General features: G+C 45.4%; 1 protein-coding gene across 1 annotated transcript; it reads right to left on the reverse strand.

Moving 5' to 3' along the window:
• Positions 1-4,869: 4,869 nt before the first annotated feature.
• Positions 4,870-30,505, reverse strand: TEKT3 (tektin 3). Its single transcript, XM_073680978.1, has 8 exons — positions 30,386-30,505; positions 18,533-19,140; positions 13,519-13,602; positions 12,241-12,311; positions 9,988-10,131; positions 8,323-8,545; positions 6,457-6,611; positions 4,870-5,214 (listed from the first exon to the last, which is right to left on the reverse strand). The coding sequence occupies exons 1-8, from the start codon at positions 30,426-30,428 to the stop codon at positions 4,998-5,000; spliced, it is 1,545 nt and encodes a 514-aa protein (XP_073537079.1). The 5' UTR covers positions 30,429-30,505; the 3' UTR covers positions 4,870-4,997.
• Positions 30,506-72,089: the final 41,584 nt, after the last annotated feature.

Here is a 72,089-nt window from a genome sequence, read left to right on the forward strand (position 1 = left end):
CATGGCACCCCTCACCCCCCCAATCCTGGTATGCATGGTCCCCTCACCCCCCAATCCTGGTATGCATGGGCCTCTCATCCCCCAATAATGGTATGTGTGGTACCCCTCATCCTTGTATGCATGGTCCCCTCACCCCCCAATCCTGGTATGCATGGTCCCCTCCAGGGCCGGCTCCAGGTTTTTCTGGGCCCCGGGCGAAAGAGTCTCAGTGGGCCCCTTTTAACACATACACGATTCATGATGCACAGATACCGCAGAGAAATATATATATAGTACACAGGGTCCAGCCTGCCACCTCATCCTTCACATATGCAGACATGCGCACACACACACGGTACGCAGACATATGCACGCACACACAGTACGCAGACATATGCACGCACACACACGGTACGCAGACATATGCACGCACACACACGGTACGCAGACATATGCACGCACACACACGGTACGCAGACATATGCACGCACACACACGGTACGCAGACATATGCACGCACACACACGGTACGCAGACATATGCACGCACACACACGGTACGCAGACATATGCACGCACACACGAAATGCAGACACACGCACGCACACACGGTACGCAGACACACGCACACACGGTACACAGATATGTACACATACAGACATACACACATTTTTACACAAATTCTTAAAAACATATATAAAACAGACAAATATATATACACAGTCATACACACTGACATTCACATACAGTACAGACCAAAAGTTTGGACACACCTTCTCATTTAAATACTTTTCTGCATTTTTTTGACTAAAGAAATTGTACATTCACACTGAAGGCATCAAAACTATGAATTAACACATGTGGCATTATATACTTAACAAAAAAGTGTGAAACAACTGAAAATATGTCTTATATTCTAGGTTCTTCAAAGTAGCCACCTTTTACTTTGATGACTGCTTTGCACACTCTTGGCATTCTCTTGATGAGCTTCAAGAGGTAGTCACCGGAAATGGTTTTCACTTCACAGGTGTGCCCTGTCAGGTTTAATAAGTGGGATTTATTGCCTTATAAATGGGGTTGGGACCATCATTTGTGTTGCGCAGAAGTCTGGTGGATACACAGCTGATAGTCCTACTGAATAGACTGTTAGAATTTGTATTATGGCAAGAAAAAAAGCAGCTAAGTAAAGAAAAACGAGTGGCCATCATTACTTTATGAAATGAAGGTCAGTCAGTGCGAAAAATTGGGAAAACTTTGAAAGTGTCCCCAAGTGCAGTTGCAAAAACCATCAAGCGCTACAAAGAAACTGGCTCACATGAGGACCGCCCCAGGAAAGGAAGACCAAGAGTCACCTCTGCTTCTGAGGATAAGTTTATCCGAGTCACCAGCCTCAGAAATCGCAGGTTAACAGCAGCTCAGATTAAAGACCAGGTCAATGCCACACAGAGTTCTAGCAGCAGACACATCTCTACAACAACTGTTAAGAGGAGACTTTGAGCAGCAGGCCTTCATGGTAAAATAGCTGCTAGGAAACCACTGCTAAGGACAGGCAACAAGCAGAAGAGACTTGTTTGGGCTAAAGAACACAAGGAATTGACATTAGACCAGTGGAAATCTGTGCTTTCGTCTGATGAGTCCAAATTTGAGATCTTTGGTTCCAAACACCGTGTCTTTGTGCGACGCAGAAAAGGTGAACGGATGGACTCTACATGCCTGGTTCCCACCGTGAAGCATGGAGGAGGAGGTGTGATGGTGTGGGGGTGCTTTGCTGGTGACACTGTTGGGGATTTATTCAAAATTGAAGGCATACTAAACCAGTATGGCTACCACAGCATCTTGCAGCGGCATGCTATTCCATCCGGTTTGCGTTTAGTTGGACCATCATTTATTTTTAAACAGGACAATGACCCCAAACACACCTCCAGGCTGTGTAAGGGCTATTTGACCAAGAAGGAGAGTGATGGGGTGCTACGCCAGATGACCTAGCCTCCACAGTCACCAGACCTGAACCCAATCGAGATGGTTTGGGGTGAGCTGGACCGCAGAGTGAAGGCAACAGGGCCAACAAGTGCTAAGCATCTCTGGGAACTCCTTCAAGATTGTTGGAAGACCATTTCCGGTGACTACCTCTTGAAGCTCATCAAGAGAATGGCAAGAGTGTGCAAAGCAGTCATCAAAGCAAAAGGTGGCTACTTTGAAGAACCTAGAATATAAGACATATTTTCAGCTGTTTCACACTTTTTTGTTAAGTATATAATTCCATATGTGTTAATTCATAGTTTTGATGCCTTCAGTGTGAATGTAGAATTTCCATAGTCAAGAAAATACAGAAAAATCTTTAAATGAGGTGTATCCAAACTTTTGGTCTGTACTGTACATGCACTCACACAGACCCATTACAAATATTTTTAATATGGGGATTGGGGAAGCCTCACTCACCTGTCCCCGGTCCAGTGTCCTGTCCAGCAGCTCCTCAGGTATGGGGCAGTGCAGGGCCCCCGGCGTGTCACAGACATCATGGCCCTGGACCATCAGAGGGGCCCACTTGCGGTCGGGTCCGGGCCACTCCCCCCCATCTGTGCAGGACCTCCGACGGTGCTTGATTGCCGGAACTCCCCCAGGCATGGCCGCGCGCTGTGCTATGTGTGGTACCCCTCACTCCCCAATCCTGGTATGCATGGTCCCCTCATCCCCAATCCTGGTATGTGTGGTACCCCTCACCCCCCAATCCTGGTATGCATGGGCCTCTCATCCCCCAATAATGGTATGTGTGGTACCCCTCATCCTTGTATGCATGGTCCCCTCACCCCCCAATCCTGGTATGCATGGTCCCCTCACCCTCCAATCCTTGTATGCATGGTCCCCTCACCCACCAATCCTGGTATGCGTGGTACCCCTCATCCCCCAATCCTGGTATGCATGGTCCCCTCAACCCCCAATCCTGGTATGTGTGGTACCCCTCACCCCCCAATCCTGGTATGTGTGGTACCCCTCACCCCCCAATCCTGGTATGTGTGGTACCCCTCACCCCCCAATCCTGGTATGCGTGGTCCCCTCTCCCCCCATTCCTGGTATGTATGGTACCCCTCACCCCCCAATCCTGGTATGTGTGGTACCCCTCACCCCCCCAATCCCGGTATGCATGGCACCCCTCATCCCCAATCCCGGTATGCATTGCACCCCTCATCCCCAATCCCGGTATGCATGGCACCCCTCATCCCCAATCCCGGTATGCATGGCACAACTCATCCCCAATCCCGGTATGCATGGCACCCCTCACCCCCACTCCCGGTATGCATGACACCCTTCATCCCCAATCCTGATATGCATGGCACCCCTCATCCCCAATCCTGATATGCATGGCTCCCTCACCCCCATCCAGGTATGTAAGGCACTCCTCATCCCTATCCTTGTATGCATGGGCTCCTCATCCCCAATCCTGGTATACATGATACCCCTCATCCCTATCCTGGTATGTATGGCACCCCTCATCCCAATTCTGGTATGTATGGCCTCCTCATCCCAGAAACCTGGTATGCATGGCACCTAATCCCTCATCCTAGTATGCATGGCACCCAATCCCTCATCCTAGTATGCATGGCACCCCTCATCCTTATTCTGGTATGCATGGTACCCCTCATCTCTATTCTGGTATGCATGATACCCCTCATCCTGGTATGCATGGCACCCCATCCCTCATCCTGGTATGCATGGTACCCCGCATTCCTATCCTGGTATGTATAGTACCCCTCATCCCTATTCTGGTATGGGTGGTACCCCTCATCCCCCAATCCTGGTAGGCATGATCCCCTCAACCCCCAATCCTGGTATGTGTGGTACCCCTCACCCCCCAATCCTGGTATGTGTGGTACCCCTCACCCCCCAATCCTGGTATGTGTGGTACCCCTCACCCCCCAATCCTGGTATGCGTGGTCCCCTCTCCCCCCATTCCTGGTATGTATGGTACCCCTCACCCCCCAATCCTGGTATGTGTGGTACCCCTCACCCCCCAATCCTGGTATGTGTGGTACCCCTTACCCCCCAATCCTGGTATGTGTGGTACCCCTCACCCCCCAATCCTGGTATGTGTAGTACCCCTCACCCCCCAATCCTGGTATGCATGGTCCCCTCACCCCCCAATCCTGGTATGAATGGTCCCCTCACCCCCCTCCTGGTATGTGTGGTACCCCTCACCCCCCAATCCTGGTATGCATGGTCCCCTCACCCCCCTCCTGGTATGTGTGGTACCCCTCACCCCCCAATCCTGGTATGCATGGTCCCCTCACCCCCCCAATCCTGGTATGTGTGGTACCCCTCACTCCCCAATCCTGGTATGCATGGTCCCCTCATCCCCTAATCCTGGTATATGTGGTACCCCTCACCCCCTATCCTGGTATGCGTGGTACCCCTCACACCCCAATCCTGGTATGTGTGGTACCCCTCACCCCCCAATCCTGGTATGCATGGTACCCCTCACTCCCCAATCCTGGTATGTGTGGTACCCCTCACCCCCCAATCCTGGCATGCATGGTACCCCTCACCCCACAATCCTGTTATATGCATGGTCCCCTCACTCCCCAATCCTGGTATGTGTGGTACCCCTCACCCCCCCAATCCTGGTATCTGTGGTACCCCTCACCCCCCAATCCTGGTATGTGTAGTGAGCTGCACTCACTATTCTGCTGGTGGAGTCAGTGTCTTAATTTGTTTGGGGTGTTTATGTGGGCTTCCCCAGACCCTGCGTCCTCCATACAGAGTCCTAATATGACATTACCCCTAGTTTGTGCTTTTGAGAGATGATCTTGCCCCTTTGGGGCCCAGAATATGTTAATATAATAAATGGAAATGAATAAATAAATGTATCAGACGCCGGATTTATGTAAAACAGGGTGTTTTATTCCTTTCCACACCTACCTACCACATGACACCATCTGGTGTGTAACAAACCACACAATAAGCCAGCACCCACCACAAGGGACCGCCGACCTCGCACCTTACAGTGGGTGACCTGGAGCCCACCTATGTGTAGCCCACCAGCCGGGGGGTGCTGGGAAAGCTCTTCCTCATGCCCATACATTTCTCCTGGTCAATGAACAGAGAGTTGGCCTTGATGGACAGGTCATGCTCTAGGTTGGCCTTGGTGTGGACCAGAATCTGTAAGGTGTCCTCGGCTTCTCGGAGACGTTGTTGTAAGACTTGAATGGTGTCATCGATTTCATGGACTTCTTGAACAAGACTGAGGATTAAGAAAAATGAAAAATTAGATGAGTGCAAGCAGTGGCCTTGGTATAGGTGGTGTCGGGACTACTAGGACCCATGTGGGCCAGGAATCTCCTGGTCTGTAGTTGGGTAGATTCCCAGAAAACAAAGTAAATAGCTGCTTTAGATTGCTGTCAATGACTGGAAACATTTTTGTTTAAACTTAGAGCTGCATTTACAATTCTGCCGCCTTCTAAGCTGAAATCTCAAAGCTTGTTCACGTTCTGCCCTGATATTACTTTGGCGATTTGCTTGACCAACTGATGTCTGATATAGGAGGAAGTAAGTGTGACCCAACCCGCTGTCTAGGAACTTCGGAAAGTTGTTTACAGGACTGTTTTCAACTACAACACACAGAATAGTGAGTGCAGCTCTGGAGTATAATACAGGATGTAACTCAGGATCAGTACAGGATCAGTAATGTAATGTATGTACACAGTGACTGCACCAGCAGAATAGAGAGTGCAGCTCTGGAGTATAATACAGGATGGAACGCAGGATCAGTACAGGATAAGTAATGTAATGTATGTACACAGTGACTGCACCAGCAGAATAGTGAGTGCAGCTCTGGAATATAATACAGGATGTAACTCAGGATCAGTACAGGATCAGTAATGTAATGTATGTACACAGTGACTGCACCAGCAGAATAGTGAGTGCAGCTCTGGAGTATAATACAGGATGTAACTCAGGATCAGTACAGAATAAGTAATGTAATGTATGTACACAGTGACTCCACCAGCAGAATAGTGAGTGCAGCTCTGGAGTATAATACAGGATGTAACTCAGGATCAGTACACGATAAGTAATGTAATGTATGTACACAGTGACTGCACCAGCAGAATAGTGAGTGCAGCTCTGGAGTATAATACAGGATATAACTCAGGATCAGTAATGTAATGTATGTACACAGTGACTGCACCAGCAGAATAGTGAGTGCAGCTCTGGAGTATAATACAGGATGTAACTCAGGATCAGTACAGGATAAGTAATGTAATGTATGTACACAGTGACTGCACCAACAGAATAGTGAGTGCAGCTCTGGAGTATAATACAAGATGTAACTCAGGATCCGTACAGAATAAGTAATGTAATGTATGTACCCAGTGACTCCACCAGCAGAATAGTGAGTGCAGCTCTGGAATATAATACAGGATGTAACTCAGTATCAGTAATGTAATGTATGTACGCAGTGAGTCCATCTTTAGGAGAAACATACCGTAGTTGAGCGATATCACGGCACAATTCCACATTGGGGCGACGGGTGCGTTCATCAAGACGTGTCTGGGCTACTTTCAATGGGGCCATTTTGTCCTTGATTGCCTTTTTGATGGCATCGATGGTCATTTCAGTTTGGAAAATTTCCTGAAGAGTCTGCAATAAGTTATAGGGAAAGTTTAGTCAGGCTATCAGATGCCAGATTAAAACAACTTTGCATAAGAGCGCAGGATGGGGGAATGTGTCACTACGAAGATTTGCTCTCGTGGTGACCTTATTGCAACTCTGGGCTCTTTAAGTGAACGCTTTTTCCTTTGTACCAGGTTATAAGTTTGCTCTGGGTGGATGTGAGCTCCAGGACTGCCGAGGATCCGGAGCTCGGAGAGGCGTTTAACTCGATTTACACGGCCATGGTGTAATCCAGGGAGCCCGTAGTGTTGAGAAACTCTTGGAATGACTCTTGGCACGCACGCTAATTCCGTCCAGAGGTTCTGAGAATGTAATCCTGCCCGGCTCCCTGGTCATGGGCTGCGCCTCGCTAATATTTTAGCCTTTACGAATTTCAAGAAAAAAAAAAATCTGAGGCATGCATACTGCTGGATGTAGCAGAGCTAAATTAGTTATGACCTGTGTACACCATGATAGATGAGTTAGTTGTGCCAAGCAGCAAATCAACTCCGTGACACTGACTACGAGCCCATGCAGAGTGGTGTGGACCCTGTGCGGCAGAGCACATGTCCTACCGCACGAGGGCTGTTCACACGTACTGGAATCACTGCAGATTTTTTGCTTTTATTCCGATAATCTACAGCATTTTATAATAGTCATTATGATTTTAAAGGGATTGTCCAGAACTCTGATATTGATGACCTACTCTTCGGATTGGTCATCAGTAGTGTTGATCGAGTATATATCATCAACCCTTTCCGACAGGCAATCTCTGCATGTGTCACAGCTGTCTAAAAGCCGTGACACTAGCAAGCGCGGAGACAGTGAATGAAACGCCGAGCATGCCAAAATACTCAGCGAGCACCCGAGCGTGCTCGCCAGAAAGGGTTGATGATACATACTCGATCAACACTAGTCATCAACAACAGATCAGTGGGGAGTCCGACACCCGGCAGACTCACTGATCAGCTGTTATTAGATCATAAAGCCGCAGGAGGTGCAGTGTTCGAAGCCAGAGCAGCACAGCGCCACACACTGTATAGTGGCCATTCTTGGGTACTGCTGCTCAACATCCATTTACATCAATGGGAGTTGTGGCGCTCCAGCTCAGTACACGGTTTATATCCGACCCCCACTGAATAGCTGATCCAAGGCAGTACCCACACAAATCTGATACTGGTGACCGATCCAGTTTTTTTATTTCATACAAGGTGAAAGCAGAGGCAAGCTGAGATACAGTAAAAGCCTTATGCGTACACGAGCTGTACCTAAGCTCTGCTACACCAGCATATAGAAATAAAAGCAGCAAGAGACATGTTGCATGAACATGCTGAAAAATATCAATTGCTCCACTGTCCTACAGCAGCTGTGGGGCCCGTGTAGGGTCTCTCAGCTTGGGTGGGCCCACCGATTCTGCCTTTATTATATAGAGAACTTGGGAATAGTTATTAGGTCGCTCTCCTTTTTTTTCCTCCAGAACCCGCATCAGGAGAGAGTCCTTATGTTGATTCTGAATCCCCTTTCTCTTGGAGTCTTGAATCTCTAAGACCCAAATGCAAAACTTGTAGCAGGCCCCCAACTTACAGGGCCATATAATGCCAGCTGGGGACCCTTTAGGGCCTTTCAGTGCTCAGGTATGACTACGATCTTAGCATACCCCTATATCTACTCCCCCAGATTTTCTTCCTTCTGACGCTACCTTTGCTAGGTGGCTCTGCAGCTTGTTCTTGGCGTCGGCGGTGTCGGAGATCCTGTTGGTGAATGAGACGTTGACGAAGTTGAACTGGTTCCACATCTCATTGGAGGTAGCGTTCAGTAGACTCTCCACGTCTTCCCTGAGCTTGGCGGATGCCACTCGTTCGCTCTGAGACCTCAAGATGTTGTCATCGCTGAACTTGGCCCAAGTGTCAGGAACTGAGATGCTGGAGGGAACAAAGCGATGAGTTACCTGTCTGGGGCCACCAATAATTTAGTAGGTTTCAATACTCAGCTATCTCCGTCAGTCTCATGGACACTGGATGGAGAAGAAGCGCACTAGCATGGCCACCACTCCGTGCAAACAGGCGACACAGGGAATCAGTTTTGCCTATAGTCAGAGCTAGCTTTACTGAATGTGGGGCCACAGACAGCAAGTGAAAAAGAGCCTGCATACATTAATGAATACAACCATTTGCTGCAAAAATAGTACCGCTATACAATACCTATATGCTACCTCTATGCAGTATCCTAATTATACTACCATAGTACTCTCATAACACGGTGTTATATTGTCCAAACGACACTGCCATTAAATGCAAAAAAATAAAACTGTCCAAATAATATTGCCTTATAATATCTATATACTACGGCCATTAGTTTTCTAAAAATACTAATATATAGTGCTCTCAAAGCATTGCCTTGTATTGTCCACACAACACTGCCTTTCACTGCCCAAATGAAATCTGCATAAGCACTGTCCAAATAATACCGCCGTACTATACATATTACTACTGCCATACAGTATCCTAAAAATACTACTATATAGTACTCTGAAAAAATTGGTTTATATATTATCCACACAACACTGCCATTCACTTCCCAAATGAAATCTGCATAAGCACTGTAAAAAAAATACTGCCTTACAATACCTATATATTACCCTAAAGTACCCTAAAATATTACTATATAGCAGTCTTAAAGCACTGCCTTACATTGCCCACACAACACTGCTATTCACTTCCCAAATGAAATCTGCATATGCACTGTCCGTATCATACCACCTTACAATACCATATACTACTGCCATACAGTATCCTAAAAATACTACTATATAGTACTCTGAAAACATTGCCTTATATTGTCCGCACAACACTGCCCTTCACTTCCCAAATGAAATCTGCATAAGCACTGTCCAAATAATACCGCCGTACTATACATACATACTACCGCCATACAGTACCCTAAAATATTACTATATAGCACTCTTAAAGCATTGCCTTATAATGTAACACTGCTATTCACTTCCCAATTGAAATCTGCATATGCACTGCCAATATCATACCATCTTACGATAACGATATACTACTATCATACAGTATCCTTAAAATACGACCATAGAGTATTTTCAGAACACTGCCCAATGCATATGATCACTCAATTCCCAAATAAAACAGAAAACACAATTTCCAAATAATACCACCATACAAAACCTAAATAATACTTCCATACTGTGTCCACATAATACTACCATTTAGATCAGTGCAGAGTAAGTGACATAGAGGACTGTGCGGCTGTAGTTCACCAGTATGTTACCGGATTTGACCGTCATCGGGGTGTATGGCCTAAACCAATGGCCAAATCTGGAACTCCGAATAAAATAACGTACGTAGCGTCCATGCGCTCCACTCCTCTATAGTAGCCGATGCCGTCTGAGGTATTTCTGAGGTTCTGGCATTTGTCATCGATGCGGTAGGCTGCCTGCTTGTCGCTGATGTCTCTCTCCAGCTCGTGCTGTGCCGCCCGGTTAGAACTGGGGACAAATTGAAACAATTCTTAAAAAGATGGCCACAACTATGGTGTGATGTAGGACTGGTAGATAAGGTGGATATTTGCATAAAGCATTTTATTAGTATGGTTGGAAATGTAATGCATATTTCTGAGTCTAAGAATATAATGGACTGGGTTGGTTAATAACCTTTGGTTTATGGTTTATTACATCTCAGATCTGTATTATAAACCTTTATTGCGGTTGTGTATTATACTTTTATATTTTTGCTGTCACCATTTGCTCCAGGGTTACATGGGGTGCAGTAATTTCAGGGCTGGCATATTGTTATTTGCATCCACGAAAATATTTTACTGTAAATGTAGCATTTGCATGTTGAGCAATAAAATAAGGAGAGGGCCGTGTGCTGCAAAGACGTGCTACATCTGCTGAGAGGCTCCCGGAGGGGCATCCTGACTGCGGGTCCCTTAAAGGGTATATGGACATGGGATTCTCTTTTAATGTAGCAGTGAGTGTTAAGGCCCCGTCACACTAAGCGACGCTGCAACGATCCCGACAACGATACGACCTGTCAGGGATCGTTGCTGCGTCGCTATGTGGTCGCTGGTGAGCTGTCAAACAGGCAGGCTCATCAACGATCAGGGGAGCAGCGACATCGTGGAAAGAATCTTTCCACGATGTCCTGCTCCTGGTTACAAGCCTGCTGAAGCAGGAGCAGGCTGGTAACCATGGTAAACATCGGGTTACTAGGGGCACACGCGCACCTAGTAACCCGTTGTTTATCATGGTTACCACTCTGCTACGATGAGCGGGAGGTTACCGCTCACTTTAGCAGGCTCGTAACCATGATAAACAACGGGTTACTAGGTGCGCGTGTGCTCCTAGTAACCCGATGTTTATCATGGTTACCAGCCTGATCGCTGCTCCCGCTGGTCACACACAGCGATTTGAGCTGAACAGCGGGAGGGCAACGACCAAAAAATGGTCCAGGACACTTTGCAGCGATCAGCGACCTCACAGCAGGGGCCTGATCGCTGCAAAGTGTCACACATAGCGACATCGCTGGTGAGGTCGTTGTTGCGTCACCAAAACCGTGACACAGCAGCGATCTCGAAAGCGATCTCGCTATGTGAGACGGGGGCTTTACTCACCTGTCCTGTATCAGGTGCCGGCTCTTGCTTCCTTCCCCTAAGGCCAGTTCCTTTGTGTAAGTCCGTGCCGGTTTACCTTTGACATCATCACTCAAGGCTTTTCAATATTGATTTAGGAGCTTTGCATTCAGTATCACGTGAATCCATTTAATTTAGCTGACTATCTCTTCAGAAAACTCCTGCTTGTTTATTATCTATCTGCATCTACTTCCTGGCTCAGACCTGCCGTAAACCATTTGTCTGCTACAAGCATTAACAAACTCTTCTATGCTAAACAGGTGCTGTTCACACTATGAACACTGCTGTAACAGTATGTCATCTTGTTTTTCAAGCAAGTATTCAGTTTGCCTGTTCTTCACTTCTGCCTGTGGTTAACCATGTGTTTAATGATTGCCATTGGCCGTCTGCTGATAGCATACAACTCTGCCATTAACCATTTTTTGCTGCAAGTCCTGGCCTGACTACACATTTACAGTTCCTGTGTATATGCACACTCCCTGACTTTGTGTCTTGTGGTGTTTCTTGCTCTTGATTGTCTGCCTGCCATCCTGCATGCCCTGCTATCTTGATTTTTGCTGATCCATGTTCTCTCCAGCAGGTCTTGCCCGCTGTGCAATATTCTTCAGTCTATGTTGCTCACCCTGACCTACAGTTTAGAAAATCCACCTCACCTGGTGATCCCGTAACAGTGAGGATCAGTAGTTTCAATCCTGCCACAGTAATCTGACTAATCTGGAACTGAGCAGTGAAGAGCCCTTGGCAGCTGCCTAGGTTGATTATTCACTCTCCAATTGCACAGTTTTGTAACAATTTAGAAAAGAGATGTGATAGGATGAACAGCACCCTCGAAATAAAGTGTGGGGTGCATCATGGGGTGTCCAGAAGAGAATAGACATTTCCTTTAACATTAAACAACCCCAGCATGTAGCATCAAGGTGTGAGAAACCAATAATAAAGACAGAAAGATCAGAAGACGTCTTACGCCAGTTGCGCTGCCGTCTTGTCCAGATGTCTTCTCATCCTCTCCTGGCAGGACTTGATGCTGTCAACTTCCTATACGCAGCACATAAAATGCGTTATCAGAAGGGTGCAGCGGCGGGTGTAAGTAAACATGGTTGCAAGGTCATACGACTCTCAGCAGCACCCCAAGAACTACGGAAGTGCCTCTATTGTACGATTGGACTGCTCAGGAGAAGGTGCACTGTGAGGGGTAGATGAAGGCTCTACCTTTGAAGGTCTCTGTACACATTAAAATAAAAGCAAAGCCACAATAAGAGGAATTAGAATTCCCCCAAAACTGTAAACTGGGGTGTCTGTCCTCATGGGGTGCACTTAGATAGTGCTGAGCAGCCCGCCTAGTCTAATAGTACAGGCGTCACTAATAAGCTGTAAGCCAGACACTGTGCACTACCTGTGTGTGAATAGCGCACTATACAGGATTATTTTGTGCAATAATAATACTAATTAATCACTCCCTCCATGAACTGGTAGGTTGTGAGTGATTGTCTCATCGGTATTTTGCACCTGTGTTGCCACCATCTTTATTACATGGGTTTGCTGCACCCTGGTAGTGCATTAGTTCTGAGACCTTGGCAGGTAAACACTGCTGCCCTTTTTTGCTGTGTTAATCTCCGTACACATCAGAACAAGGCTGGCCAAATTTGTAAATTTTAGAAGAACCAGACAACTATTTATGTAATGTTTACAGATGCCTCCCAACTCTCCTTAGACATGATGTTGCGGGAAGTCATGTTGAATTTCAACATGTCTGATCCTTTTGTTCTAAATAGAGATAAGCCATCGCCAACCCCCCTCCCTGTAGAAAACACATGCACGTTTGGTAAAATTTGTATGGAGGGATCTTGAGGAATATGTTATGGATTTTGAAGGTGCCTTGGGCACTTGCAGTCTATAGGGCAGGCAGCTTGTGTCTCAGGTACGTCACTATCAAAGCTAAACATGATGACATTGGTCTTGGTGCTAAACTGAAGACATCTCAGATGTTCCACAATTTTTTACCGAGGATGCAAAGCAACATTAGCAGCCCGTTGGGACACAAAGTTGGCATATCCTCACCCATAGCTTTATAGCATGACTTTAACTATGACTTTACGATGGACGATGGGGCTGATGAAGATGCTAAAGTTGACTGCAACGAGCCAGGTCAATCTGCATCAGCTATGGTTGTTTTACTGGCAGTAGGGAGGACCACCTGTTGCTCCACTCTGACACTTGGTAGCATTAGATGAGATGGTCTTACCTGCAGCAGCTGTTTCTCCACATCATCGTGTACGAGGTCTATGGACATCCTCTTCTCCCGGTGATACAGACATTCCTGGGCAACCTGTCACCGAGCACAACATATTATACAAAAAATATTGTGGACTGTGCTAAAATTTTGGTAAAAACATATTAAAACCTAAATGCTTTAGTATTCCCTACTACAAACATAATCCCTTTAATTTGACCATGTTAAATCCCTCCAGAAGGGGCTAATTTCAGGTTTTTGGATTGGCTATTAATGAAGTGTGTTTGGCACGGAGGAATGTAGGCAGTATCACATGCTCCGTGTAGCAATCTGTGTCTGCCATTCACAGCTCCCCGTCTGTCACATAGAGGCACAATCTCATCTCTGCTGGCTCGTTACATGTTACACTATACACAGTGATAATTCCTCTGGCTCATACTGTTACAGTGTTTGTAGCAACCACTGTCTGCGCTGACACATCTTTTGTTACCCCGGCCGGCCTGAGGTGTGTTACCGAGCAGCCAGGATACACCGCATACACACTGCTCCAGCCTGAGGATGTTTAATGAGAAAGACCTGGGTAATACCATAACGTAGGCATGACTGACACTACCGAGCTGGAGAAAGGTCTCTAAAGGGTTGACGATGTCATTATACAGTCTATGTATCAGCCAATCCATGATCACATAATGAAGTCACAGTGAGTGCAGTGAGGTCACTCAGCCTATGCAACAGATCAGTCTGTGATTGTATGATGATGTCACAGTGAGTGCAGTGAGGTCACGTAGTCTATGTAGCAGATCAGTCTGTGATTGGATGATGATGTCACAGTGAGTGCAGTGAGGTCACTCAGTCTATGTAACAGATCAGTCTGTGATTGTATGATGCTGTCACAGTGAGTGCAGTGAGGTCACGTAGTCTATGTAGCAGATCAGTCTGTGATTGGATGATGATGTCACAGTGAGTGCAGTGAGGTCACGTAGTCTATGCAGCAGGTCAGTCTGTGATTGTATGATGATGTCACAGTGAGAGCAGTGAGGTGACTCAGTCTATGTAGCAGATTAGTCTGTGATTGTATGATGATGTCACAGTGAGTGCAGTGAGGTCACGCAGTCTATGCAGCAGATCAGTCTGTGATTGTATGATGATGTCACAGTGAGTGCAGTGAGGTCATGCAGTCTATGCAGCAGATCAGTGTGTGATTGTATGATGATGTCACAGTGAGTGCAGTGAGGTCACGCAGTCTATGCAGCAGATCAGTCTGTGATTGTATGATGATGTCACAGTGAGTGCAGTGAGGTCACGCAGTCTATGCAGCAGGTCAGTCTGTAATTGTATGATGATGTCACAGTGAGTGCAGTGAGGTCACGCAGTCTATGCAGCAGGTCAGTCTGTGATTGTATGATGATGTCACAGTGAGTGCAGTGAGGTCACGCAGTCTATGCAGCAGATCAGTCTGTGATTGGATGATGATGTCACAGTGAGTGCAGTGAGGTCACGCAGTCTATGCAGCAGGTCAGTCTGTGATTGTATGATGATGTCACAGTGAGTGCAGTGAGGTCACGCAGTCTATGTAGCAGATCAGTCTGTGACTGTATGATGTCACAGTGAGTGCAGTGAGGTCATGCAGTCTATGCAGCAGATCAGTCTGTGATTGGATGATGATGTCACAGTGAGAGCAGTGATGTCACGCAGTCTATGCAGCTGATCAGTCGGTCATTGGATGATAATGTCACAGTGAGTGCTGTGAGGTCAGTAGTCTATGTAGCCGATCAGTCTGTGATTGGATGATGATGTCACAGTGAGTGCAGTGAGGTCATGTAGTCTATGCAGCAGATCAGTCTATGATTGGACGATGTCATAGAGTGAGGCCATAAAGCTTATGTACCAGATCAGTCGGTGATTGGGATGGTGAGGTTACAGAGAGAGTACAATGAGGTCGCATAAATCCTAGTAAAATGGTTAATTAAGGCGTTAAGGATTAATTGATGATGTCACAGAGTAAGTTCTTGGAGATAGCACAGTTTATTTAGTCTGTGATTGAATGGTGATGTCACAGTCAACACAGTGACGTCACAGGCTATGTAGCAGTTCATTCTGTGATTATATTATGATGTCATAAAGTTAGCTCAATGAGGTCACATAAATTTGAGTAAAATGTTAAGATCCCCATACACTTTATACTAACGTTGGCCAAACATGCTGATATTGGCAAGTTTGGCCAAATGTGTAATGTGTATGGGGGGACTTCCTGACTGTTCTCAAACAGATGATGTCTGGGGAGATAAAGATCCAGTATATCTGATTTCAGACTGAGATAAGCCCCCCCCCCCCCCACCAAAGAAGTCGGGCAGCAGCTCCCTCATTGAGAATACAAAAGTGCTCCTGTGCATGGAGACATTGGCTGAACGATAGCTATTTATTGTGTATGTGAGGTCACTTAGTGATTGGGTGATGATGTCACAGTGAGTGTAGTGAAGTCATAAAGTCTATAGAGCATATCAGTCTGTGATTGGATGATGATTATAATGTCATAAATGAGCACAATGAGGTTACATAATGGTCCTTTAAGACCAGCCAATTAACGACCGCTGATTAGCTACTCGTTGGCTGATAAGTGAAGGTTTACTAGCCTGTTTACACAGATGCACACTGAAGAATCAGTAACAGATCATTCTTTGTGCATAGGCTGCCAATGTTCCCGGCAAGCACGAGTCCTCTTTATACAGGACAATGTGCAGCCGAGAATGACGATCTTTTGTGCCGCCTAAAAGATAATTTCACCCAATGAATGAGTGTTTTACTCGTAAGTCAGGTGATCGGCAGCCTGTTTAAGGACTGAATGTTGAGAACACACAGTCTATGAGGCAAGTCAGTCAGCAACTGGATTGTGATGTCACAGGGTTAGTGGAATGAGGTCGGACTGTCTGTAATGCCTGTGATTGAATGAAGATGTCACATAGTGAGGACAATGTGATGATGATGATGATGATGTCACAGAATGAATGCGGTAAGATTTAGCCGACTATGTAACAAATTTGTTCTGTGACTTGATGATGATGTCACCAAGTGAGTGCCGTGATGTCACAGTATTTATACTAAGGTTTGCATTGACAGTCAATACAGCAGGCTGGGCCGTGATTGGACACAGGGTAGTCTATGTATAAAGTTTTAGGAGCCCTCTGCCTCATGCATGGGGTAACAAAGTCACAAGATGTGTGCCAGGAAATTTCCATCTCTCAGACAAGCTCCATAATTTGGTTCTGTGCCGCCAGGTAGCTCTGCATTAACCACCTTTCCGAGAACGGCTTTGTTGCACTGTAAAAATATCAGAAAAGTTTTCTAGCTTATTCCGTTATTTACTTTTTATTCTTAAGAGCCTCTCAGGTCATTAATCACTGCTGAACAATGGTTACAGACTGGCTAGACAAGTCTTCTAAGGACTACTCCTGATAGTCTGGTCAATCAGTAGATCATGGAGTCTACTTAGTATTGCAGGTTCCTCTGGCAACAAAAGTTAGGGATTAGAGTTGTGTTAACAATTGTATCCAAATTGTTTATTTGTTCGGGTTTTCAAGTAGGCTTAATTAGATCTAGGTAATCTCAAGTGAAGGATTATGTTTGTGACTGGATTAGACCACTGCCTTCTAACAGGTTCGCAGGCATAATCTGCCGCACTTTTTACATGGTCAACCTCGTTTAAGATAAGCATACACATTAGATGGTCATTAGAAGGCTGTCAGAGAAAGATCGTTTGGCCGACAGCCATCTCAGCTATCTTCCTTTACACAGAAGCGTTCGTTCGGCCCAGCGCTCCTGTGTTCTCTATGAGAAAACCGTCAACTGACAAGTCGGCTGGCATAATGTCCGATTTCAGCAGTCTGAAATCGGACATCACAGCAGACCATCATTTGGTCAATATCGACAGGTTCAGTCTACATAAGTTTAATGTGTATGGCCAACTTTAGACACAACTTGGTAGCCCTTTTCGATCAGTTGTGAATGGTTGGTTCTTTAATCCAAGATAAAAAGTTGAGAACTTTAGTCTTCTGTCCGATTCCGTTGGGATTGGATCATTTTAGTCGGACGAGTATAGGGTCTTTAGATATCTATGGCATATCTTATTGGTTTATGTTGGGAAACCTATAATTTCTACGGCACATCTGATGCCTCTCCGAGGGCAATCCCGAATAAAGAATTTTTTGCGTTTGCAACTTCAGAAAAGTTCCGGTTCTCTTTAAGGAGACTATCTGAGTGTAGAGCTTAGTTGGCAATCTTGTCATGTCTTTGGGGAAGACTGTCTCTCTCTGAGAAGGGAAGTAGTGTTTCTCCAATAGTTTTTTTCATTCTGCGCATTCTTGAAGTTGCATCATTCCGCTAACCAAATTCTGCTCTACCCTGATGAGGGGCAAGAACCCCAAAGCAGCTGCCTTTAGATAACTTTCTATTTCTGTTTAGTTATTATTTCTGGTCATGTTACAAGTCTCGTTAATTGGTTATACTTCGATTTATAGGCTAGCCACCACTTCTAGGTGGTAGTCATAAGATCGTTTACCTCCTTTCTGCAAAAGATGTAATTTAGATTTGTTTCTGAAAGAAAGTAGATGAAGGAGCCCTTCAAGGAAATGTCTGTAGGCAGCCTTAAAACCATGGAAGCCTGCCATGATTACTATATTTCTTAGGATCTTTTCAGTCGTAGTTACGCACCTGCAGTAATCGATATGGATCTCAATATGGTCTGTCCAAACCATCATTACACCCAAGATATATTGTACTCCTATGTCCAGTGTTTTATTGGGATGGTCAACTAGAAGCCACATTTGTGCAAAACCCCTTTAAAAACGGAAATTTTCAAAAAGACTCGTACAAGAAAAATTCCTTCTTTTTAACTAATTTTCAATGGTGTTAAAAGGTCCACTTGCAAAAACTGTCACTCTTCAAAATCACTCTAAAAAATTAGCACATCAATAAGAAATTCAAAAACTGCTTGACCTCCATTAGATTTGTACAAAAGACTGGTGGTTACCTGTAGAGGACCTTCGGTTTCCGCTAGGGCCCTTTCGAGTCGCCTCTTGACCTCGGAGAGCGCATTTGTTTCTCCGACCATCTGGTCGATTTCGTGATTGATCTCGGACTTCCAGAAAGCAATGTCATTGACTCGTTCCCCCAGGTCTTTGCTAGTGTCAGTCTGGACTTTTCTCGTCTTCTGGTCCCTCTCTTGGATAAGTCGGCTGGTGTCGACACGTAACCTCTCGGCACTACGCCTGGATGACTCTGATTCCCGGTAATTGTTTAGATTGGACTTGTGCCAGTCATCGGGGGTGTACCTAGTAAAAAGTGCTGTTCTGTTGGCAGGGAAAGAAAGAATCTGTGCTGGGTTAAGACCCGGGGCACTCTTGGACAAGGGAGCAAGCATTGGTGTGTTAGATGCCACCTTGTAGTACGTGCTTGGTCTCCATGGCAGAGTTAGGCTATGGCTTAAAGTGTAGTGAGGAAACCGGTTCTTGTAGCTTGATGCCATCGTAGATATGGCTGGGAGAAAATTGGTTGGGGTGGGTTTGGGACGGGCATATGTAGACGTCAGCGTAGTGCCTAAAAGTTCCATGGTGGCAGGAGGACAATCGATACTTTCGTCTGCAAAAGAAACAAAAAAAAAATGACAAGAGGACAACCATCATTTTACTGGAAATGTTGATGACACGTGGAATACGGGGTTTGCTTTGACAAAGGTGACAAAAGTTGGCACTAATCAGATTGGTTACTACGGTGCAATCCTTCACCTGAGGCCGAAGAAGACTGGAGATCCTGTATAGTAAGTGATAGCTGCAATTACCGGCTCATTAATTGTCTACAATCCTATGATAATACCGATCAGATTTCAGCTCTACTTCCCCGCAGATTCATCCACCACCCGTGATCAATGTTATACCAGCCATGAGCTCGGATACATCATGACTTTTCTCGAGTAAATATTTCAGTCTCGGCTTTTACAACTTGGGTGAATTGTACAATAACAGATGATATCACGTTACATAATGATTTACATGGTGCAGGCTCTCATTATCCAGAGTGATCGGGGGGGACATTTGGCCGGAACTTATGATAGGACTTATAACTTGATAAGCCCAGGATGGCAAAGGTAACAACAGGACAGTAACACGCACCACACTATAGTACCTGTCAGAATATATCACATACAGGACTGTACTATATATATGTGTGTGTGTATATATATTGTAATGCAGCGACTTGCTGGCATTACGGTAATGGTCCAGGATGTGTTTTACCTGACCATGTACCTTCCCCCTCAGGTGACTGGTCACATGACTGTGACATAGCACAGGTCCTGCGCGCACAGAATGTCTGTCTGATCACATGACTGTGACATCAGAAAGGTCCTGTCTGTGTCTGTGTGTGTGTGCACGGGATGGATATATAAACCCTGCTTGATGGGAGACCGGTGTGTTCTGTGAGAGAGGCGTAAGGCCTGTTCCCGTGTGTGTGGGACACCGACCGTGTGAGGCCTAGTGAGGCCGAGTGAAGCCTGGCAGCCCGAAAGGCCGAGACTGGATCCTGTGAGTGGATGCTAGTGGCCTTGGAAGGCAGAGGCTTGATGAAGAGTCCTGAAAGGCAAAGCCTGGATCCTGTGTGGATGTCAGTGGCCTTTGAGGGAACGACAGCTAGAGACCCCCACCTGGGAAGCCGCAAAGCCACAGTGGTGGCGGAGTAATGGACTGAGACAGCTAAACCCGGCAAAGGTATACACTACGTTATATGGACATTGCTATGGACATTGCTATATGATTACCTTGCTGAAGGCTATACCTGGAGCAAGTGGGCCTGTGTGTCACTTGGCTCATGAATATTATATATATGTGTGTCGGCGTGCCACTGAGTTGGACCTGATTATATGCGGTTTATGAAGTAATAAACTGCTGAGCATTGTTTAAAAACGGAAAGACATTGCCCGTGTGCATTGATTGTCGCAGCGAAGCGAGTATCCCCCATTATGATGACTAGTGCTGCCTTACAATATATATATATATATATATATATATATATATATATGTGCAGAACTATATATAAAACATACAGGACTTTATATAATGTACAGGACTACATTATGTATAACATGTACAGGACTATATATAACACGCACATAACTATATATAACATGTACCTTACTATATATAATGTACAGGACTATATAAAACATGTACAGGGTTATATATAATGTACAGGACTATATGCAGCATGCACAGGACTATATCTGCCAAAAACAGGACTATATTTAACATACAGGACTATATATAACACGTTCAAGACTATATATAACACGTTCAGGACTATAAAAAACATACAGGATTATATATAATGTACAAAACTATAAATAGCATGTACATTACTATATATTCTATGTACATGACTATATACAGTATATCACATACAGGACTATATATAATGTACAGGACTACAAAACACGCACAGGATTATATATAATGTATAGTACTATATATTATATACTGGACTATATAAAACACGTACAGGACTGTATATATTGTACAGGACTATATATAACACATACAGTATTATATAATGTACAGGACTTTATATAACACATACAGGATTATATACAGTATAATGCACAGGCCTATATACAACACGTGCAGGGTTATAAATAATATACAGAACAATATATAACATGTACAGGACTATATAACACATACAGGATTATACATAATGTACCGGACTATATATAATGCACAGGACACTATATATAAAACAGACCAAACTATATATAATGTACAGGACTATATACACTATACAGAACAATATGTAATGTACAGGATTATATATTACACGTACAGAACTATATAAAATAGGTACAGAACTATATATACTGTCAGGACACTATAAAACAAGTACAGAACTATATATCACATACAGGACTATATTTACCACGTATGGGGCTATATACAGTATATAACGCATACAGGTCTATATATAATGTACAAGGCTATATATAATGCACAGGACTATACAGTGGGGAAAATATTTGATACACTGACGATTTTACAAGTTTCCACCCCTACAAAGAACGGAGAGGTCTATAATTTTTATCGTAGGTACACTTCAACTGTGAGAGGCAGAATCTAAAATAAAATCCTAAAAATCACATTGTATGATTTTTAGATACCGTATATACTCGAGTATAAGCCGAGTTTTTCAGCACATTTCTTGTGCTGAAAAAGCCCCCCTCGGCTTATACTCAGTTATATACTCGAGTATATACATATTCCGGTGGTGGATAGAGGTGGGGGGTCGGGGTTGTGGCGGCGGAGGAGCGGGGCACACGCAATAGCCGGCTGCTGCAGCTACCACGTGTGCCCGCTGCTAAAGGAAAATGAATATTCCTTCTTCTCCACTCCCATGGGCATGGATAAGAATGAATATTCATTCTCTTTAGTAGCGGACACAGAGGAGCACTGAGCCGCAGCTCCACCTGACAGTGCCCGCTACTAAAGAGAATGCATATTCACTCTTCTCCACTCCCATAGTACCGGCGTGGAGAGGAGTGAATATGCCGGAAGGTCACAGCAGCGTCTGAGAGCGCATGGCAGTGATGCGATGCGCTGCTCAGATGCTGACATGAGCTGCTGCAGCAGAACAGGATGCAGCGCTGGAGCAGAGGTGAAGAAGGAAGGTGAGTATAAGTGTTTAAAGTGTTTATTTTTTATATGTGCAGTGATGGGGCCATGCATACCAAGATAGGGGGATGAGGAGGCCATGCATACCATGATTGGGGGTTGAGGAGGCCATGCATACCAGGATTGGGGGATGAGGAGGCCATGCATACCGGGATTGGGGGATGAGGGGTGCCATACATACTAGGATTGGGGGATGAGTGGGCCATGCATACCAGGATTGGAGATGAGGGTGCCATACATACCAGTATTGGGGATGAGGGGGCCATGCACACCAGGATTGGGGGATGAGGGGTGCCATACATACCAGGATTGGGATGAGTGGTGCCATACATACCAGGATTGGGGGATGAGGGGGCCATGCATACCAGGATTGGGGGATGAGGGGGGGCCATACATACCAGGATTGGGGATGATGGGGCCATGCATACCAGGATTGGGGGATGAGTGGTGCCATACATTCCAGGATTGGGGATGAGGGTGTCATACATACCAGGATTGGGGATGAGGGTGTCATACATACCAGGATTGGGGATGAGGGTGTCATACATACTAGGAATGGGGATGAGGGTGCCATACATATCAGGATTGGAGATGAGGGGGGTCATGCATACCAGGATTGGAGAAGAAGGTGCCATGCATACCAGGATTGGGGATGAGGGGGCCATGCATACCAGGATTGGGGATGAGGGGGCCATGCATACCAGGATTGGGATGAGGGGGCCATACATACCAGGATTGGGGATGAGGGGGCCATACATACTAGGATTGGGGATGAGGGGGCCATACATACCAAGATTGGAGATGAGGGGACCATACATACCATGATTGGGGATGAGGGGGGCCATGCATACCAGGATTGGGGATGAGGGGGCCATGCATGCCAAGATTGGAGATGAAGGTGCCATGCATACCAGGACTGGGGATGATGGGGCCATGCATACCAGGATTGTGGATGAGAGTGCCATGCATACCAGGATTGGGGATGAGGGGGGCATGCATAACAGGATTGGGATGAGGGGGTCATACATACCAGGATTAGGGATAAGTGGGAAATACTTACCAAGATGGGGAAATTTTAACAGTAGCTGCTGAATTTCCCACCCTAGGATTATACTCAAGTCAATAAGTTTTCCCAGTTTTTTGTTGTAAAATTAGGTTCCACGGCTTATACTCGGGTCGGCTTATACTTGAGTATATACGATAATTAATTTGTATTTTATTGCATGAAATAAGTATTTGATCACTTACCAACCAGCAGGAATTCTGGCTCTCACAGACCTGTTAGTTTTTATTTAAGAAACCCTCCTACTCTGCATTCATTACCTGTATTAGTTGCACCTGTTTGAACTCTTTACCTGTATAAAAAACACCTGTCCACACACTCCAACCTCTCCACCATGGCCAAGACCAAACAGCTGTCTAAGGACACTAGGAACAAAATTGTAGACCTGCACAAGGCTGGGATGGGCTACAGGACAATAGGCAAGCAGCTTGGTGAGAAGGCAACAACTTTTGGCATAATTATTAGAAAATGGAAGAAACACAAGATGACTGTCAGTCTTCCTCGGTCTGGGACTCCATGCAACATCTCGCCTTGTGGGGTAAGGATGATTCTGAGAAAGGTTAGGAATCAGCCCAGAACTACACGATAAGACCTGGTCAATGACCTGAAGAGAGCTGGGACCACAGTCTCAAACATTACCGTTAATAACACACTAAACGTCATGGATTAAAATCCTGCAGGGTACGCAAGGTCCCCCTGCTTATGCCAGCACATGTCCAGGCCCGTTTGATGTTCACAAATGACCATCTGGACGATCCAGAGGAGGCATGGGAGAATATCATGTGGTCCGATGAGACCAAAATGGAGTTTTTGGTATCAATTCCACTCACCGTGTTTGGAGGAAGAAGAAGGATGAGTGCAACCCCAAGAACACCGTCCCAACCGTGAAGCATGGTGAGGGAAATATCATACTTTGAGAGTGCTTTTCTGGACAGGACGACTGCACCGTATTGAAGGGAGGATAGCTGGAGTCATGTATTGCGAGATTTTGCCCAACAACCTCCTTTCCTCATTAAGAGCATTGAAGATGGGTCATGGCTGGGTCTCCTAGCATGACAATGACCCGAAACACACAGCCAAAGCAACTAAGGAGTGGCTCTGTAAAAAGCATTTCAAGGTCCTGGAGTGGCCTAGAGAGTCTCCAGACCTGAACCCAATAGAAAATCTTTGGAGTGAGCTGAAACTCAATGTTGCCCAAACGACAGCCCCAAAACCTGAAAGATCTGGAGAAGACCTGTATGGAGGAGTGGGCCAAAATCCCTGCTGCAGTGTGTGCAAACGTGGTCAAGAACAACAGGACACGTCTGACATCTGTAATTGTAAACAAAGATTTCTGTACCAAATATTACGTTCTGCTTTTCTATTATATCAAATCCTTATTTCATGCAATAAAATGCAAATTAATTACCATGTATACTCGACCCGAAAATAAGCCAACGTACCTAACTTTACCTCAAAAAACTGGGAAAACTTATTGACTCGAGTATAAGTCTAGGGTGGGGAATGCAGCAGCTACTGGTAAATTTCCCCATCCTGGTAAGTATTGCCCACTCATCACCAATCCTGGTATGCATGCTCTTCATCCCCAATCCTGGTATGCATGACCCCTTCATCACCAATCCTTATATGCATGGCCCCCTCATCCCCAATCCTGGTATGCATGGCCCCTTCATCCCCAATCCAGGTATGCATTGCTCCCCTCTCCTGGTATGTATGGCCCCCTCATCCCTAATCCTGGTATGCATGGCCCCCTCATCCCCAATTCTGGTATGCATTGCCCCCCTAACCTGGTATGCACGGCCTCCCTATCCTGGTATGCATGGCACCCTCATCCCCAATCCTGGTATGCATGGCCCTCCTATCCTGGTATACATGGCCCCCCATCACTGCACACATGAAAAAAATAAACACTCCTACTCATCTTCCTTCCCTCTGCTCCTGCGCTGCATCCTGTTCTGCCAGCAGCTCACCTCAGCATCTGAGCAGCGCTTGACATCACTGCCATGCGCCTTCAGATGCTGAGGTGAGCTGCCGGGGTATTCACTCCTCTCCATGCCGGGACTATGGTCGTGGAGAGGAGTGAATATTTATTTTCTTTAATAGCACGCAGTGTCAGCAGTGGTCGCAGCTCAGGCGGCTGCTCAGCGATTTTCTGTGCCCGCTACTAAAGAGAATGAATATTCACTCCTCTCCACGCCCATAGTCCCGGCGTGGAGAGGACTGAATATCCCGGCAGCTCACCTCAGCGTCTGAGGGCGCATGGCAGTGATGTCATGCGCTGCTCAGATGCTGAGGTGAGCTACTGGCAGAACAGGATGCACTCTTCTTCACGCCCATGGGAGTGGGGAGGTGTGAATATTCATACTCTCTAATAGCGGGCACAAAGGATCACAGAGCAGAAGCAGGAGCCAGCGGCCTTGACTGATACTGCGCGCTATTAAAGAAAATGAATATTCACGCTTCTCCACTCCCATGGGCGTGAAGAAGAGTGAATATTCATTGTTTAGCAATGGGCACACATGGTAGCTGCAGCACCGGGCTACTGCCTGTGCCCCGCTCCTCCGCCACAATCCCCCCCACCGGAATATACTATATATACACTGCTCAAAACACACTCAAATAACACATCCTAGATCTGAATGAATGAAATATTCTCATTGAATACTTTGTTCTGTACAAAGTTGAATGTGCTGACAACAAAATCACACAAAAATCATCAATGGAAATCAAATTTATTAACCAATGGAGGCCTGGATTTGGAGTCACCTCCAAAATTAAAGTAGAAAAACACACTACAGGCTGATCCAACTTTGATGTAATGTCCTTAACACAAGTCAAAATGAGGCTCAGTATTGTGTGTGGCCTCCACGTGCCTGTATGACCTCCCTACAACGCCTGGGCATGCTCCTGATGAGGTTGCGGATGGTCTCCTGTGGGATCTCCTCCCAGACCTGGACTAAAGCATAAGCCAACTCCTGGACAGTCTGTGGTGCAACGTGACGTTGGTGGATGGAGCGAGACATGATGTCCCAGATGTGCTCAATCGGATTCAGGTCTGGGGAACGGGCGGGCCAGTCCACAGCTTCAATGCCTTCATCTTGCAGGAACTGCCGACACACTCCAGCCACATGAGGTCTGGCATTTTCCTGCATTAGGAGGAACCCAGGGCCAACCGCACCAGCATATGGTCTCACAAGGGGTCTGAGGATCTCATCTCGGTACCTAATGGCAGTCAGGCTACCTCTGGCGAGCACATGGAGGGCTGTGCGGCCCTCCAAAGAAATGCCACCCCACACCATTACTCACCCACTGCCAAACCGGTCATGCTGAAGGATGTTGCAGGCAGCAGATCACTCTCCACGGCGTCTCCAGACTCTGTCATGCCTGTCACATGTGCTCAGTGTAAACCTGCTTTCATCTGTGAAGAGCACAGGGCGCCAGTGGCGACTTTGTCAATCCTGGTGCTCTGTGGCAAATGCCAAGCGTCCTGCACGGTGTTAGGCTGTGAGCAGAACCCCCATCTGTGGACGTCGGGTCCTAATACCACCCTCATGGAGTCGGTTTCTAACCATTTCTGCAGACACATGCACATTTGTAGCCCGTCGGAGGTCATTTTGCAGGGCTCTGGCAGTGCTCCTCCTGTTCCTCCTTGCACAAAGGCGGATATAGCGGTCCTGCTGCTGGGTTGTTGCCCTCCTATGGCCCCCTCCACGTCTCCTGGTGTACTGGCGTGTCTCCTGGTAGTGCCTCCAGCCTCTGGACACTACGCTGACAGACACAGCAAACCTTCTTGCCACAGATTGCATTGATGTGCCATCCTGGATGAGCTGCACTACCTGAGCAACTTCTGTGGGTTGTAGAGTCCGTCTCATGCTACCACGAGTGTGAAAGCACAACCAACATTCAAAAGTGACCAAAACGTCAGCCAGAAAGAATTGGTACTGAGATGTGGTCTGTGGTCCCCACCTGCAGAACCACTCCTTTATTGAGGGTGTCTTGATAATTGCCAATAATTTCCATCTATTGTTTATTCCATTTGCACAACAGCATGTGAAATTGATTGTCAATCAGTGTTGGTTGCTAAGTGGACAGTTTGATTTCACAGAAGTTTGATTTGCTTGGAGTTATATTCTGTTGTTTAAGTGTTCCCTTTATTTTTTTGAGCAGTGTATAAGTATATATAAGCATATATCTGAGTGTAAGCCGAAGGGGGCCTTTTCAGCATAAAAAATGTGCTGAAAAAGTTGACTTATACTCGAGTATATATGGTATGTAAAAATCATACAATGTGATTTTCTGGATTTTATTTTTAGATTCTGTCTCTCTGTTGAAGTGTACCTACGATAAAAATTACAGACCTCCCCATTCTTTGTAGGTGGGAAAACGTGCAAAATCGGCAGTGTAGCAAACACTAAGGCTGTGTGCCCACTATGCGTTTTTCAAGCATTTTTTATGCGGATTTTCCGCAGCGTAAACGCTTGCAAAATGCTTGGTAGTCCGTGCCCCATGATCCCCAATGAAAATCTGCATGTTCTGTGCCCATGCTGCGGAATTTTCCACAGCGGATTTTCCTTGCAGAAAAATCAGCAGCATGTCCATCATTTGTGCGTTTCTGCATGCGGATTTGATGTCCCAATGCACTTGAAAAACACAAGTCAAATCCACATGTAAAACCGCGTCAAAAACGAGTGTAAAATCCGCAAGCGTTTTTGACTGCCAAGAACATGCAGAAACACTGCAGAAATTTTCTGCTTCATTTCTGCATCGTGGGCACATAGCCTTACAGGACTGTACATAACACAGACAGAACTATATATAATGTACAGGACTATATAGCACATACAGGACTACATATAATGTACAGGACTATATAACACATACAGGACTACATATAATGAACAGGACTATATATAACACACAGGACTATATGTAACACATTCAGGACTATAGATAATGCTCAGGACTATATAACACATACAGGACTATATATAATGTACAGGACTATATATACAAGTGCATCTCACTAAATTAGAATATCACCAAAAAGTTAATTTATTTCAGTTCTTCAATGCAAAAAAGTTAAACCCATATATTTTATATAGTCATTACAAACAGAGTGATCTATTTCAAGTGTTTATTTCTGTTAATGTTGATGATTATGGCTTACAGCCAATGAAAACACAAAAGTCATTATCTCAGTAAATTACAATAATTAACAAAAAACACCTGCAAAGGCTTCCTAAGTGTTTAAAAAGGTCCCTTAGTCTGTTTCAGTAGGCTCCACAATCATGGGGAAGACTGCTGACTTGACAGATGTCCAGAAGGCAGTCATTGACACACTAACTAAATGCAAAGTAAATTTTGCATTTCATTTGGAAATCAAGGTCCCAGAGTCTGGAGGAAGAGTGGAGAGGCCACAATCCAAGCTGCTTGAGGTCTAGTGTGAAGTTTCCACAATCAGTGATGGTTTGGGGAGCCATGTCATCTGCTGGTGTAGGTCCACTGTGTTTTATCAAGACCAAAGTCAGCGCAGCCATCTACCAGGAAATTTTAGAGCACTTCATGCTTCCGTCTGCCGACAAGCTTTTTGGAGATGGAAATTTCATTCTCCAGCTGGACTTGGCACCTGTCCACACTGCCAAAAGTACCAATACCTGGTTTACAAGCAACAGTATCACTGTGCTTGATTGGCCAGAAAACTCGCCTGACCTTAACCCCATAGAGAATCTATGGAGTATTGTCAAGAGGAAGATGAGAGACACCAGACCCAACAATGCAGACGAGCTGAAGACTGCTATCAAAGCAACCTGGGCTTCCATAACACCTCAGCAGTGCCACAGGCTGATCGCCTCCATGCCATGCCGCATTGATGCAGTAATTGATGCAAAAGGAGCCGCGACCAAGTATTGAGTGCATTTACTGAATATACATTTCAGTAGGCCAACATTTTGGATTAAAAAACATTTTTCAAGCTGATGTTATAAAGTATTCTAATTTACTGAGATAATAACTTATGTGTTTTCATTGGCTGTAAGCCATAATCATCAACATTAACGGAAATAAACACTTGAAATAGATCACTCTGTTTGTAATGACTCTATATATTATATGAGTTTCACTTTTTGTATTGAAGAACTGAAATAAATTAACTTTTTGATGATATTCTAATTTAGTAAGATGTACCTGTATAACACATACAGAACTATATATGATGCACAGGATCATATATAACACATACAGGACTATATATAATGTACAAGACTATATATAACTCACAGGACTATATATAACACACAGGACTATATACACACACATTCAGGACTATATAATAATGCACAGGACTATATATAACATGTACATGACTATATATAATGTACAGGACTATATATAGCACACAGGACTACATATACACACATTCAGGACTATATATGTTGCACAGGATCATATATAACACATACAGGACTATATATAATGTACAGGACTATATATAACACAGGACTATATACACACACATTCAGGACTATATAATAATGCACAGGACTATATATAACACACAGGACTATATATAACACACAGGACTATATACACACACATTCAGGACTATATAATATTGCACAGGACTATATATAACACACAGGACTATACACACACACATTCAGGACTATATAATAATGCACAGGACTATATATAACACGTACAGGACTATATATAATGCACAGGACTATCTATAACAAGTACAGGACTATATATAACAAATACAGGACTATATATAATGTACAGGACTATATAATATACAGGACTATATATAATGTACAGGACTATATAATATACAGGACTATATAATATACAGGACTATATAATATACAGGACTATATATAATGTATAGGACTGTGTTACACGCTTGGATGCTATGTGAATGACGCCTGATGCTGCAGCGCAGGGAGCCGCAATAAGGTAATTATATGACATTTCTACCATTATACTCTGTATTGTAACTGTAGCTGCAGTGGTACTACAACCCTCAGCATGTCCTGACCTCTGGACGGTGACAGCAGATTATACCCCGGGTGTCAGTATAGGTGGGGCTCAGAGGGCACCGGGCACTCACCTGCAGGTACAGAGTCACCACCGCTGACTCCACAGCTGAGCATCACCGCCCGTCCGCCTCATACCCGCACACACTGCCAGCATAACGGACGTGCCAAGCCGCCAATCAGCAGGCGAGAACGGCAGCCGGAGGCGGGATCTGAGTAACAGGCAACCAATGGCAGAAGTAGGGTGGGGCAGGGGAGCGGTTGTCATGGACGCACAGTGCTTAGTAACCAGAGTTAGTGATCCTAGTGAGGACAGGACTGGAAGGGCCACAGCCCGGGGCCAATATGTATAGCTCACCCCTGTCATTATACAGAGAGAGAATAGATACATACATATATAATAGATAGGTATGAAATAGATAATGATAGATAATGCATAGATATTTATAGATAGGAGATAAAGATAGGTGATAGATTGATTGGGAGGTGATAGACTCCCTTTAAGTGCTCTAGGCGTGACAGAGCACTTCCGGAGCATCTGCCGCTGGAGGTTGTTTCCTTCCCAGCCTCTTTAGCTTGATTGATGGCTCACTGTCTGTATGAGATCAGGCATAAGGCAAGGAAATAAGGGGGGGTTGATCTCACTGACAGATTACCTTTAAATCTATAGGATTAGGATGTTGTATTAACGTCCTGCGAAGGGGACCTGAGATATGGAGGGGGATCCGGGCTGAGCTCCCACCACATGTGGCAGATTCTGGCTATATTGCATCTGTCTCCATTGTTAACCATTTAAATTCCTCTGTTAATCTATGCACACACACCAGCTCCCATTCAGCCTCCCGCAACGCGACTGTGGGGAACCGATGAGTTACTATGACAGGTGGTAGTCTGCTGAAAACCCCCGTCACTGTCATCTCGGTCCTCCTGTAAAGCTCAGCCATAGGCTGACCTCCATAGTAGACCGATATTTTCTCTGTATCATACATTACTGTAGTACTGCACTATATATTATAGTAATGAAACGATGGCAGGTTGAAGTCCCCTAAGGGGACTAAAAAATAATGTAAAAAATTTTGAAAAAAGTGTTAAATGAAAAAATTAAAATTAAAATCACCCCCTTTTTCCCTCATTAAAAATAAAAAAAAATAAAAAAGAAGAAACATATTTGGTCTCGCCGTATTTGTAAAAGTCTGATTTAATAAAATATGAAATTAATTAACCAGATCGATAAACACCATAACGAGAAAGACCAGCATTGTGGGTTTTTTTTGGTCACCTCACCTCCCTAAGAAAATGTAATAATAATCAATCAAAGCATCATATGTACACAAAATTAGTACCAATAAAAAGGTCATCTCACTGCGCAAAGAACAAGCCCTCACTCTGCCCCATCAACAGAAAAATGAAAGTATAATGGGTCTCGGAAAATGGCAAAACAAAGCAAAAAACATTTTTTTTTGCAATATTCTGAATTTATTTTCATCAGTTAAGTAGAAATAAATTGATACATATTTGGTATCGCCGTAATGAGACTGACGTGGACACTCATGTTTCCAGGTCGTTTTTACCGCGCAATGCACGCCATAAAAACAAAACCATAAAAAAAGACAAAATTTAATTTTTTTCGTAATTTCACCCAACTTGGATTTTTTTCCCGTTTTTCATTACATTATACGATAAAATTAATGGTGCCATTCAAAACTAGAACTCATTCCGCAAAAAAAAAAGCCGTCGTACGGTTATGTATACGGAAAAAGATGTATGTATATGGAAGAAGATGAGGAAAAAAATGAAAGCGCAAAAATGAAAAATTCCCTGGTCCTTAAGGGGTTAAGGAGATCTGCTCAGTTATTGCTATGCCTCTATATATGATTTTTAGAGACTCCTCCAGTGACGGGTACTGTTCAAGCGACTGGCGAAGCTAATTTGGAGCCTGTCAAAAATAGCTCCAGGTCTTCTACCCTGGGTAATTACATTGTGTGCAGAATTATTCGGGAATTTGTATTTTTGATGATTAATTTTGTTATTGAACAACTTCAGAGCTGTCGGTCAATTCAAAAAGTTAATAAACCTGAAACCTGAATATTTAACACAATTAGGCTATGTGCCCACGATGCAGAAATGCTCCGGATTTTTCCTGAGCGTTTCTGCATCTCCCTGGCAGAAAAAAACGCATGCGGATTGTACATGCAGATTGTACATGCGGATTGTACATGCGAATTGTACATGTGGATTGTACATGTGGATTGTACATGCGGATTGTACATGCATTTTTCCTGCCAGGGACATGTGGATGTGAAGCGTTTTGATCATGCGATTTCGCATGCGGGTTGTCAAGCGCTTTCCAAGTGATTTTAGCATCACTTGAAAAAGTGGTTGACAACTTAGTCACACTATATAAATCCATGCAACCGGCGTAGATTTTATACAGTGTGAACAAGTTAGTTAAAAAAAATAATAAAAATGGTAAAAAAAAACATTATACTCACCTTCCGATGGCCCCCGGTCTCCTTATCCGATGCGTCCGATCTTCCCGGTGTTTCGAGGTTGTGTAAAAAGACCTGCCATGACGTCATTTAGTCATGTGACTGGTCACGCGACCGCCGACGTCAGCGGTCGCGTGACCCGTCACATGACTAAATTACATAATGGCAGGTCCTTTTAGACCATCGTGAGCTGCCGGGAAGCCAGGACGCACCATAGAGGAGACCAGGGGACATCAGAAGGTGAGTATAATGTATATTTTTTATTTTAATTCTTTTTTTTTACAGGTACTATGGTACCCGGGTCTGGATGAGAGTCTCCTCTTCTCCAAACCCGGGTACCATCCGCACATTGAATCGCTTAATATCCGCATGTGCACATGTAGTCATGCGAATATTAAGCAATTCAATGCAAGTCAATGGCGGCGAAAACGCCGCGATTCCGCAAAATAATTGGTTGTGCTGTGGATTTTTCCGCAATGATAATCCACAGCGGAAATTTCCGCAGCATGTGCGGATTATCATTGGGGAACATTGCAGACCTTCTACCATGCGTTTTTTAAGCGTTTCTGCAGCGGAATTGCCGCTGCGGAAATGCTTAAAAAACGCATAGTGGGCACACAGGCTAAAAGTGAGGTTTTGTCTTTCTTAGGAGAATACCTCTGTGTGTGCAGAATTATGCAACTAAATGAAAAATGTAAATTTTACCATCTCAACTGTTTATTTTCATCTGTTACAGGGTGAATAATAACCAAACAACTCAAAATGTACAAAAATACATTACTGACATTTCCAAAAAAGTATCAGTGACCAATATAGTAATATAGACGCTCTTCTTCTCAATAACAGCCATTAGCTCCATCCATGGAGTCTGTTAGTTTCTTCATCTGTTGACGACCAACCACAGCCTCCCACACAGTGATCAGAGAGGTGATTGTTCTCATTCACCGTAAATCTTCCATTTAAGAAGGGCCCACAAGTTCTCCGTAGGGTTCAGGTCAGGTGAAGAAGGGGCCGTGTTATTGTTCCTTCATCTTTAAGGCCGTTACAGGCACTGAGCAGTGGAGACTTTGATGCTGCGATGGAGCCTTGTCCTGCAGAAAAATCCTTGTTTTCTTAACAGATGCAGACTTTTTCCTGTACCACTACTGGAAGAAAGTATCTTCTAAAACTGGCAGTAGGTTTGGGAGTTGATTTTGAGTCCATCTTCAACCCCAAAAGGTCCAGCTCATCTTTAATAATATCAGCCCACCGCAATACCCCACCTCCACCTTGCTGGCATCTGAGTGGAAGTGGAGGTCTGTGCCCGTTACTGATCCAACCATGGCCCCATCCCTCTGGTCCGTCAAGAGTCACTCTCATCTCATCAGTCCATAAACCTTTGAATAAACTATCTTCAGATATCTCTTGGCCCAGTCTTGACGTTTCCATTTCTGTGTCTTGTTCAGTAGTGGTCAGGTTTTAGGAATTCTTACCTCAGCCATGTCTCTGAGCCCTGAACCCCTTTTACTTCTGTGTCTTGCTCAGTGGTGGTTGGGTTCAGCCTCCTCACCTCGGCCGTGTCTCTGATCACTGAACACCTTGTACTTCTGGGCCTCCAGGGAGGCTGCAGTTCTGAAATATGACAGCACTGGAGGATAATGGCTCCTGGTTGCTTCACGTTTTAATCTCACATCTTTGGCAGTTAATGTGCGTCTTTTTTTCTAAATACGTTTTTGCAATAATACTTTTGATGGTTCTGTGATCGCCTCAATGTCTGAGCAATTTCAAGAAAACAACCTGCTTAATATTTCTGAACACCCTGGTCAAGAGTGTTGTATCCTTAGGCACCCAAGTTCATACAGGGCGGTGTTGGAAAATCTGCATAAAAATGATGATATGGTCAAAATACTCACTTGTCTAATAATTGTACACAGACCAGTAGGCTTAACATCCAGTGTAGGAAAAATGTTCAAGGGACTCGTAAGGGATTATATATAGACGTATGTGATAGAAACAAATGTGGCGCCCAGCTGCGCTTCGTACCACAGATCCTAGAGGGTTGTATTAATGGAATCCTCCACAAGAGGCCCCCATAAGCATTCACACACCTCCACCTTCCACCTCAGACCACCAGAGGGAGCCCTTTAGGGATATAAATAGGGAAGGTGGAGCTAGGCAGTTAGTCAGTCTGGAGCACACAGAGAGTGAAGAGCTGTGTGTGCGGAGAAGCACGCGGGTTGCTGTGTGAGGCAAGCTAGGCCTCCAGCGGTCCTGAAGCCCAGTCCAGACTCAGTTGGAGCTCAAGTAAGTGAGCCCAAGGCGTGCCGATGCCTGTAAGAGCGGTGAAGAGTGGCAAGCTGCCGTTAGTGTAAGTAGCCTAGTGAGGGCCCGAGCGCGGCCGAAGGCGAGTGGAAAGTGAGTAGCAGTGGGGGCAGAGGAGCTTACCCAGCTCACCCCGAAACATATACCGGACACCGGGTCCGAGCTTACCGGGATCTCTACGACCCAGTAAGGCATAACCGGAATCCCTGGAGAACTACAGGTCCCAGGATCACCAGAGAGCTGATACGTAACAGAGCCAGGAGACACATAGGTCCCGTAAGCTGGGAGCGAGCACTCCAAGAGAAGGCCCTACCACAACGTCAGCCGGTGCAGGACAGAGATAAAGTTAGGCTTAGCTTCTGGCAGGTCAGAAACTTACTACGCAGAGGCAAGAAGCAGGAGGCCCTATACCCGCTCATTGGGGAGGATCCTGATATGCACCCTTCACCCTACAGTGCTCCGGGATGTGCCTGAATTACCACCAGTAAAAGGTACTGAAGTGACTATCGTGTCCGTCCCTGTTCTTGCTCTGACCCGGCTGGGTCTCACCTGTCCTGCATCCCCCTCTCCATACACTGCCCTGAGGCCTAGCTCCACCTGTGGGGAGCTATACCATCGAGCTGCATTATCACCGGCCTCAGCGGACTGCCGCAGCACTGGTGATTCTCACCAGAAACCACAGGTGGCGTCACAAACTTCCATAAAATTAGCAAACCAAACCACCCTTTCACAAGCTGACCCCAGGGTACGGGCCCGGGAGCCGACCACCGCGACATCCCCAAGGCCAGGCAAAGACCCCGGTACCGAGTTGTCCCCATCCCCCTGGGCGAGTCATCTTTCTCTGGCATCACGAACAGGATTCCGTGCCCGCTGCAACGACGGAGTGTTACGCCCGTTGCCACTTGGTACTGTGCGCCTTTAATAAAAAGAAACCTGTGTATTAATCTGTGGTGGAGATGGCCGCCATTGTCGCACAGTAGTGCGGGAAGAAGAAGGGCGTAACCGCGGGAAACCGAGGGGCGTACCTGCAAAAGCGCGAGAAGCTCCGGACACGCCCTACGCCTTGACGTCAAACCAGGAAGCGCCAGGTCCTGGAAGGAGCCGCGGTGAGCGCTCTGACGTAGGACGCAAGCGACGCAAGGTCCTGAAGAAGACCGTCACCTGCGGATCTGCGGCCTACCGGAAGAAAAAGAAAAGAAGGTAGGCCACGGTTCGCTAGGGGGGCGCCAGAATGTCTGAGGTACAGCAACTAGCCAGAGCCCCGGTTAATGTCCCTGACAATGAACCCGCACCCGATGCCGCGCAGAGCGGAGCCGCCGCCCCATCAGCAAGTCCTGTCACTCCTGTCATCCCCATAACTCTACCGCATATTCCTGGAGCAAAGTGGCTCCCCCAGTACAGCGGCAAACCAGATACCCTGTCTGGGTTCAAACGGAAGATATGCGGTATCCTGGACATGTACTCTATGACAGGCAAGCAGAGGGCCGCTGTTGTATTGGGACAATTGACTGGTGCTGCGGAGCGGGAAGTGGAAACAGGGTCGGCCGCAGACCAGGAGTCAGTGTCCGCAATCTTTAAAAAGCTACAGATTGTTTTTGAGGATCTTACCGAGGCGGACCTCAGGATGAGGTTCTACAACTGTTCTCAACAGTCGGAGGACAATGTTCGGGACTATGCCTGGCATCTACAGGCGGCCCTGCGAGCTCTGAAACAGGTTAGTCCAACCAGCATCGAAAATGAAAACAAAATGGTGAAGGAACAGTTTGTCCGGGGACTGAAGTCTCCTGAGGAGAGCAGGACTGTGCGTTGGTGGTCCCTGGATCATCCAGATGCCACCTTTGACAATCTTAAGGACCCCAGTGCCTGCAACACCCACCTTTTCCCCGGTGGCTGCTGAAGCCAAAGTTCCAGCAACATCCCCTAGAGAGCTGGACAGCTTGCGCTCTGAAGTGCGTCAGTTGAGCAAAACCCTGACCACTGTGCTGAGCGCGCTGCAGCTGCGGACGGAACCCGAGGAAGAAGGGAAAATCCTGCTAGCCGATAGCCCTGAGGATGTCCCCTGGATGCGAAGGAGGAGAACAACACCACCCTCTACGAGGATCAGCGACCAGCGCCGTCCACAGAGGGACCCTGCCTGCTACCGATGCCGCAAGACAGGTCACACTTGTCACAGTTGTGTTCTTGCTCCAACAGATAGCTGACACTGCCAGACCAGGACAGAGAAGGGCGTTGCAGAAGGAGATCCGAGTCCTGATGTACCAACAGCAAGCAAGGTTAACAGATGGTGAAATCGGTAATGTGTGAGTGACAGACCCCATACCCATTGTGATCCCCCCTATGAGTGAAATGCTTATCTGGTGTAGAGCAGCCATAGGTCTTAGAGTACAGAGCTACCAGGCGGTAGGAGAACCCTTTTACTCCGAGCACAGACCCACGCTCTTAACCGCCAGAGGAGTGGTGGAAGTACGCAATGGGAGGGTGCCCGTCCGTCTTCTCAATTATGGGGAAGATGAGGTCAAATTACCACATTATGCCACTGTTGCCAAACTATATGCTGTAAATAATAACTCCATTCACAAGGCGGAGTCCTTAACCTCACCAGACGAAGTGGAGGATAATGACCCTGCAACTCAGGTGGAGGATTGGTGTCAACAGCTCCATGTTGGGACAGACACCACTCCTGCCAATCAGAAAAAGGGTGTACACCGGGTGGTTCAAGAATACGCGCAAGTGTTCAGTAAGCACCCACTTGACTTTGGTAGGATTAAGGGGGTTCAACACCATATCCCCACAGGTGACCATCCACCCATCAAAGAGCGGTACAGGCCTATACCACCAGCTCACTACCAGAAGGCAAAGGAGATGCTGCACGATATGAAAAAGGCGGGGGTGGTAAGGGACAGTTGTAGTCCCTGGGCAGCTCCCCTAGTGCTAGTCATTAAAAACGACGGGAGCATGAGAATGTGTGTAGATTACCGACAAGTAAATCGCATTACACATAAAGATGCATACCCTTTACCGCGCATAGAGGAGTCCCGGGCTGCCTTAAAGTCTGCAAATTACTTTTCCACCCTTGACCTCACTAGTGGGTACTGGCAAGTAGCTGTGGCTGAGGAGGATCGGGAGAAGACGGCCTTTACAACCCCGATGGGACTCTGCGAGTTCAACAGTATGCCGTTTGGACTCTGCAATGCCCCCGGGACGTTCCAGAGATTGATGGAGTGCTGCCTGGGACATCGCAACTTCGAGACTGTGTTACTTTACCTGGATGATGTGATAGTGTACTCCAAGACGTACGAGGACCACTTGAAGCACCTGGCGGAGGTATTTGAGTCACTGTCCTGGTACGGGATGAATCTGAAGCCCTCAAAGTGCCACCTGCTCAAGAGAAAGGTACAGTACCTGGGGCACATTGTCAGTCCGGAAGGGGTAGCACCAGACCCGGAGAAGATCACTGCCATCCAGAAGTGGCCGGAGCCGAAGAACCTCAAGGAGGTGCGTCAGTCTCTGGGATTAGTAGGATACTACCGGAGGTTCGTAAAAGACTACACTAAGAAAGCAGCTCCTCTGCAAGACCTCCTGGTAGGGCAGTCCCCCAAAGGCTGAAATCCCCCATTCCACTGAGGTAAGGAGCAAGCCGAGTCATTTCAGGAGATGAAGGAGATCCTCACAGGCGACGAGATCCTGGCCTACCCTGACTACAGCCAACCATTCCTGCTGTATATTGATGCCAGGAACGAAGGGCTGGGCGCTGTCCTAAGTCAGAAGCAGAATGGCCAAGAGAAGGTAATCGCATACGCAAGCAGGAAGCTCCGCCCGACTGAGAGGAACCCAGAGAACTATAGCAGCTTTAAGTTGGAGTTCCTGGCCTTGGTCTGGGCCATCACTGAGAGGTTCAAGCACTACCTAGCCTCCAGCAAGTTCACTGCCTACACTGACAATAAACCCTTGACCCATCTTGAAACAGCCAAGCTAGGAGCACTGGAAAAACGATGGATGGCTCGGCTGTCAAATTACCAATTCACAATTAAATATCGGGCGGGCCGCAAGAACGCCAACGCCGATGCCCTGTCCAGGATGCCTCACCAGTCAGACACAGAAGAGGAAGTGGATGACCTGGAGGAGATTGAGCTACCTGCCTTTCACCAGAATGGGATGATCCACGAGCAACGAGCCTCCAGGAAGCAGCGTGGAAAGACGTTAAACCCTCTGCCACACCACAGCTGGAAAGAGACCCAGGACAGTGACCCGGTTGTCAGCCGTATTAAAGAACTGATAACCCAAGAAGGTTCCTCCCTGGAGAAGGAAGCGTCTCTCCAAGCAAAGCAGCTGTGGAACGAGAGGAGCCGGCTGTTTATCTACCGTGAGAAGCTGTGCCGGAGGTACGTCAATCCAAAAACCCATGAGATGGTATGGCAGATAGTGGTCCCGAAGACAGACATCCAAATGTTGTTGGAGGCCTACCACGATCAGGCGGGACACTTTGGCTGGAAAAAGCTAGAGACCCTGCTGAAGTGTCGATTCTACTGGGTAGGAATGCGCAGCTCCATTGAGCGGTGGTGCCGAGACTGTGGACCCTGTAGCCTCAAAAGAAAAGACTACAGCAGCCAGAAGGCACCCCTGCAACCCATCAAGACGACTCAACCCCTGGAGATCGTGGCCCTGGACCATGTCAAGTTGTCACCCAGCAGGTCAGGGTACTCCTACGCCCTGACCATGGTGGATCACTACTCTAGGTTCCTGGTGGTCGCCCCTGTCAATGACCTGACGGCAGAGACAGCAGCAAAAACCTTCCAGGCGTGTTTCTGCAGACCCCATGGATACCCTGAGCAAGTGCTGACGGACCAAGGCCCAGCCTTTGAGGCTGAATTGTTCAAGGAGTTCTACCATTTGTACGGGTGTAAAAAGATAAGAACTGCACCGTACCACCCACAAACCAACGGTCTCTGCGAAAAGATGAATAACATCATCATCGACCTGCTGAAAACCATACCACTTGAGGAGAGAAATCAGTGGCCAGACCTACTACCTGACCTAGTGGATCTGTACAACCACATACCCGTGAGTTCCACCAATTGTACTCCGGCATATCTTATGCGTGCAAGACCTGGGAAGTTGCCCATGGATCTGGAGCTTGGTGTAGTAGAACCAGAAGCGGATGTGACCACTGAGGACTGGGACACGACCAGACAAGAGCAGTACAGAAGGGTGAGGGATAAGCAGGAGGCCCACTACAACAAAAGTGCGCCCGCAGAGCCTTTCACACCTGGTGAAATAGTATTGAAAAGGAAGAGAAGGAACCACAAACTTGATGACCAGTGGAAGAAAGAACCCTACACTGTGCTGAAGTCAAGATTTGATAAGAAGAAGACCTGCTTAATCAGTAGGGATGGAGGAAGAACGTCCGAGACAGTATCCAGGGACCATCTAAAGTTGTGTCCAAATCTACTGAAGCCCCAAGAAGGAGTGCCTCTCACAGTACCGGAGGAACCTAAAGAAGCAGTAATACACACTGACTTAGGAGATTTCCCGGCAGATTGGCCCCAACTAGGAGGAGCAGTAATAATCCTTGTACTCACCTTCTACCCACAGCAAGAAGACCCTATAAGTGCTGCAGAAGAGCCTGCTCAAGAAGAGTCCCCGAAAGAAGGATCCCCGGTTGGAGCAAAGCAAGAAGGTTCAGCCAATGGTACGCTTGCTAGTCCAGTAGAGAGGTCAATGCAGTCTTGTAGCCCCTCCACACCTAGTCTTAACACATTGGGAGGTAGTGCACCTATTAGAGCTTCACGCATCCCAGGCCTACGCAGATCAACACGTAGCACGTGAGGTCAACCCCCTGTCAGATACACTGAGTAAAATGGTTAAAACTCTGACAGTGTAGATAGTTACCCCTGGGGTATTGTATATTATTGTACTGTATTTGTCATGCATATGTATATTATTTTGTGCTTTGCTTTATTACTGAACAGTTCAAGTGATATGGACACTTTGCCTAATGACTTCCTTATTTATCTAAGAACTCCGTGGCTGAGGACTGTGTGCAGCCCAAAAACTATTTATTGTATATAATTGCGCTCCCTGGAGTGCCCCTTTAGGTGACCTCAGAAGAAAAACCTGTCGGAAGTGGCTCTACCGGAGGTCCAACGCAGGATCTCCATGCCCTGCAGCCACCCCAGGGCCTACGTTGAGGGTTTGGGACAGGTCCCTCAAACTACCAAGTACTCTACCCTGTGAGATGGACATCCTGTCTGGGAACCTCACCACAAGAGACTTGAATTCTGAGGACGCTTTGTACCTGTTTATGTTATTATGCAACGTTTAAGAAAAGTGCCTCCCATAAAGGGAAGAGTTATTGTATTGTTCATGTTTACTATTGTTGTTTTAAAATGTACTTCAGCCCGGGAGTGCTGAGCTTTGCTAGGGGGGAATGTGTCGCCCAGCTGCGCTTGGTACCACAGATCCTAGAGGGGTGCATTAATGGAATCCTCCACAAGAGGCCCCCATAAGCATTCACACACCTCCACCTTCCACCTCAGACCACCAGAGGAAGCCCGTTAGGGATATAAATAGGGAAGGTGGAGCTAGGCAGTTAGTCAGTCTGGAGCACACAGAGAGTGAAGAGCTGTGTGTGCGGAGAAGCACGCGGGTTGCTGTGTGAGGCAAGCTAGGCCTCCAGCAGTCCCGAAGCCCAGTGGAGACTCAGTTGGAGCTCAAGTAAGTGAGCCCAAGGCGTGCCGATGCCTGTAAGAGCGGTGAAGAGTGGCAAGCTGCCGTTAGTGTGAGTAGCCTAGTGAGGGCCCGAGCGCGGCAGAAGGCGAGTGGAAAGTGAGTAGCAGTGGGGGCAGAGGAGCTTACCCAGCTCACCCCGAAACATATACCGGACACCGGGTCCGAGCTTACCGGGATCTCTACGACCCAGTAAGGCATAACCGGAATCCCTGGAGAACTACAGGTCCCAGGATCACCAGAGAGCTGATACGTAACAGAGTCAGGAGACACATAGGCCCCGTAAGCTGGGAGCGTGCACTCCAAGAGAAGGCCCTACCACAACGTCAGCCGGTGCAGGACAGAGATAAAGTTAGGCTTAGCTTCAGGCAGGTCAGAAACTTACTACGCAGAGGCAAGAAGCAGGAGGCCCTATACCCGCTCATTGGGGAGGATCCTGATATGCACCCTTCACCCTACAGTGCTCCGGGATGTGCCTGAATTACCACCAGTAAAAGGTACTGAAGTGACTATCGTCTCCGTCCCTGTTCTTGCTCTGACCCAGCTGGGTCTCGCCTGTCCTGCATCCTCCTCTCCATACACTGCCCTGAGGCCTAGCTCCACCTGTGGGGAGCTATACCATCGAGCTGCATTATCACCGGCCTCAGTGGACTGCCGCAGCACTGGTGATTCTCACCAGAAACCACAGGTGGCGTCACGAACTTCCATAAAATTAGCAAACCAAACCACCCTTTCACAAGCTGACCCCAGGGTACAGGCCCGGGAGCCCACCACCGCGACATCCCCAAGGCCAGGCAAAGGCCCGGGTACCGAGTCGTCCCCATCCCCCTAGGCGAGTCACAAATGCCAGAAGTTGTTAAACCAACGGTCACGTTGGTGTTGGGACTTTGGGCACTAACCAGGTCTCTAGAACTAGGGGCGCCCTAGTCTATCCCTGTCCCCCAGATTACTCCTTAAAGTGGAGACACCGGGTTCTTGTACCTTGCTATGATCCTATGTCTACCTGATCTGTACCCTCCCCCACCCAGGGTATTGTGAAGCTGAAGTATATAGAAACACACTAACCAGACAAACAAGGGAAGACGGAGAGGGATAAATCAAAATACTGACCATACAAAATACACACACCAAAGAACAGAGTGTGACACAGAGGTGTTAAAGGAAGGAGAAACGCTGTGGAATGGCCACACAGCTTCAGCCCTCATTATGCAAATGAGCGGCGCCATTTTTTTTTCACATGCAGACTTTCCTCATAGATGTTAGTCTATGGGGAAAGTTCACATGCGGACCCGCAAGAGAAATTGACGTGCTGCGGGTCTGAAAGCCGCATGTCAGTTTCCATGGGTGATCCGCAGGTGCACACAGACGGATAGTGGACATGGGATTTCTAGAAATCCCATCCACTATGCTGTAACATCTGGTCGCTGCTGTTTTGAGGCTGCATAAATACACAGCGTCAAACCCGCAGCAGCTCCTGACCGTGTGCACATACCCTAACTCAACCCCCAACAACACCTCAAACTCCAGAACCAGGCAGTAAGAACTAACACTGGCAATCCCTAAGTGCCAGAGGCAAGCATATATAGCAGAGGGGAGTGGCCAACACTGAATAGCTGAGACAATTCAGGTAGGAAAGCTAAGTTCTAGGAGCTTGTACTGAACAGATTAACCCTTACACTGCTAGCAAGGAAAAAGCCTGCACTGTTTAATAAGATAATGAAGTACTTCTAACCAGGGCAGGAGTTTGTGAAACCAGACACTGCGGTCTTCTGGCCCCTCTCTATCGCAGTATCCCGTGACACCAATCTACTTTGTTTTTTTATGAAGAGGTGAGTAGAAACCCGGAAAGAGGGGTAACTGTGCATATAGTGTTTTTGGATTTAGCAAAGACATTTAACCAGGGCTGTTGAGTCGGAGTCGGTGTCCATTTTGGTGGAGTCGGAATCGGTATAAAATGGACCGACTCCTAAAATATATAATAAATTGGGTACAGTAGTTCAACGCAGTTTGTGGGGAATATTTTTTCATAAGAATTTGGGAAAGTTATGAAATGTCCTATAAATGTCTGTCCTATTCCTGATCAAAGGGTCTAGACTTTTAGCTGACATGAATCTGTGCTGCAGTTTATGTACATGATAAGTAGTGGAGCTCCTCCTCTACAGATAAGGGGAAAAAACCACACAGGGAAGGAATGCCTGCACTCATCTCAGAACTGCTGGAGTGAGCAGGATTAAGAACAAAAAAGAAAAGGTTCTTGCTATTATAACTGATAATGCTTCAAACATGATAAGTACAATTAAACTGATGAATGAGAATAATGAAGGTGAACAGCAGCTAGAAGAACATTTCAGATTCAGTACGTTGGAGATGGAAGGCCACAGTCCTGTTCCCATAACAAACAGATATTACTACAGAAGAACAGCAAAATTATTCTTTACAATTAGATGATCTTGTTGAAGCTGCTTCACACCTCTGTCCTATTCATCACATGCGCTGTGTTGTGCACGCTGCAGCTGGCAATAAGAGATAGTCTGCAAGAGGGACATGCTGCAATTCTGATTAGCAAAGTGAGGAAATTGGCTATTGCTGCCAGAACCCCTAAAATTGATTCCATCTTGAAGAGACGTGCCGGAAAAGGGGCAATTGTGGAATTACAAAATTTTTCACTTGCTCTCAAAGAAGTAGAAGACTTCAATTGTTCATCAAAACTGACTGTGCACGAGGCAATTCCTTTATACCCGGAAATTGTTAGAGATGTTGATCATGTGGTTACTGCTTTGCCACCAACCCAAGTTAGTGTAGAGAGGTTGTTCTCTAGCCTTAAAATAATTAGGTCAGATTTGAGGTCATCTATGAAGGAGGATCTGATGGAGGCGATACTATTTCTCAGAACAAATTCATAGACTGCACAAATGTTATTCAGTAAGTTTTTGTTGAAAACTGTTTTTTTCCCACTTACTGCATAGTGTATAATAAATTGTAAATATGCAAAAGTTTTTTTGTTCTAAAGTTGTATTCCAATAAATATATTTTATGTTCTATCCAAATAGCTTGATTATTGTATCATAATAATGATTAAAAGCCTGATGTTACCATTTTACTACAGTAAATTTATCACTTAAACTTAAACATGAGCCATGTATTAGGGAGTCGGAGTCGGAGTTGAAGTCGGTGTCATGGAAATTGAGGAGTCGGAGTTGGAGTCGGAGCCAGAGGTTTGGCTTATCGACTCCACAGCCCCGCATTTAACACTGTCACACAGAGATGCCAAATTGGTAATTTAAGGTCTAAAGGCTTAGAAAGTAAGGTTTGTCATTGCATCGATAACTTTCTCAAAGATCGCACCCAGAGAGTTGTGGTGAATGACTGCTACTCTGAATGGTCCCATCCACTTGGCAGATGAGGTTCAATGTGCAGGAATGTAAAATTGTGCACTTTGCAACTAAAAATTTTCGGACATCAAATGTTCTAGGAGAAGTAAAACTAGGAGAGTCACTTGTAGAGAAGGATCTTGGTTTACTTGTAGATGACAGGCTAAATAAGAACATGCAATGTCAATCAGCGGCTTCTAAAGCCAGCAGTATATTGTCATGTATTAAAAGAGTCATGCACTCATGGGAAAGGGACGTAATATTGGCGCTTTAAAAAAAGTTAGAGCGGCCTAGTCTCTGGAAGACTCAGTTCTGGGCACTAGTTCATTGACAGGATGCTCTGGAGCTAGAAAATGTACAAAGAAGAGCTACATAACTGATAAAGGGTATAGAGGATCTTAGTTATGAGGAAAGAATAAAATAATTACCGTATTTTTCAGACTATGAGACAAAAATTTTGGATTAAAGTGGGGGGTGCATTTTATAGTCCAGACATACGGTACCTTATAGTCCGGCTGTGGATGGTGGGGGGGGGGGCGGCAGCGGCGGAAGAGCAGGTCAGAGGAGGCAGGAGACATTTGATGCAGCTAACACTGTGCCCGCTGTTAAAGAAAATTAATATTCACTGCTCCCCACGCCCATAGTGCCTCCCACCTCTATTCACTGAAGCCAGCACGGAGAGGTGGGAGGGACTATGTGCGTGGAGAGCAGTGAATATTTATTCTCTTTAATAGCCGGCACACGTGATCGCCCAGCCGCTGTAGGAGCCTGCTGCTGCAGTTAACAGTGTGCCCACTAGTAAGGAAAATGAATATTCACTGCTCTTCATGCCCATAGTCCTGGCGAGGGGAGCAGTGCATATTCTGGCAGCTGACCTCAGCATGTGGGGGCGCATGTCAGTGACATTGTGCGCTGCTTACACGCTGATGTCAGCTGCTGACATCAGAACAGGACGCCGCTGGAGCAGAGGGGAGGTGAGTAGAATCGTTTATTTTTTTATGTGTGCGACGTGAGAGGGCCATATATACCAGGATAGGGATTTGGGGGGGCATGTATATCAGGATGGGGGGCCATATTTAACAGTATAGAGAGCCATGTATACCAGGATGGGCATAAGGGGTTATGTATACCAGCATGGGGGGCCATATATAACAGGATGAAGCGCCATGTATACCAGGATGGGGATGGGGGCCATGTATACCAGGATGGGGATGGTGGGCTATGTATACCAGGATGGGAGGGCCATATATACCAGGATGGGGGGCGCCATGTATACCAGGAGGATGGGGGGCCATGTATACTATGTATATAAGGATGGAGGACCATGAATACCAGGATGGGGGCTATGTATATCAGGATGGGGGGCCATATATACCAGGATGGAGGACCACGTATCCCAGGATGGAGGACCACGTATCCCAGGGTGGGGGGCCATGTATATCAGGATGGGGGGCCATGTATACCAGGATGGGGATGGGGGACCATGTATACCAGGATGGGGGCCATGTATACCAGGATGGGATGGGGGCCTAGATTAGTGTTTCCCAAACTCCAGTCCTCATGGCCCCTAACGCTTCATGTTTGCAGGATTTCCTTAGTATTGCACAGGTGATGGAATTATTATTAAGGCATCGGAAATTGCCACAGGTTCATACATACAGATAACAGGAAAAATAAGCAACATCAAGCTCCACATTGTTGGGTGTGAGGCCTCCAAGACATATGCCAAGCCCAGAAAAACAAGGCAACACTTAAAAAATATAGTTCAAAATGTAATGGACTTTTATTGGACCATGTGGCGACGTTTCAGTTCTCACAGTGAACTGCAATGCAGTGGTGGACATACCTGTACATGTGGTTCAGCTGTACAGCGGCCCTGATGTGGGAAGGGGGCCTGCTCAGCTGTTACAAACAGTGAGTGACAAAATGTGCCACATCGCCCCAAGGCAGTCAGTTACATTTTGCCCCAGGAGTACTCTCACAACACCTTAGTGGGCAGGGTGTAAGTGCAGAACATGGTTCGGAAGGGGAGTAAGCTTCGGGGTGCATAACTTTTAGCACTCTGCTCTGGTTGTTGGGATTCACTTTTCTGCAGTTTGCTCTAGGGCCCAGGAGCAAACATCTGCATGTTTGAGTTGTGTCAACAGAGAGGATTGAGGATAAGCTGGTTTCATTGCTTACCTGCTGCACCTGCTCCTCCTATACACAGTGCAGGAAAATGAGGGTGCTAATGTTAGTGAACTGTATGAAAAAGTGAAGCCCTCTCTATATCTATCTATGTATGTATCTCATATGTATCCATCTATCTAGCGTACTTATCCATCTTATTAGAATTTATCAGTAGCATCCACCTTTCTGCCCCAAGAGTTCCAGACAACTGCAGTCAGGTTACACTTTAATATTCACAATCCTTTGTTCTGGAGATGATCAAGGTCAAAAGTTCCTGACAGCCACTGATTATCTTGTTCCTACTGAAACTACCATCTAACTTTGTGTTTCCAGCAGATGTGATGCAGTATCGCTGTCAGGAAAGCAAACCTTTCGCTACCAGTTATCTTACTTGTATGGCCACCATGAACATTGTGTGTAATGGGCACAACCACGATGTAAATGTCCCCTGGAGTGGGACTTAAAAGTTATTAACACCAAGAAGTCTAGTCAGAGCCTTTTATGGCCAAGATTCTGCTTGTCACTATGTCAAACATCCTTGGAGAGACCGGACCTTATCATATCCAGCTGATCCTGTTTCTTTGCGTTCTTCTGACTACATGTCAGTGGACCTTGGATGACCAGATGAAAGCTTCACTTTCTTCTGGACACAGTATGGGAAGACCATTTGAAACATGAGCATATCTAGAAGAGAGGAGAAGACAACAAGCAAAATAAATAGAAACAATCATGAACCATCTCGAAGACCTAAACAGGAGACTGGAAAAAACAACTGATATAGTTACCTAGAGCCAAATTTGGCCAAAGTGTCCTGAAGGTCACAGTAAAGAACAAACTAAAGGATCCACAATCGACAATGTTTACATTATAACAGATGGACCACGCCTTGGAAGATGTCTTCTGGTGTCACCAGAATATTCTATATCCATTGTACAGAGCATGTTTCCATACTTGACATAGAGAAGGGACAATATAGGGATTTCCTTATTGAATTATCTCCTCCCTCGCGTTGACCCTTCAGAGTTTGTTTTTCCTGGAGAGAGCCTTCAGCACGTGAAAGTAGCTGGAAAAATCCATCTTACACTGTGCTCGAGCTCTGAGGCACGTTTCCTTAAGAATCCCCGGACTACAGAGATTATTCTAGTTCAGAATTTTTCACCTTCTTAGAATTATTACAATGGAATGCTTTGCTTAAAAAGCTTCTCCACTTTGATCGATCATTCTTTATTAGAAGGTTCCATCAATAACACTGTTCTACATGTTTTCAAAAGTTGTCAGGTTCAGTTACGAAATGAGCCATTTCTTAATGATTTTGACCTCCAGAATTCAAATCTGACAATGAAAAATTTTAGTTGGCTCTTGTTTCTATGATATCAAAGAGTTTTCAGTACTTTGAAACATTATTATTTTTGCAAATATAAAGATGCAGAATATTTTGTTATGCCAATTTTCTGATATTTATTTAGAGAAACCTTAGCAATAATTCAAATAACTAAAAAGTGTCTAAACACTATTGCGAATTATAAACAGGTACAGAAATTGCACTACAACATTTGGTCCTCATTCACTGGCAACTCTTTTTTCTTTGTCTCTTGTACCCCTGCATGAGATCATCTCTTACAATTGTCCAACAGTAATCTTCAAGCATTGATGGATTCCATTTTCCTTGATGCCTTTTCTTCATAGCCGCCATATCTTGGTGATATCTCTCACCGTGCTCGTAACTCACTGCTCCCCAGATTTTTGGAGAAAAGTCTAGATGTGAATGTAAGAAATGAGTCTTTAAGGACATGTTACAGCCAAGATCCTTATATGTTTTGAGGAGATTTTCCAACAACTCTTCATAGTTATCTGCTCTTGAACTTCCCCAAAAATTAGTTACTACTAATGCAAATGCTATCCATGCAACCTTTTCCTTGCCCTGCAACAAACGGAGAAACTCCTCATCTTGAAGAAGCTTACGAATCTGAGGTCCAATAAAGATTCGTTCCTTTATCTTTGTTTCACTCAACCTTGGAAATTTATTAATGTGATACTTGAATGCTTTTACATTTTTACCCATTGCCTTTACAAAGTTCTTCATTAGGCACAACTTGATATGCAATGGTGGTAACAAAATATTATGTGTGTCAAAAAGTGCTGGATGCAGGACATTTTTACTCCCTGGCTTAATTGAATGTCGGAGAGGCCAGTCTCTTTTATTGTAGTGATATTCTCTTGCACATGTATCCCACTCACACAGAAAGCAGCAGTACTTTGTGTATCCACCCTGGAGACCAAATAAGAGGGCAACCACCTTTAAGTCACCACAGAGGGGCCACAAATGTTGGTCATAGTTCAGACTGTTTCATGTTGTCATAGGTTTCTTTCATGTGGACTGCATAACCAACTGGAATTGTAGGTAGCGCATTGCCATTATGCAGTGGCTTTTAGGCTTGTTTTGAATGAATCGATGAAGTGCCTATATTCATCTGGATTATGATTTAGCTTCAGAGCTTCCATTCTTATAAGAAGCTAATAACAGAAGGTTTTCATAGCATGGATACCCAGCGATATGTGGAGGATCTTAATTTTCATGCGGCGCCACCACAGGGGAATTGAATTATTATAGGATGTTCATTAAGATCCATAGCTTACCTTTGAATAGGAACGATCCTCCAGAGAGAGAGAGATGCTCTTTCAGAGTAGTCTTGTAAGGGTGGTGGATTGTGCTGCCATATTCCTACCCCTGAAGACACCAATTGCGTTATGTGTCGTATTTTAATGTGAATAGTGTCTTGCGTCTGTTGTACACTGATGAGAAAAAGGGTAACAATGTATTGAATTTTTGACTTTCAGGCTCCATATCTCACCATCCACTACAGCTTCGAACGTGAGACAGCAATCATTTTATAGACAATCATGTTGGCTATTTCATACATAAATTTGACTTGCAACTATTTAGCATATGATTAGTTATGCAAATTTTTGTCATGTCACTGCTTTGTTACTGTTTTGCTCCTACAAATCTCCATTTTAATTTTTATTATTTTGTAAATCCACCTTTTGCTTTCAACACTGCCTGAATCCTTCTGGGCATGCTCTCGATCAGATTCAAACATGTCTCGATGGAAATCTGATCCCAGGTATCTTCAACACGTTCTCAAAGTTGGTGCATACTGGTCGACTCACTTGGGTATGTTTAGAGGTTTTTCTTCAACTCTATCCACAAGTGTTCGATTGGGTTCAGGTCTGGGGACTGTGGGAGCCAATCCAGCACCTCTACTCCATTTTTATTGAACCATTTCTTCGCCATCTCGATGTATGCTTCGGGTCGTTGTCCTGCTGGAACACTATGTCGTCCGTTTCATACCCATAGTACTCGAGTGTTCGAAGTAACTCATCTTGTAGGATGCTCAGCATTGAGACCACCATCGATCCTGGTCAAGTATCCAATGCCTTTGGATGTGAAACAACTCCATAGCATCAGGCTTGCTCCACCAAACGTGACAGTTCCTTCAATTTCTCGATCTGTTAGCCCCTTTTTCCCTTGTTTCTTCCAGACTCATTTGTACCCATAAGAGCATAGTCTATTGACTATGGTATCATTGCTCCAAATCACCAGTTTCCAATCTTCTACTGTCCACTTTTCATACTTTTTTGCAAACTGGAGCTGATGCCTCTTATGACGTCATATGACGACGTATATTGAAGTCAAGACTTCTTCACCTTTTTTCGGGCCACTGTTCCAGACTTTTGTAACGTGCATCGCACCATGCTTGCATGGACTTCTGAGATCTCACTATTCCGAAGCATAAGAGCCACCTTCACTGCCATGTTTGTCGCACCAGAACAGATAGGCCTTTTGATGAGCCAACTTGTTGACTCCGATATTTTGCCTGGACATCCACCTCTTTGCTTTTGAATGGATGGACGGACTTCATTTCGTATTCTTCCAACTGTCATGGCACTCACATGATGCAGTTTGTCAATTTTCTTGGCCGAGAGACCGCTATCGATGAGTTGGATAATGCTGTTTATTTTTTCTTGGGAAATCTTCTTCATGGCTGCTCCTGGATTTGAACCAATGACCTTTCGCTTGTGAATCAACCTAATAACACACTGAGCTATTAGAGAATGTGAGAACAGGCTGTAATTTGTAGTATCCAGTAAGAAAAAGCTTTTCCACCACCTCAAGCCAAGATGATTGTCTACAAAATGATGGTAGTCTCACGTTCGAAGCAGTAGTGGATGGTGAGATATGGAGCCTGAGAGTCAAAAGTTCAAAACATTGTTACCCTTTTGTTCATCAGTGTACATGAAAGATGATGACCGTTACGCAGTCTAAGATGGCGCCAAACAAGGGCTGCAAGATGGCAGTGAGTGACGTGAAACGGCAAGAGGGACCTGCCCATCGTGGAAGGAACGGAAGGGTGCAAAATGATGTCCAGCCCTTCAAGAGGTACGCCTACAAAAGGGAGTGCCGGAACCGAGTGTACCAGCCCACAGCGGGGATTGACCATCATCACAGAGTAAGATGGAAGGAGAAGATCCACCCAGTAAGGTGTGGCCCAAGGAAATGGACAGTGATAATCGAGAAACGGCATGGTGAGTCAGAGAGGACTCTACCCAGCAAAAGGCGGGGCCATGACGGACCTCAGAAGATGGAAGAGATGACGTCATTTGTGGGTTGTAAGTCGGAGAAGAAGCGGTGGTGTGAAATGATGGCGGAGTGACAAATATTGCTGGCGAATAGCGAGTCGTCTGAGGAGAAAGGTGGCCTAGGGCGGTTGTGCCAGCTTATGGACATGCTGAACATGGAGGTGAGGCCAGGCGGCCTGCTGGAGAGGAACAGTGCCGAGCAGGAACCAGAGCCATGAAGGGCAGCCTGGTTCACGGTCGGCAGACGGGCTAAACATCTTGACCAGCGACCAGCCTTGCTCGGAGATGGCAGCCTTCAAAAGTGTTAAACCCCTGAGGGGCAGAATCCGGAACCCCAGTGAAGAGACTGGTCCAAACTCCTGTGGAACCTCGACAGGATGCGGAGTCACGGAACTGCCGGAGGCAGCAGGTAACCCAGCCGTAATGTATGTGGCCCAAGGACCTCACTCTGTGGTCAATGTAAGGAGAGTGCAATGAGACCTGGGTTTGAGCGCGGCCGCTTGAGAGCTTATAACAAGAGAAGGAGTCAGACATCGAGCGGGCCATGTTGTGTCGGTTGCACACGTGTGTGGGCCCATATCCCCATCAATCTGCGCCTGTTGCGCATCCCCCGTGGGATTGCAGAGATGCTGCAGCTGCTGGAGGGTCATACATCCTCACCCTGGGCCTGAATTCCAGGGGAGGATGCAATCGAGGAACTGTGTGCCTGTTTCGTGGGCAGAGGTGAGGAGAAGGATTGTGTCCCCGTCCCACAGACTGATGGTGGACCAATGGACTGTGTCCTTGTCGCAAGAACCAATGTTTGGGGGAGGGGGGATGGGCGACCTGATGTCCCAAACAGGTTGAAGACAAATAAACTATGCCTCTGGACGGGAAGGGCTACTGTTGTGTTGGCTTGCGGGCCCATTAAAGAACTTGAATTCTTTGTTCCTAGGTCCCAACCGGGGTCAGTGCTGACCTATAAAGTAAAAGGACACTGAATACCCCTGAAGAAGAAATTGTTATATACACTACTCACAAAAAGTTAGGGTTATTTGGATTTTGGGCAAAATGTATGGAAAACATAAAACGTTCACGCTACAATGATATTTTATAATGAAAGTAGGGCGTTTAAGTAGAAGCATGCAATGGTGATTTCCTCATCTCAAACAATTTATTGAAACAAAAGGCAACAACAGTGGTGGGTATAGCCCAACAAGAAATGTCAATATCTTAAAAACTTGTCATGTGGCTTTGAGCATCAATTACAGCTTGACAACAATGTCTCATGCTGTTCACAAGTCCAGTTATTGTCTGCTGAGGTGTGGCATCTCACTCTTCTTGAAGGATGGCCCTCAGGTCATTGAGGTTCTGGGGTATGGTTACAATCCTCTACACGGCGACTTAGCTGATCCCATAGGTTTTCTATGGGATTCAGGTCTGGAGAAAGTGCAGGCCACTCCATTTGAGATATCCTAGTCTCCAGTTCCCTAATGATGCGAGCTCGATGACCCGGAGCATTGTCGTCCATGAAGATGAAATTAGGCCTGTGTTGTGGATGCAGAGGTACAATGACTGGATTAATTATGTTATTCAAGCAGTAGGGGCTTGTCACTGTACCATTCACAAAGTGTAGGGCAGTTCAGTATTGACTAGACACTGTAACACCACCACCAAAGGCTCGTGTAGGGACAACAGTGGCTAATGCATAGTGCTCTCCCTGACATCTCCAACATCGTTGGTGGCCATCATTTCTGCTCAGCATGAATTGTCTTTCATCAGTGAACAGCACTGAGGCCCACTGGTCCCTCGACCAGTGTAGATGCTCCCTGGCCCATGCAAGGCAATGACATCTATGCCTGGTGGTCTTGCAGGTCGTCGAGCACGCAGACCGCGCTGATGTTAAAGTTTTTGAATGGTCTGACGTGACACTTGGGTGCCTCTCACCTCCCTTAAATGTGCCTGGAGTTGTGTGGCATTCACCATCCGGTTCTGAAAGGCATTGTTCACAGTGAAGTAGTCATCAGTGTGGGATGTGGCCAAAGGACGCCCACTTCTCTGCCTTCTGTGACTCTTTCAGTCTCTTGGAATCTCTTTTCAACCTAACTCAGTGACACTCTGTGAACATCCTGATTGAAGCCTCGCAATGGTGAAGCACTGTTGATCAATAGTTAGGTGTTGTCTTGGTCTCATGATGTCAAAATGTGAACAGCGTGATTGTGAATTTTGCAGTTAAGCTCCTTGTTCGAAAACAGCAAGTTGTGCAAAAAGTACTGAAACATTGAACAGTTGGACATGTGCATTCAAAAGTTTAGAGAAGGGCACATTAAGTTCACCTCAAAAGGTTAGAGTGCATTTTAGATTCATCCTGAAATTTCGTCCGAAAGCTAAATATCCCTAACTCTTTGTGAGTAGTGTATGTAGTATTGTGCCATGTGTTGGTATCTTACAGGTATCCGGATGGTCGATGACAACCATCATTAAAGAGGCGAGGAATGTAATGGTGGTGGACTGTGCTGTCGCGTTCCTACCCCTGAAGACACCAATCGTGTTATGTGTTGTATTGTAATGTGAATAGTGTCTTGTGTCTGTTGTATATATCATGTCATGTGAATTATAATGTATATATATATTATAATCTATATATATATTATAATACTAGATGGTGGCCCGATTCAAACGCATTGGGTATTCTAGAATATGAATGGGTTGACTGGGCGCAATCAGCAGAGCGGTGTTTAAATTTGGCACCAAAATCGCTGATTGGTCGCGGTCGCCGGCCGCGACCAATCAGCAAAGCGGTGTTTAAATTTGGCGCCAATATCGCTGATTGGTCGCGGCCGGCGGTGTTACTGAGGACCGGAGAGCGTGTTTAAATTTGGCGCCAAAATCGCTGATTGGTCGCGGCCGGCGGTCGCGACCAATCAGCAGAGTGGTGTTCAAATTTGACGCCAATATCGCTGATTGGTCACGGCCAGAGAATCAGCGACCAATCAGCGAATCGTTTTACTGAGGACCGGGGAGCGGCGCTGCGTGTGCGTGTACTTCCGCTGCGAGCAGCCGGGAGATGAGCGGCTGCTCACAGCAGAAGCATCCCGACCGGCGGCGGCGCTCCCTGGTCCTCCCTTCACACTTGCCGTCGGGAGATCAGCGGCCGTAGCTGCTGATCTCCCGACGGTAGCCGCATGGAGGTCAGCGGCGCCGCCGGTCGGGGTAGTTCTGCTGCGAGCAGCCGGGAGATGACCTCCTAGCGCCGGTCATCTCCCGGCTGCATCGCCGCTGACCTCCGTGCGGCAGATGAGCCGCTATCGGCCGCCATCTTTTTCTGAAATCCCGCGTCGCTGATTGGCCGCGGCCGGACCAATCAGCGAAGCGGGATTTCCTGGACAGAAGGACAGACAGGCAGACGGGATAAGACAATTATATATATTAGATGTATAATGTAGGATATAATGTATAATGTAGGATAAGTATTTATAGTATAGTGTAAGGTATACCGTTATAAGATAGGTAGTGTAAGAATGTAGATAGTTGACAATAGGGTAAGATAGAGTTAATGTTTGCGATTAGCCCACAGGGGGAGGGGTTAGTGTTAGGAAAGAGTGACTGCTTCCTGGTAGTTAGAGAGATAGGGTTTGGAGTGCAAAGTGAGCAGAGCTGCATAGAGTGTCTCTGAGTGAAGGAGACTAAGGCTATGGTCACACATTGCGTTTTTTCAGCGTTTTTTATATGTGTTTTTATGCAAATTTTCAGCTGCGTTTTACAGTACCAGCAAAGTCTATGAGATTCCAGAAATCTCATGCACACAGTTTGGTTTTTATTTTATGTCAGTATTTTGTGCTTGTTTTCTTGCAGAATAGAGCATGTCACTTCTTTCAGAGTTTTTTCAGCGTTTTTTCACCCATTGGAACTAATGGGTGGTGAAAAAAAAGCACCAAAAACGCAGGTGTCAGGTTTTTCAGCGTTTTTTCAGCGATTTTGTGCTAAAACCAGATTGAAATTTGTTTTTTCACTGACCTTTATGTACATGCATAAAGAGACAAAAGGACAGTGAAAAAAGCGTAGCAAAAACGCACCAAAAAGCAAGAAAAATCCTGACAAACCTCTTGGCAAGAGAGGTTTTGCTGCAGGAAAAAACGCAATGTGTGAACATAGCCTAAAAAAAAAGGGATAGTGCGATCCTGAAGAAAAGTGACAGAAAGAGACAGGGTGGCCTTCCAGAGTCAGGTCCTAGGAGAGCACGCCTACTCACGAGATCTTGAGCTTGTAACATAGAAGGTAACAGGCCATAGCAGGACTGAGAGATGGGGACTAGTGAAGGGTCCCGAGCACTAGATCCAGGGCGCCAGTAGTGGAAGAAATAGAACGCAGAACTGCTGAGCAAGTAGAGGAGACTTGTGACTCAGGATTGTAGCATTAAAACTGGGTTGTGGCGAAATAGGGAGAAACAGTGTGCCTTGAAAGCCCTGGAGTATACTGCAGAAGAAGGATATATGTGTGGAATAATGCTTCATACTGTAAAGGAAACGTCCATAAGACTTTGTACCCGCTATTCCTTGTATGTAACCCTTAACAAGTTACCATTCAGTAAAGAGTTTATTTTGGAAAGGTGGTCTCCCTCATTGAACTGTACCACACCTAGTCCTGGCAAGCCCACAACACCAGCTACATGCGGCCTGCACAGGTGTAAGGCCCTCACAGCACAAGTCCACACACCCAGCCAGGACCCAAACGTTCATGTAATGTGATCGGGTGCTGAAGATGAGTGTCTCGCCCGCGGCTACCGCCCTACACCACGTTACACTCTCTTATTCACTTTATTAAAGGTCCCGGATGGGCTCCTCTCTAACTTAGGATGCCTCAGTAGGCTAGTTATCCAGTTTCTAAACCAGATATCCACTCTTGAGGATATTTCTTATAAATACAATCTCTGTTGATATGTCCTATTATTAGGAGCCTCCCTATATAAGAAAGAGCACCCTAGAAGCTTTGGATACTTGGATAGCCTTTATTTCAATGGCTGACATGTCAAATGACTTTTTCCAGGTGATCGCTGACAATCAGAGATGTCAAAATTCCATCATTGAGCTTGATATGTCTCTGGAATTGCCAATATGGGTTTCAGAAGAAGGGAGCCCAAACTCCTCAAATTTATTGAGATGGAGTAAAGTGCACCGTGAGATCCCAACTGAATTAATATAAATCGTTGAAGGTTCTTATAGGGCAATTACAGAAATTCTGGTGCAGGACACATCAACGGGATGTCAAGGAAGGACACCAAAATGTGAACTTATTTATAGATGTCACCACACAATCGTAGACCGCTGACGCACCTTTGCAAGTCATTGAGTAAAGTCCAATTTGTTTCAATTTATCTTATATATATACAAATCTTTTTTTTCCTGACATTTTTAGACCATGGCCAGATTCCGTCACTCACGTACATCGCCCTCCCCATTTCTGCAGCAGTTTATCTGCAGGCTGGCTGTTCGTCATGTCTTACGTCCCCTGTTTGAAGCAGCATTTGAAAGCTTTGAAATTCTGGTCTACACTGTTATCAAGGGCTGAATCCATCTAATGACAGGATAAGTCATCTCATTGAAAGCCGCCCTCTGACATGAAACACTGTGTCATTATTCAAAGGGGAGTATTGTTTTGGAAAAGAGTGTGCCCCCCCTTCTTCTTTTTCTCTTTGTACATTAATAGCTACTGTATCACGCCAGAAGATAATTATTGCTCTTATTCGTATTCTCTTCTGAGGAGAAACGTCTGACGTTCCTCATATATACGAGAGTCGACGTTTCAACATAATATTTGCCGATCAATGTATATTGAAAGGTTGAAAAAAATGGATATTCCAGCTTCTTGTAATGGATATTAAAAAATATTCAAAGTTTAATCGAACACCTAAAATTCCATGACAATGAAGCAGGGAGCAAGAAACAACATGGCGACACGTTTCAAACGCAACAACGTTGTTCCTCAAGGTCTGATGGGAAAAGTTTTCCCATCATTCCTAAATCCTCACTCAGTAAATCTGATAGGCTAAAAAAATCACATGACATTTAAAACCTATGCAAAATCTAACAAAACACAAATATAAATACAATGAAACAAAATAAAGCAAGAACAATAAATAAAACCACAAACAAATGCCTAATAATGGCACATGATATCAGGGCGCAAATATAAGCCCTCGGGAGACCTAGTTCCCAAATTGAATATCCAGAAGGCTTCCCTAGTAAGGCGCAGCCTCTTATGTCAATTTTGACTTTTATGAGCAATATTCAGTGATGTGCTTAGAAGAATTAGCTAATACTACTGTTTTGCATGATATTAACGAAGCCACTCAACTGCAATTGAAAAACAATTTTTTTTACCCTATTCAGTCACGAGCTAATTGCATGGACAGATTCCAGGATCTGGCTGAGAGAACTTAAAATCCTTTATGATTGCAGACATCATGAGTTTTCCAGATGCAACTGGTCACCTGCCCTTAAAAATGCATTATCTGAACTTAGTCATATGGATGATATTGTTGTTATAAGAATGTCAGATAAGGGTGGGGTATTTGTTGCTATGGATTCTGTTTGCTGTTCTCAGATTCTTATGATATTAAATGATGCTTCTACTTATCATGTGCTCACTAGTAATCCGGTCCATCAATTTTTAGATTTAACTAATAAAGCGATTGAAGAGGGTTTATCATTGGGTGTCATTACCAAAAAAACAATCTGATTATCTTGTTGTTAAAATTCCAGTGACACCTATAATGCATGCTTTGCCCAAAATACATAAGGGTATCATTCCCCCTCCCATGACACCTATTATCATGGGCATAGGTTCTGCAAATGAACATTTGGGTGAATGGTTAGATTACCTTTTAAAACCATTGGTACAACGTACCCCTGGATATGTTAGGGATTTGATTGACATCCTAAATCAATTTTCTGAAAAGAAATGGTGTTCTAATTTCACTTGGCTTAGCTGTGATGTTACTTCTCTTTATACTTCTATTACACAACTGATTGCTGCTATGCAAGCACTCCAGTTTCATTTGTCCAGGTACAGACAGTACACTGCAGATCTTCAAAATTTTATTTTTCAGGTTACTCAGTTTCTAATGGAACATAACTTTTTTGTTTTTGACCAAAAATGTTACCTCTAAAACAGGGTAGTTTCAATGGGGGTGAAATTTTTTCCATCTTTAGCTAATCTGGTCATGACCTCTTGGGAAGAAAAATTTTTGTATACATCCTGTAATCCATTTTTTTATTTATTTTTTGGTATGGTAGATTTATAGATGATCTTCTTTTTATTTGGAGAGGTGAGGTCACAGACATCCTCCATTTTATTAAATACATCAATACTAATGATTAGAACCTCAATTGTACACATTTTTTTTACTCTACCACCATCACGTTTCTGGATCTGTGTTTTTGGCCACGGCCTCACTCTCAGTATTTGATCAGTGTTTTTTCTCAGAAGTGGGAGCCAAAACCAGTTGAGGAACAATCAGAGAAAAGGTATAATAGAAACAAGTCACCAATTCTGCATTTATCACCCACTCCTGGTTTTTGGCTCCCACTCCTGAAAAAAAAAAATACTGACCAAATACTGATAGTGGGGCCATGGCCTTACTGTCTTGCCTGGACTCCATATTTCTTCATCTATATGCAGAAAACCCACTGCTGGGAATACCATTCTTCTTGCTACCAGCAGCCACCCCAAACATACTATTAAATCCATACCTATTGGGGACTATAATAGGGTTTTCTGAAATTGCAATGATAATTTGGTTTGTAAACATGAAATTAAGAATGCAGAGTCCAGATTAATTGATAGGGGTTAGCCCAGATGGATGTTAAATCGAACATCAAATAATGCGGGGGTTAAGTATAGAACTCATATGATTGAATATAATCAAAATAAAAAATCCTTGAAATCTCCTAGACCAGTATGGTCTACTCAACACAGCTCACAATATTCGGCAATAAAACAAATTGTCAAAAAATATTTACCTATATTGCATGAAGATAAAACTTTAGCTTCTATCCTTGAATCTGGCTGTAACATTGTTGCAAATAAAAAGCTCCATCCTTGGGCAATGTCTTGTCGCTCAGCTTTTTTAGATCTACTAGACCCAGTAGCCTATGGCTTAATTATAAGGGTTTTTCCATTATGGGGCAGGACACTGTAAAACATGTAGGTATGCAAGTCCTGTGTAATACTTTTTCTAATCATGGTAATACCCAGACACATCAGATTAAACAATTTATTAATTGTAGCTCAAAAAATGTAATCTACTGCATCCGCTGTGCAGCCTGTTCCCTGCTCTACATCGGATGTACTAGCCGCAAGATGAAAATTAGGATCATTGAGCACCTAAACGACATTTCATATACTAATAGCTTAAATAGAAACACCTCTTCTGCTTCTAAACATTTCCTCACTTGTCATCAGAGACGATTCACCTCTGTCCAGGTATTTGGCATTGAAAGGGTGAGGGATTTGCCACAGGGTGGAGACATGAGAGGCTGCTCCTTACCAGGGAAGCCTTCTGGATATTTCATTTGGAAACTAGATTTCCCGAGGGCTTATGCGGCGCCCCTGAGGGTTCGGTCGCCACAGAGGTACTGCATCTCACCCAGAGGTGTGGTATCTCACTCTCAGGTAAGGAAGGAGTACAGCTCAGGACCCTAACACCTGCATCCAACACACCACTCCAGGCCAGCAGGAGGGGCAAGATGCCTCCCTGTACTTGCTGAGCCTCTTCCCTGGCTGGAGTGAGGGGGAACCTAGTAAAGGGAAACCATGTAGTGGGAGTGGGTGGAGGACGTAGTTAAGGGGGGCACATAGAAGAAAGATATAAGTAGAGAAGCCATCTTAGAAAGACAGATTAGTCAGAGGAGGAAAGTGACAGGAGCAGAGGCTCTGTATGAGCTCTGCTCCAGAGGCGGGCCTGGACAGTGAGGCCCAAGTCTGAGAGTGTGGCGCCCAGCTGCGCTTGGTACCACAGATCCTAGAGGAGTGTATTACCGGATTTCTCCACAAGAGGCCCCCACAGCATACACACCCCTCCACCTTCCACCTCAGACCACCAGAGGGAGCCCGTTAGGGATATAAATAGGGAAGGTGGAGCTAGGCAGCTCAGTGATTCAGCAGTTCCTGCTCAGACACAGAAGGAGTCAGTGCAGTCGAGCCAGAGCCTAGCAGTTCCTGCAGAAAGAGTTCAGTACAGTCTGTAGAGTGAGTCCAGACTAGAACTCACAGAGCTCAGGATAGAGAGCTAGGAGTGTGCCGACACTCTGAGAGCGGCGAAGAAGAGCAGCATCCCGGCTGCAGTGTGTGTAGCCTAGTGAGGGCCCGAGTTGGGCCGAAGGTGAGTGGAAAGTTAGTAACATAGGGGGCAGAGGAGCTTAACCAGATCACGCCGAAGAATATACCGGACACCGGGTCCGAGAGTCTACGTGGATCTTCATGACCAACTAGAAAACAGCTGGAACCCCTGGCGAACTACATGTCCCAGGATCACCAAAAGCTGATACGTACCAGGGTCAGGAATCACGGAGACCCCAAAGAATAGGGAGAGTGATCTCCTACAGAAGGCCCTATCACCAAGTCAGCAGGTGCAGAACAGAAACCAAGTTAGGCCTAGCTCCAGGCAGGTCAGAAACTTACTACAGAGAGACAAGAGACAGGAGGCCCTACACCCGCTCACTGGGGAGAATCCGGACGTGCACCCCTCACCCTACAGTGCTCCGGGACGGGCCTGAATTTCCATCAGTAAAAGGTACTGAAGTGACTTTCGTGTGTGCTCCTATTCTTGCTCTGACCCGGCTGGGTCCCCTCTGTCCTGCATCTCCCTCTCCGTACGCTGCCCTGAGGCCTAGCTCCACCTGTGGGGAGCTGTACCATCGAGCTGCCTTATCACCGGCCTCAGTGGACTGCCGCAGCACTGGTGACTCTCACCAGAAACCACAGGTGGCGTCACGAACTTTCATAGAGTTAACCAATAATCCCTTTTTAAAAGCTGACCCCAGGGTACGGACCCGGGAGCCAACCACCGCGACATCCCCAAGGCAAAGGCCCGGGTACCGAGTCGTCTAGTCAAGAGGAGAAGGAGAGAAGAGAGGAGAGGGAGCAGGAAGGCTCCAGGAACGGAAGAAGGGACCCTAGGGGTACGAGCCACCCGTACGCCCGCATCTACCGCGAGGTGGAGGGGTCAGGCTGAATACAGGGTACCGGATCCCTCAACCAGCAAAAGATTGCACATCTTAACTGGAAACTGGAGGCTGCAGTATTTCATGTCCTGTAGCCAATATTCCATACCAGTCTCACCAGGAAGGTAGCTATATAGGACCCAGGGGACGGAACAGACGTCGCCCACCAAGGCCCGCAGATACTGGACTGGGACACTTAGTATGAGGTTAAAGGGGAGACAGCCAGAGAGAAGACACAGAAGGGGGTCCTGCTAAGTACTCCGAAGATACCTGAGGGTGGACTGAACCCCTCACTGAGTAAACGCAGCATGACGTGGGCAGTTACACTGAGCTCTGTAACTTGGACTGCAATAACCGTGAGTAAAGACCCTGAGGACTGCACTATACTGACTCTGTGGTTATTACTGCACTACAACACCCTGCACAACCTGCAACATCTACACAGCCCTGAAGTTAACTCTTCCTGTGGGGAGTCAAAACACCTTGCTGCAATACCACCAGCTTCAGAGGACTGTTCCGCAGCGGCGGCCCTTCCCCCTTAGCCGCATTCCACAGGTGGCGTAGTCGGACTCTTTAATAAAACCTATACATATAAAATCCCCATGGATTGACCGCTCTGGGTCACGGACCGGGTCACTGCCAATGTGACTACAACCCCCAGCATCTACCGGCCCGGCATCGGGTACCCCACGGCCCAGGGGTGAATCACTTATACTTGTGCTCTGATATCATGTGCCATTATTAGGCATTTGTTTGTGGTTTTATTTATTGTTCTTGCTTTATTTTGTTTCATTGTATTTATATTTGTGTTTTGTTAGTTTTTCCATAAGTTTTAAATCAGATTTACTGAGTGAAGATTTAGGAATGATGGGAAAACTTTTCCCATCAGACCTTGAGGAACAACGCTGTTGCATTCGAAACGTGTCGCCATGTTGTTTCCTGCTCCCTGCTCACTGTCATGGAATTTTAGATGTTCGATGAAACTTTGAATATTTTTTAACATTCATTACCAAAAGCTGGAATATCCATTTTTTTTTCCTTGTCCCACGTTTTGTCAGAACGTCATTCCGTGCACGCTGGATTACAGGATACGGTGAGCTGGCAAATAATCTCTTTATAGTGAAAGGTTCCATTACTGTAAAGACCAACAAAAACACAAAAATTATCTCAGAAAAAATGGATTACAACCAATATGGTGACCATAACTGCTCCCATAGGGTTAGATATCCAACATTTTGGGATGTTCAAGGGCAGATCTGTGTGGATGATGAGGAAGTTGGGCCCAAATACCATGAGAGCTGTGGCCATTCTGCTTGTCACCCACCTTTCACAGAACCAAATTTAATGGTTGACTGGAGGACTCAACCTCACAACCAATACGAATGTAGAAGGTCGTCTCAAAAATAGCATCTTGTACTCTTGTAAATAATCCTTTAAGAGAGTGTATCTGGTGACACAAATTACCAAGTTGTATCGTCTTGCTCTAGTACTTGTCACAGTTTTACACCCAGATCATCTAACCCTCTTTCTAGACCTTGCATTACATCTTCTCACTCTGATCTACTAAAATGTCTTGAGATATTTCTTCTGTTTTCTCACTCTGGTCTTATAAAATATCTCTAGATATCTCGGCTGCTTTCTCATTCTTGTCTTTAGCAATGCTCTACTAAAGGTCTTCTCCATGACCTTAACTTTTTCATGCTTTCTTCTTCAAGCTCTTCTCTCGTCTTCCCATTCGAGTTTTCCTTGTAGATATTCTGTTGTTACTCTCAACAGTCCTATATAAAGTCTTCTATAAAATTGCTCATCCTGCAACTGCTGAATCCAAAAAGCTCTGTTGACATCTCCTGGTAGCAAAAATATACTAATGCCTGCTATATACAATTGAAACCAGAAGTTTACATACACTATATAAAAAGACACATATGCATCTTTTTCTCAATATCTGACATAAAATCAGAATAAACCTTTCCCGTTTTAGGTCAATTAGGATTACCATAATTTTTAAAATTTGACAGAATAATGAGAGAGAGAGAATGTTTTAAGGCATTTTATTACTTATTGCAAAGTCAAAAGTTTACATACATTTCATTAGTATTTGGTACCATTGCCCTTAAACTGAATGACTTGGGTCACACGTTGGGGATATCCTTCCACAAGCTTCTCACATTAGTTGGTCGGAATTTGGGCCCATTCCTCCTGACAAAACTGGTGTAACTGACCCAGGTTTGTAGGTCGCCTTGCTCGCACCTGCCTTTTCAGCTTTGTCCATAAATTTTCAATAGGATTGAGATCAGGGCTTTGTGATGTCCACTCCAAAACATTGACTTTGTTATCCTTAAGCCACTTTGTTACCATTTTGGCAGTATGCTTCGGGTCATTGTTCATTTGGAAGACCCATTTCCCCCAAGCTTTAACTTCCTGGCTGATGTCTTGAGATGTTGCTTCAGTATTGCCACATAATCTTCTTTTCTCATAATGCCATCTATTTTGTGAAGTGCACCAGTCCCTCCTGCAGCAAAACAACCCCTCAACATGATGCTGCCACCCCCGTGTTTCACAGCTGGAATGGCGTTCTTAGGCTTCCAAGCTTCCCCCTTTTTCCTCCAAACATAACGATGGTCATTATGCCCAAAAAGTTCAATTTTAGTTTCATCAGACCACAAGATATGTCTCCAAAAATTAAGGTCTTTGTTCCTGTGTGCATTTGCAAACATTAATCTGGCTTTTTATGTTTCTTTTGGAGTAATGGCTTCTTCCTGACAGAGTGGCCTTTCAGCCCATGTTAGTACTCGTTTCACTGTGGATATTGAGACAATCTTACCAGCTTCTGCCATCATCTTCAAAAGGTGTTTTGCTTTGGTCCTTGGGTTGATATGCACATGTCGGACCAAAGCACTTTCATCTCTGGGACACAGAACCCGTCTCCTTCCTGAACGGTATGATGGCTGGACATTCCATCTTGTTTGTACTTGCGTATAATTGTTTGTACAGATGAATGAGGCACCTTCAGGTGTCTTGAAATTGCACCCAAGGATGAGCCAGACTTGTCCAAATCCACAAAATCTCTTCCTGATATCTTGGCTGATTTCTTTAGACTTTTCAATGATGCTACACAAAGAAGCAGTGTGTTTCATGTGTGCATTAAAATACATCTGCAAAGTCTGACGTGGTGCACAAAAGAGTTAAGCAGACCGGGCAGAAAGGAGCAAAGCCCAGATCTGGGACAGGTGCACAACATGTATACAAGTAGCCTAAGATCTTGCAGTCAGACACCCATATCCAACAGCTCATAATAGTGAAGACATCAAACTTGTATATCTCACGTCCCTGGATATTATCAGTTCGACAGAGGAGGTCAAAGTGTTGCCCACAGTAATTAGTATCTGGAAAGTAGTTGTGAGACGTGGACTGGCGCCAGGAATGATTCCTTGGGAAAGTGGGGTTAAAAACCAGGCTCCCTCATATCTAATCTCACAAAGTCAACTATTGTATGATACACCCAAAACCCTAGAAGTGTATTAGAATTAAAAATGTACATTGTATGGTTCATCCTCATACACTGCAGTGTTTTTGGAGATACACTGCTAATGGTGCATATCTTGGACCCTCCTCAACTGTTTCCTGGATGCCAGACTGCCTTTGAAGAATTTTTCCTTTTGCTTGTGTTCTTCCATCCCCACATCTGCTAGGAATCAGTGAACAGAGGCCGGGGAGGGGGTAGCATGAGAGCTCTAGGAATAGTAGATATATTCTATTCTAGACTATTACTATTTGGGAGCCCTCCTCCGGAAGGAATCTTCTCACATAGAGCATTGCTTGAAAAACTCCCTACGTCAGCTGGATCTCTGCATGGAGAACCAGAACCCCCTGAGTAATAGCATTCACTTATCCTTCAGGGTCTGAGAAACCTTGAAGACCATAGAGAGCAAAATATCATCATAACTGTTTTGCGAAAGTCCTTCACCAGAGGAGGACAACCTCAAGGGGACATTCAGAATGAGCCATCTATCCCAAGCTTAAGGTTAAGGTTAGCCAATGACTTAAATGACATCGGTTTCAAGTGCGTGAGGTTGTATCCTAGGAATGCAGTAGTTTGAGTCATGCATATGTCAAAATTAGTGTACATAGCACAAGTCTTTTGTATGGCTGAGATATTTTGAAAGGGAATCTGTCAGCAGGTTTTTATTATATAATCTGACAGCAGCATGATATAGGGGCAGAGACCCTGATTCCAGCGATGTATCACTTCATTTACTGGGCGCAGCAGTTGTGAGACAATTACAGTTTTCTCTGCAGATATAGCAGAGCTCTGAATGCTGAGCTCTGTATAACCCCGCCTACACTACTGATTGGCAGCTGTCTGTGTACTCTACACTGTGTTCTGACATAAAGCTGCTAATCAGTGGGGGGGAGTGCTTGGACTAGGAGGAGTCCTTTAGTGATAATCTCCTGCTGATAAAACACTGATAGTATAGAAACAGCAAAACACAGCTCAGTAAGTGACTCATCCCTAGAATCAGGGTCTCTGCCCCTACATTATGCTGCTCTTAGATTACAAAACAAAAATCTGCTGACGGATTCCCTTTAACTTCCAATTAAGCTCAAGGTCCCTGGTACAACTACAAATTCTGCAACGTCTATCGTTATGCTCATGGAGAAAAGAGGCATGTTTCGGTTAATATGGCCCATTCCTTCCATATATCATCCAGCTGGAGTCATGGTTTTAAGATGTATTTTTTAGGAAGTATTTCCATGTTACTTATGTTATATCAATGTTATTTTCTACATAGAATTCCGCTATTGGTGGTTGCACATGGACTGGAAAGACATCTCTTGGAGACATCTTATGTAGGATTAAGGGTTTATATCCAGGAATCCTCACATGTAGGATGAGCTCCATTTACTTTCCAGTAATTCCACAGCATATGTACATTGTTTTCCTGTTGCGCCACCCATAACTTCACAGACCAAATAATCTGCCTCAAAGAGATAAAGTATTAAAGATGATAGCTTCTCTATCAGGGCCGGTGTCACCAGGGCAAGTGCCGGGTCCCTGGACAAACAGGGGGCACACTCACTGTCGGCAGCAATATATGGTGCCCATTAAACAGTGGGGAAAATAAGTATTTGATAAACTGTCAATTTTGCAAGTTTTCCCACCTACAAAGAATGGGAGGTCTGTAATTTTTATTGTAGGTACACTTCAACTGTGAGAGACAGAATCTTAAAAAAAATCCAGAAAATCACATTGTTCGATTTTTCCATAATTAATTTGCATTTTACTGCATGAAATAAGTATTTGATACAATAGAAGAACAGAACTTAATATTGGGTAGAGAAACCTTTGTTTGCAATTCCAGAGGTCAGACGTTTCCTGTAGTTCTTGACCAGGTTTGCACACACTGCAGCAGGGATTTTGGCCCCCTCCTCCATGCAGATCTTCTCCAGATCTTTCAGGTTTTAGGGCTGTCACAGAGCAACATTGAGTTTCAGCTCCCTCCAAAGATATTCTATTGGGTTCAGGTCTGCAGACTGGGTAGGCCCCTCCAGGAACTTGATATGCTTCTTACGGAGTCACTCCTTAGTTGCCCTGGCTGTGGGTTTCGGGTCATTGTCATGCTGGAAGACCCAGCCATGACCCATCTTCAATGCTCTTACCGAGGGAAGGAGATTTATCCCCTTTTCAGAAAAGCACTCCCAAATTATGATGTTTCCCCACCATGCTTCACAGTTGGGACGGTGTTCTTGGGGTTCATCCTTCTTCCACCAAACAGGGCGAGTGGAGTTGATAGCAAAAAGTTCTATTTGGGTCTCATCTGACTACATGACCTTCTCCCATGTCTCCTCTGGATCATCCAGATGGTCATTGGCAAACTCCAAACAGACCTAGACATGTTCTGGCGTGAGCAGGGCGACCTTGCTTGCCCTGCAGAATTTTAATCCATGACGGCGTAGTGTGTTACTAACGGTAATTTTTGAGACTACGTTGCCAGCTCTCTTCAGGTCATTGACCAGGTCCTGCCGTGTAGTTCTGAGCTGATTCCAACCTTTCTCAGAATCATCCTTAACCCACGAGTCGAGATCTTGCATGGAGCCCCAGACTGAGGAAGATTGACAGTCACCTTGTGTTTCTTCCAGTTTCCAATAATTATGCCAATAGTTGTTGCCTTCTCACCAAGCTGCTTGCTTATTGTCCAGTAGCTCATCCCAGCCTTGTGCAGGTCTACAATTTTGTCCCTGGTGTCCTTAGACAGCTTTTTGGTCTTGGCCCCAATATATGGGGCCCATTATTCAGTGTGGTGCCCATAATACTGTATGGAGCACTATATGGGGCCCATAATACTGCATGGAGCACTGTGTGATGCCCATAATACTGTATGACAGACTATGTGGTGCCCATAATACTGTATAGAGGACTATGTGGTGCCCATAATACTGTATCGAGGACTATATGGTACCTTTAAGTCTTTGTTAAAGGGGCCCACTGAGACTCTTTCGTCCGAGGACCAGGAAAATCTGAAGCTGGCCCTGTTCTCTATAATAATATACTTTGTAAGCCATACAGCTTCCTGTATGAGGAGATATGGAACATGCTGGTATAACCTGGGTATCTCCTGTATATAATTATGAATCACTGGTATAACCTGAGCATCTTCTGTATATAATTATATATCTACAGCTGGTATAACCTGGGTATCTTCTGTATATAATTATATATGTGCAGCTGGTATAACCTGGGTATCCTCTGTATATAATTATATATATACAGCCTGTATAAACTGGGTATCTTCTGTATATAATTATATATGTACAGCTGGTATAACTTGGGTATCTTCTGTGTGAAATTTTGTATTACTTACTATATTACAATGATGTGCTAATTCCTGTATCTGACGAACATTTGGTTGGAGGTTTGGCCGCTTCAGTAAATATTTTACTTGGCAGAGAAATCTTACTATAAGCTTTCACCCCTCCCAACATAAATTCACTATATTTTCTTTTCATGAGCAGTTTTACTACTGATAATTGCAGCGTATTCTGTGTTTTCTCACTCAGGCTGCGTGCTCACTATGCGTTTTTCAAGCGTTTTTGCCGCAGAATTTCCGCAGCGAAAACGCTTAAAAAACACTTGGTAATACGTGCCCCATGGTGCCCAATGATAATCCGCATGTGCTGTGCACATGCTGCAGAAATTTCCGCTGCGGATTATCATTGCGGAAAAATACGCAGCATTTCCATTAATTTTGCGGACACGCAGCATAATTGCCGCCATTGACTTCCATTGAATCGCTTAATATCCGCATGACTACATGTGCACATGCGGATATTAAGTGATTCAATGTGCGGATGGTATCCGGGTCTGGAGAAGAGGAGACTCTCCTCCAGACCCGGGTACCATGGTGCCTGTTAAAAGAAGAATTTAAAATAAAAAATATACATTATACTCACCTTCCGATGGCCCCCGGTCTTTTCTCCGCTGCGTCCGGTCTCTTGTACGGCTCGCGATGGTCTAAAATGACCTGCGGTGACGTCATTTAGTCATGTGACAGGTCACCCGACTGCTGACATCGGCGGTCGCGTGACCTGTCACATGACTAAATGACGTCACCGCAGGTCCTTTTAGACCATCGCGAGCCATACAAGAGAACGGACGCAGCGGAGAAAAGACCGGGGGACATCGGAAGGTGAGTATAATGTTTATTTTATTTTTTTTTTACCATTTTTATTCTTTTTTTTACCTATTAACATGGTCACACTATATAAATCCATGCCGGTTGCATGGATTTATATAGTGTGACCAAGTTGTCAAGCACTTTTCCAAGTGATGCTAAAATCGCTTGGAAAAGCGCTTGATAACCCGCATGCAAAAATGCATGTGAAGAACGCTTGACAAACGCTTCTACCTGGCAGGAAAAACGCATGTAAAATCCGCATGCGTTTTTCCTGCCAGGGAGATGCGGAAAAAATCTGCGGCATTTCTGCATCGTGGGCACTTAGCCTCAATATCAGAGTTATCAGTTCCAGGAGTCGATCAGCTTCTATATATCAAGAAATAAAGAATATGAGCCTGTAGCTGTCACGAGTGTGTCTCAGATGTGACAGACAGTCGTTCTGCAGCTGGTTGCAGAAGGTCACTTTGCTTGTCATTACAGACACCTTCTTAAACCTGTCTTACTTTAGACCCCAGTGGCTACCTCCCTCCTGCTCTGATTGACACCCTGGCCTGGGTGTTTAAATACTTTCAGTTTGCTGCAGGGAGGTGCCGATGATATTCACATGTTCCCTTGTGAAGGCTTGGAGCTATTGCAGTCGGCTTACTTCCTCTCTGGTGCTTTGGAGGACGTTTGATGTAATCTATCTGAAGTCTGCTCAAGCTAAGTTTCTCCCCCCTGTGTTTGTCTCCCTTGTTGTCTTTAGTTTATAGTGGGGACTGACAAGTGTTCACCCCTCCCCCATTCCCCATCCAGTGCCTATCTCTAGGGATATACAGGGCTTAGGTTTCCTGTTCAGTGATTGGTGAGGAACCAATATAGGGATGGTAGGGGAGACGAGGTGATATTAGATCAGCCTAGGGGTCTCCACTCCCCCTTTCCCTGTCTGGGCTCCCTTCCCCTCATCCCTTCGCGTTGCACTTTTTCTTACCTACAATGTGCGTGACAGTAGCTTAGGACCTGTTCACACTGCATTATTAACAAGACGTCCGGCTGAATGCCCAAACATGGCCGACCATCTCATCCAACTCTCCCATACTTAGGAGCGCTCGCTCCACCATCAGTCAACCACGCCCCCATACACATTAGACAGTCGGCCGAACCTGTCGATATTGGGGCCATTAGTCTAATGTGCATGGGGCCATAGGACAAGCCTGTCACTACACAGCTGTCGAAAGATCCTGGACCAGGAGCACCTACCCTGTCCCTAGCGCTAGGGGGCTAGCTCACCCTTCTCCCTGGGATACTTCTAAAGGTGAAGATGCCGGGGCCTCCGCCCTCACCCTACCTCCTGAATAAGCCCTCCATCTGTTCACCTTCCCTACTCGGGGAAGAGGGGCGCTGCTGTGCACCGTAGTACACTAACCCAACGAACAGGGCAACACAGACAAGGGTAAACAGAAAGACTCCAGGCACACAAAATATTCACTCACATATAACAGAGGAATGCATCGGGGTGTGAATGTAAGGGAATAAACCAAAGAGAAGGTTAAGGGATAATCACTCATGCAAACCAAACAACAGTCACTGATTACTCCTCCAACTCTCCTTCTCATAACAACTCCTCTCCCTCCGTTAGCCATGCAGCAAGAGCTAGCTCTGACAAGGATTAGTATCAGAGCCCAGATTATAAAGAGAAAAGGAGTGGCTAACGGAGCTCAGCTGTGAACACAGGGATTTCCAACATGGTCGTTTAACCCCTGTTCTGCCAGAAGAAAATAAACACTTTTAAAATGACTGAGAAGTGCTTCTTCTCGGAGCTGGAGTAGGAGCCATCCGACGCTGTGGCTTCACACTGTCGCATTAACCCCGTGACAGAGCCGCATTAAAGGGGATAAGGCAGATGGAGTCTTCTCAAGTGAACTTGTCAGACACCATATTTATGTTATCATTTCATGATGGTGAATTAATGAAAGGGACACAGGATAGTATTAGATACACGGCTCAGCAGACAGTATCACACATGATAGGATTAGATACACGGCTCAGCAGACAGTATCACACATGATAGGATTAGATACACAGCTCAGCAGACAGTATCACACATGATAGGGTTAGATGCATAGCTCAGCAGACAGTATCACACATGATATTTCAAAAAAAATTATGACACATTAAATGCTTTTTATGTAGAGCAGATTGCAGCAGTAAATGCTCAATCAGG

The sequence above is a fragment of the Phyllobates terribilis genome, unplaced genomic scaffold (assembly GCF_046119375.1).
Source record: "Phyllobates terribilis strain yellow unplaced genomic scaffold, ASM4611937v1 Scaffold_5__5_contigs__length_657084704, whole genome shotgun sequence".
Lineage (NCBI taxonomy): Eukaryota > Metazoa > Chordata > Amphibia > Anura > Dendrobatidae > Phyllobates > Phyllobates terribilis.

Excerpts from the sequence above, each read along its gene's own strand:
- TEKT3 (XM_073680978.1), bottom strand. The coding sequence starts at position 30,428 with ATGCTCAGCTGTGGAGTCAGCGGTGGTGACTCTGTACCTGCAG. Across the intron at positions 10,132-12,240 it reads AAGACGGCAGCGCAACTGGC|TTCTAACCGGGCGGCACAGC; the intron begins GTAAGACGTCTT and ends ATTTGTCCCCAG. Across the intron at positions 5,215-6,456 it reads CGTGATATCGCTCAACTACG|TCTTGTTCAAGAAGTCCATG; the intron begins GTATGTTTCTCC and ends CTTAATCCTCAG.